The sequence below is a fragment of the Saccoglossus kowalevskii genome, chromosome 21 (assembly GCF_978046115.1).
Source record: "Saccoglossus kowalevskii chromosome 21, keSacKowa6.1, whole genome shotgun sequence".
Lineage (NCBI taxonomy): Eukaryota > Metazoa > Hemichordata > Enteropneusta > Harrimaniidae > Saccoglossus > Saccoglossus kowalevskii.
The window spans coordinates 10,373,941-10,446,029 of NC_140661.1; the positions used below are offsets into that span (position 1 = coordinate 10,373,941).

Here is a 72,089-nt window from a genome sequence, read left to right on the forward strand (position 1 = left end):
TACATTCTAATTGACGAACAAATATACAGTTGTGGTTGATCCAGTTACGTCATTTGCACGTCACAAGTATGCTTCGCCGCTAGCGATTGAGGCAGAAAATACATTCTGATTTGATGACCTTCTATTTGTTAATACACATATATGCATAATTGTACGTTGAAACTAAAGTGGTATGTAGAGCAATATGTTATTACATACTTCATGTGTTTCAACTGGAATTATATTATATCGAAAAATAAACAACAACTGGAACTACCATATTTTAATAAAATGACTATATTTACATGATAAATGTACAGAATAATGTGATATAATTGTACAAATTAATTAGTTTCCATAAACAAGATTATGTATACTGCTCAAACAAATAAAGCTCTAGTATGCTCGCCCAAATTAAAAAATAAATTCTATGTCACCAACCATATAGCTGCATCTTGGCCGTCAAAGAAGATACATTTCCTGGCTTATTATTATTATACTGTTTATAAAACATTCATATATTAGAATATTCACTGGTATGGGAAATGTAACTCGACTCAAAACAGCAAATGTTCAAACACACTCTTAAATTTTGATTATAGAAGAAATAAAAACCTTAATTAACAAACATGATAAGTTGGATTGTTGAATTGAATAAACTGTTTGTGAGAGTAAGATAGTTTATTTTACTAGTGTTAAAATTGTATGATTATTCGCGGATTCTGACTTTCAAAGAAAGTGTACTTCATTTCAAGAGCGCATCGAATATCTATATAATATATTATATTATAATGTAGTCAAGTTCGCGTTATTGATAATGATTCTAACCTATTTTCCCTTCTATGTTGACGTAATGTTATCAATGAAAGTGTATAGATGTGTCAATTATATTAGTGATTGACACTATATGAGCTCATAATATCAGGTGTTTGTTATCTTGAATTATTTGTGTTTCCAGCTCAGTTCTCTTTACATACCAGGGTACATACGTCATCATTCTCAACTTCAATGTGGATTGTTTTTCTGATAAGAACATACTTTATGTTCCACTCGTCTTTGTACACCACGCCAAATTCCACTCCACGTCAATTGATTAAATATTACTGACACCGTAACTTCCTCTAGTATCATCTCGGATAATGATTTGTTTGTAGATTTCTTATTGTTTGTTTCGTTACCATGTATGCGGGGTGTAAAAATGAGTACATTGCATAACATGGCGTTCCCGGAAAAAAAGTGGCTTGACCCTGAGTTCGATAATCACGTTCCAACGCATCAAACATTCACAAAGTTCGATCCACCGTTAAGACGTTCATTTGGCACACGTCCGTTTGATTTGTTCACCCCTATACCGATCTGATGAGGCGGGTCTTCTCCCACTAACCAATAAGTCAGCTGTTTTCCCTTACCCTAGTAGATAAAAGCAAATACATTACAAAATCTTTGAAATTATTTGTTAAAATATACGACAAATTGAAAAAATATAAAGTGTGTTTTAACAAAATGATATTGTGGTAATTGCGCTTACCAATTTAATTAGTTTTTTTGACAGATCTCGTATCCTAAGTGGAGAAGTCAACGTACCTTCATTTCGACTTCGCCTCTGCATTCAAGTTGAAACGTCCCAAATGTCTTGAGGATTTCTTCAGTTTGTTTGCTGAGATGGATTTTCTTTGCTACAAATGGTACAAAGCAAATTAAATTCGCCTGAATTCAGCTGTCGGCGTGGCGTAGTAAATGGTTTTACATATCTAGATGTGTTTATGCAATTCTACATAACATATTTTGTTAATACAGAATGGAGTTGCCATTTAGAGACAGACACTTACGTAATCCGTTAGACTCCATTCTAGACGCTGTGTTCACCGTGTCTCCAAACAGACAGTAGCGAGGCATCTTAAGACCAACAACCCCAGCACATACCATACCTGTAAGATCGCCGAGTAACAAACTGATTTAACAAAACAGAGTAGCGAATAACCGTATTTCCCAAAAAATGGGCATGGTAATTTTGTCTGATGAATACATATGTTTTCTATCCTCCAAACCATGTATTTTTTGCAATACGTGACATTGCACAAAAAAAGTTCTCATTAGTGGCCTACCTGAGTGTATTCCGATACGTAGTTTTAACTTCTCGTCAGGTTTGTGTCTTATTTTGAATGTGTCAACAGCCTTCAGCAACGCAAGCGCCATTCTACTGATCTCTCTGGCGTGGAAGTCACCATTTCGTATGGGCAGACCCGATACTACCATGTAAGCGTCTCCAATGGTTTCCACCTACATCGTAGTATTGATTATACATTAAAACGTGCAATAGACGAGTAGTCACCGTAAATGCGATATCGTATTGTATGACGTTTAACGTAGGAGTGTAAACAAATGTGTGCATATAGACCTTTGACGCAAATGACGATGGAATCTCGCACGAAAGCAGCAGCGTATTTGTTTCAACTTTTCAAAACTTTTTAAAAAGGTAATACTTAAAAGAACTAAAAATCAAGCGTCCAATCAGAGTTTTTATATAATTCACATATTATGATATACGAAAACTAGCTTATTCGCACAACGGTGGAATGTTGAAACTACAAAATTGTTTTTTGTTCATTGTGACTATGTTTTTTTTTATTAAGGGAAACTGTTAAACAAAATTTAGGCGCCGGTTTCCATCGATACTATAACAAACATTTCGTCAAATAAACAAGCCTCAATCTAGCAAAAAGACGGTCTCTTAGGCGTCTTCTGTAATTGGTGGCGGCAACATTCTTTTTTGATCCAGTGCTCACTGGTGGTGGCGCAACTGGAAATCGCAAATATACGTTAATACATTTTAACAGAAATATTGTACACTTACATAAATGCAAGTGATTTTTAAACAGGAAGCGGGTGACGCCAAAATCGCGCCCGAATACGGATGGAATCCTCATAATGAGGGGTTGCTTGGCAGCTATACGCAACGTGACTAGATTTTACTGGTTGAAAAGGGACGCTATATGAGTGGGAAAATCGAGTCTCGTGGCCTTCTCGCTCACGACGAGATCTCGGAGGCCATTTTGCGTCTAAGGACCACTAAATGCAGTTACTTACGGATTGCGATAAAACACACCCAAACGTACCTTGTAGACGTGGAAGTTATCGATAATTGCATCGAAACAAGTGTAAAGATCATTAAGTAAAGCGATGACCTGAAATAAATGCATTGCAATGTTAAAAATGAAGCTACAAACAAAGAAAACAGTGTCGAGGCGCCGCTTCTAAAATGTGGGGTTGCAACGCCCGTGAGCAGCAATCACAGTGTAGCTGAGGTGCTTACGTTACGTGCAAAGTAGAAAATATAACCTACCTCCATGGGAGTACTGGACGCGGAAAGGGCTGTAAATCCAACGATATCACTGAAAAATATAGTGACACTATCGAAGGCCTCAGCTTGTACGGCTTCGCCTCGCTTTAGTTTCTCAGCTACGGGTCTAGAATATAATTAGATATTTTGGTAAAATGCATTGTTTATCGAGCGCCACGCGGTGGGTGTTACTTTAAATTAAACAATGAATGTTGTGAATAACTTGAAACCTACTTTGGCAAGACTTGATACAATAACTCTTCCGCTCTTCTTTTCTCTTCGTAGAAGGCTTCGGTTCTCTCCTCCACTAAGCTTTCCAGATTATTTGCATATTGTTCCATACGTTGTAGTAAATTGTCCAGAATATTACCAGTGGCACTTCGACTGTAAAACAACAACACGAATCACATTTCATTCGTAACGCCCTGGGCAATGTATTCCCCATGGCTTCTTTGCTTTATTGATCAGCGTAAATGGCTGGCTATTTCAGTCTCGCCATGTGAACAAAACACTGCATACACTAAATACAAAGTGTATAGTAGGAAAATAGAGCTCGATACATCAACTAAAATATAAATCGAGACATAATTTGACATACTTGTTTAGTTTTCTCATCGTTGTTCTAAGTGAGCTAAAGTCTGGTCTCTCAGCCGGGTCCTGTGCCCAGCATTTCTCCATTACTGGATATAGTTCCTCGGGACAGGTAGATTTATCTACACTTGGTCTGAAATACGGTTTGTTGCCGGCTCGGACCTTCTGTACAATTTCTGAAAGACGAAAAATGTAACAGCTTACATAAGGAAGTCGTTTGTATAGGGTACATTATGTGTTGCGGTATGAACCTTAAAGGGCAGTGGTCTTCACGCTGCGTTCTGTTTGATATGGGACTCACAGCGACGTATACAACGCGTGTAAAATACATTGTTTGTTCACACGAAATTTGAGCACGCTCTGCGTTACGACCCTAGCCCTTTAACTTGACTCGAAAGTGGCGACATTTTAACAACTCTCTTCTGGAGATCAAGTATGGAAGCCAATAAACAAGTTGTTATTCCCTGTAACGAGTACCCTGACCATTCGTCATCGCAACAAATCGATTGTACTAAATGAGACGACCGCAATTTCGGAAGTTTCTAGTTTCAAGTGATCGATGATTCCAAAATAAAACCTGCCCTAATTAACACAGATGTCGACGGCATGGCACTATAGGATTCGGGTAGCAAGAGTACGATAATGACCATAATTATCGTGTTAATGTTGGCTTAGGTAGAATTCCCAATACATCTTTGTTGAACAGACACTGTAATCAGATACTACTTCCAATCACCCCTACAGTACCGGGAGGATTCGTTCCCTCGGGGTGGAAATCGCATCATTTGTTAACCAATTGGCATCAATATATTTGTGAGTGTGTTTCATCTTAAAAATGCGCGGTGTAACTGATGTTTTATTCTGTTGTGAATCATAGACAGGTGCAACAAATTACATGTATGTTTATACCGTTGTTATTTTTTCCCACCCGTGTTAGGCGTCGTGGTATTCATGCCGATATTGCGTAAACGTACGCGTGTACTTTGTATTCTTTGTTAACAAACGGATATCAATGTATTTCAGAGTGTTGGTTTCTAAAATGCCCAGCGCTAATGATTGTGTAAAAAAAATGCTTGTTGCAATTCGAACATCCCAATGAATGCTGATATTTCAACTAGAACGATCCGATTCCCAGATCTCTACATCATTCTGTAGACTTAAGATTACACGGCGTGGTAGAAATTGCGGAAAACCCCCAACTCTGAGTTCACAATAACACATAGTCATACTATATGATACACGAATACAGAGAGATACTGTGAAAATCTTACAAGAATACCGCACTACGACCCAGTACTGCCTGAGTGCATACTTTGCAGTTTTCTTGTGTTAACCTAATTATAACGCAACATTTTTTCCTGCTCTAAATTTAATAAGTGATTTCAGCCCGACATAGCAACGAAACACGTTTTGCGCTAAGCGAATGCTTCCGTTCAGTGACGGGCACTTATACCATATATGGGAATATTCGATAGTTCCAATGAGTTTTGGAACGGGTGCAGATACGGTCTTCTACAGAACGGCAAATGTTATTGTTTTCGGTGCTAGACGTGAGGTCATTACGAGAAGAACATACCGTGCACGATTGCAGTACGATGATCATATCGACCCATGCATACTTTTCGGTATTCTCGTCATGACCTCATTATAATACATCTTTTTTTTTGCTTGTAGGAATTTGATGAGAGACAAAAGCCCGGAGTCGTAACGAAAAACGTTTCGCGTTGTGTGAACGTTTGCGTTCAGCGACGAGATTATATTTCCACCACGCGCCGATAGCGCCGCTGCGTCTGAAGTAAATAAACGAAAGTGTTCGAGTGTGACGTAAAAGTGACGCACAATTACCGAATGAAAAAGAAATTTCGAACGCGCCAGTAACACTTTCTGTACAGCGTTTTACAGACGGGTAAATTATTTCGTTTTCGGTGCCAGATGTATAATAATATATATTACAATAATAACGATTTATGCCGCAACCGTCACGTGGTTATGATATATGACCTATGAAGATGTACGTCGCAATCATGTGTGTGAAAATAAACATGCGCGCGCAATACATTTATATCGGATTTAGAAAATTCAGTAAACGAACCTTTAGGCGATAGATCCATTTGTGACACATAGAACGGACCGCATCGATGAACAACTTCTTGTAAGATTATTCCGAAACTGTACACATCGCCTCTTTGAGTGCCGCCGGACGGTGCTTCGGTCAAGCGAAGAAGTTCGGGACTCGTCCACAATTTCCCTGCAAAACATGGACCAGATACAAACTACGTAATGCGTCCACAGGCCACTGTTCTGGATGGGTAAATTGTGCAATATGGACGAGAAGATTGCTGTATTTTGGTACTGCATGTTGATGAACACATGTTGTACGTTGCGTTTGCAGTTCATAGTAGTCATTTAACAAAACAATAGCAATTTTTTTCAGTTAGTACATTAAGTCATGCTATTATACAATAAAATTAATTATTGATTCATCAAACGACTACAAATTTATGTTCATCGCAAACAATGTTTCTAGTTTAATTGTAAATTATAATTCGATGTTTTCATCAGTTTGTTTTTGTCAAATGACAAATTTAAAAAAATATTTTTTTTCATCCATATTGCAAAACGCTTATTTATTTCCGTACTATGGGAAAACAATATGAACTTTTGACATTTAATATTACAAAGTTATTTCTAATCCATTCGGCTTCAACATATACATGTTATATAACACCCATAAATACATCAACATCTCACATTATTCCTAACATACTGCTTTTTCAAAGGGAAGGAAAGTCGAGGTTCGTTGTGGGATTTGTCCATCACATATTGAATATTAAGTACATTGGTTATAAAGCGCACTCCCGTGTACGAACAAACACAAAATAATACTTCATTCGCGTAAAGCATCGCTCTGTTCACGGTTCTTGGCGATGAGCATGGAAATCGACGATGGATGTGTTAGTTACACACGTTATTACGTTGTTAGTTCAAGTTTTGTCCCTACAATATGTCAACTGAAACGGCGTAGTGTGTTAATAAAACCGGTTGTTATATCGTTCTCGCTTTAAACGGCATGCACAAATAAATTGTCAGCGTACCACCAAGTTGGGGGTCTGTTACGAGTTCTAGATGGTCATTGAGAATTTCCGGAGCTGTCCACAGCATTCCTGCAAATACAAATTATAATAATAAACAGTTCACCATCCATGCAATAAACACAGTGCATTATGGGCGCCGTTTGTACAATAACATGCAAATGATATTCTGTATGATTTACTAACATTATATAAAACAACGTGTACAGATTCGATTATTTACAAACAAAAATCGCTGAAATCATTTACATGTAGGCATCTCCGCTTGCAAATAATGCATGAACAATGCAGAAATAACAAAAAAAGTGATATTATTTATATATCATTATTTTCACGTTATATACTTGTATCTATAAATATTTTTGAAGAATGCATTATATATTTGCGACACTTGAATATCAGCACGGGCAACAATCTTTTCAAATCGTTATGAATATATGTATAAGCCGGTAGACATGATAGAACTTGTGTTATTGGAATATATATTGCTATTTTATTATATTTACAGCAGAACGTGCAATTGACGAACCAATATAATTAATATACAGGGTTATTCATTTTATAATGTTTACAATTATATTACGAAGTGGTTCTTTTATTCGAAAATAGTATATATTTATATTATATATTGTATGCATTATATTATATTACATTATATTGCATGCAATCTTATATTCAAACGGCGCCAATGGATTACATGTGTAGTTGACATGGGCTCGGAATGAATTTGTGGCACAATGACGAAACAGGTACATTACGCGTTAGAAATCTTCTATACCAGCGTTATTTTAATTGTCCGTGAACTCGATGAGTGGTCGGAGCAAGGAGTTTCGATTACGCACCACGCACGGCAAAAATGGGGTCGAGTTTTCTAACCTGTTTCTGAAGCGTTTGTTAGTGTGAGTGATTGAAAGTGCGTCACTAACCACGAAATCATCCGGGGAAATAAAGCGTTTGGGGACGGTCATAAGTTGATGAGCTTCTTTGATGAATTGGATTTTTGAATAAACTTTACCGGCGATAATAAAATGTCATTTAATCAGGAATTAGAATTTAAAATATAATTTTCAGACTAGAATAGTATGTCGTTCAAAATAAAACCGGTTATTCTAGGTATGTGTAGTAGGTAGGTGTTACGTAATTCGCTTTTATTGGATCCATTCATTCATTGAACCTAGTGAGCAACGTAAGATAATTTATGCAACGCGAGACGTCCTCGCCATTTTTGACGTTATTTGGCGAAGCGATGCAAACACAATACGACTGATTGCATAGTCACGTTTATATCACACCCATGGTCAATATCAATTGCAATTAACTTACGCATGTAGTACGAGTGTGATTCAAATTCGATGTCGTTATCTTCATCGTCAGTCTTAAATTGGTTCATGCCAAAGTCGGTTACTTTCAAGACGAACCTGCTGTCAACAACACAATTAGACGATTTCAGGTTGCCATGAGTGTTGATAACACTGTTGTGTATGTAATGCATTCCTTTGACTATGTCGTATACGAGTGAATACCGGAACATCCAGTCCAGTTTGATAGAGTCATTTTCTAAAATATCCTGTAAAAAGAGATGAAAAATAATTTAATTGTGATAAAAGTGTGTGCTCTGTTATACTATGAGGTTATTACGAGGATACATCAAAGTATGCACGAAGACAATACAGCGGAAGTATTGACCGACGCGCAGCGGAGGATGATTCGACAGTGTACTGTCTCAGTGAGAATGCCGAAATTAAATAATACAGAAAACTAGATGAAGAGAGAACTAGATCTGGTATAATCGGGGTAAATGGTCGTGGAAATTCACAATGTATTCGGATGCGCCAACTCACCTGTAGACTGCCTTTAGGGCAATATTCAGTCATGACGCAGATATTCGGAGGATCAGTACAAGCACCGATAAATCGTGTCACGTGATCATGTTGTACGTCTCGCATCTGAAAACAAAACGAATCATGTTATATTTTGCAAGGAATACAATTGCTCTGGCATTTTGAAATATTAGCGCTTGCACTTACGTACGTACGTACAGTACGCGTACTGTCATTACACATTCTGTGTCGGCATTTTATCGCATTAGTGCCCGTGTGTACTCACGTGTTTAAATTCCAGTAATATTTTTCTGTTGAGTTCTACTCTTCTTTTGCTGATTTTCTTTATAGCTACCACATTGTTCTGTAAATATTTAAAAAATGCAACAGATAGTCGCAGTTATTTGAAAAGCATATTAGACTTCAAAGACTCAACTTCGGAACCCGTAAATATTATTTTTTGACTAGATCAGTTCTTATATGTTATGAGGTTATTCAGGTGATATTCTCGTAATAACCTTATTATTATACATCTTTTCCTTCCAAGGATACATCATGGGAATGCCAAAATTCAAAAACGTTTCGAACAGAGTTAGCAAACTTCTTTGTGTGGGGTCCGGTCAAACCCTGGATGGGGCAGCCATGTTTTTTTTTTTTATTATTAGAGGACGCTTACGCGCGTAATCGTTCCATATTTGGAATTCACGTTTCCTAATATGGTAGGATGAAAAACCCAGTGCAAAACCACAAAATTACGGCACGCTGTAACTTACGGTGTTCGGTGACAGATGTATAAGAATACCAGACAATAACCTGGCATTGCACGCCGCACCCAATATACCGCAAAATGTTTCCGATTTGCAAGTTGCTGATCGTAGGTATCTTAAACTGGTGCAGATGGAAAGTAAATATATAACTTTTTTCACAAAGATTAATCACTGAAGATATACTGTATATATACAGAGTGAAGGAAACTTAATAATGTTGTATTTGTATTAAATCACCGTTTGTCGTTGCGACACATCTCCTTATTTGACTAGAACTATCAGTCACTAGCAAAATAAACGACTTCCTAGGAAACTTAATAACTCGTGTAATTTAGCGTGCAATATGAGAACAAGTAATGTTCTACGCTGTTGACATTATACGCTTCGTAAGAGATCTTGCAAAGATATCGTTTTCGTGGATGATACTTTGTAGTGTCGCTAACGTTTTGTTGAATGTTGTTAAAATCCAAAGCGGATCGTAAACCGAATTCCAAAGTTATAGATCAACCGACACCGAATCCGAATTCGTCTAGCCGCTCGGCAACTGTCTAAACAACCTGAACATCCATCATGCATTGCTGTTTCGATTTCAGCTCCAATCCGAATATCTCAAAAAATCAGTAATTTTCAATGGAATATACTGATTATTAACTGCGTGAAAAAGTTCTCTTCGGATTGTCCATCTGGAGCTTTCCGGGCGCGATTGTGCGATTTGATGACGTCGAAAGTATCCTCGGAAATTCTCGGCACTTTGATTTTGAGAATACTGTTATGTTCTTATTTGGGATGTGACAAATACCTTTTTTTAAAGAACAAGGGCGTTCTATTAAGTGAATTAAAAGGTGACAACGCAACTTTTATAATCGGCATAATACCTTGTACATTCCTGTAATAGTGAAAATCTGTTGATTTGCGTCCCAGACGGATTGCTGAGAATGGTTACTAGATTTCTGTAGAAGAAAAATAAAAAAGATATTATTGTCATAATGAATCGTATTATCAACGTGTATTTGATTAAATAAATATCGTAACGTATTTCATATGCAAATGAGGTATATATTTAATGCGCTTGAGTCGCAACGCAGCACGCGCTCGAATCGCGTGTTACAAACTGCGTATTTAGAGTTGCGTGAGACGCATTAGAACACGATGCGGCGTGGCAGTATGATTACCCGAGAATTAAGAGATGTGCGACTTCTTCCATGACCTCTTTTGCGCTCGTGGATGCTAAATGTAATCTCATCCCATCGTATTTTCCATGCCATGTTAGCCAGCTCTTGCTCCAATTTGTACTTTCTGTGTATGGTAAAAACACACATAAATATAATTACACAGATGACACTAAAACAAATTCATCGGTTTACGTTTAAAGGTATAGTGCACATCTTAAAGTTTTAGACGTTGGCAAACTATACCCCCCTCAAAAAAAGTTATGATAGCATCGCGTTATTACGAATTATTCAATTCATTGCAAATGAACCACGTTTATCCTAGGTATTCCCTGTATGTAGTGATCAAACGCAAAGAGTTTGCCAGGGGAATGACCACACACAGCGATATGAAATATAATGTATATTAGGGCGTATTACCTGTACAGCAGAAACGCAGCCACCGCCAATACAGCTATAAGACTACCGAATACAATTGAAATAATTGCTACCACCGATAATTCTACAAAAAAAACACAAACAAACAGAGTAATAAAGGTATAACAACAATTTCTTCATATGTGACGTCACAGGCTTGGATTTAGTTAGGAAGTTGACCTTTAAGTTCATTTAAACCTACTTTCTGTTAATTAGACATTCCATCCCTTAATAAAGATGACAGCCTGAGTCTGACAGAACAAACAGTCGAGATGCTTAATCGACATGAATGCAATTGACTGCAGTCCCAGTGTCTGGCATTGTCACATTCTCTGACTTATTCAAATTCGATGGAAAATATGTCATTCCAAAGAAAGGCAATCTCACACTTATCAACTCCTCCGGGATCAAATCGGCTGTTTCGGTGAGTTGTATGACAATGCAACTGAAAAGGGCGAACATTTAGTATCCACGCATGCCAAGCGTGCTGGATTAGCCGTGGTTAACGCCTGTGTGAAATGAGACATGATGGCGGGGTCAACAATACGCAGAGACACAATGCAGGTACTTGTATGCTACACGTGTTCTTAAACTAGCAGCGCACATGCAACGCACACGCTATCATGTCCTTTGTTGTAGCCTGTAGTGCAACGCGGATATTAACACTAGAACGTGCCTTCCACTTCTAGACAAATATGAGCAACCTAGCGCAATATATTACAACTCTTTATTAGTCCATTTACTGAGCAATTCTCTTGTACCGTCGTACTAATCAAATACGGTTTTTTTGAGATGAAAGTGATCTATGTGAGAGTGTTGTGAAATGTTAAGCTTACTGGATAACAAAATATCCATTCTTCATCGTGACCGTTGTTGCCCAGCAACTGAATTGATGAGCATTCCACTTTTTGTATTAGGAATGATGGTTAATTTCCTTTTTTTGGGAATGTTTAATTAAAGAAAAGAGAAAGCGGTGTGGATCAATTGGTTGCTAGGAAACATTCCGATGAAATATAAGGATGTAATAAAAATATATAGTTAAACAAACACGTAATCGTAATTTTGGACAATTTCTAATCATTTTCTAAATACAATAGATTTTCCGGGTGGAAAGCTCATACAAATATTTTGATCATTTTAAAGTTAGGACCGCACACCCACACACAATCAGTAACCCCCAATATTTCGTTATACTAGCTCTTGATCTGTTACGTGCTATGTTGCTCCCGCGATGCTGCCGTGATTGGTCCGTGACGCGACGCGCACGTGACAGCACCGTGATACCTCCGTGATTTGCTATGATACTCTCGTGATGCTTCCGTGATAAGATGCTCCAGTGATGCTGCCGTGATAGCTTCGTGACGTGACGTGACGCGCACGTGATACCACCGTGATATCTCCGTGATTTGCTATGATACTCTCGTGATGCTTCCGTGATAAGATTCCCCAGTGATGCTGCCGTGCAATATTCTTGCATCAATACCTTTGGAATGTGATATGTTGCTTCTCGTGATGCTTCCACGTCACCTCAATCATGTGGTATGACGCCCTCGTGATGCTTCTAAGGCGCATCCGTGCTATAATGCTTCCGTGGTGCTCGTGTGATACCCCCGTGATGTGTAACGATGGTAACCAGCATGCTGTATTCGCGATTTGATGCTCCCATTCTGCTGCCGCGTGAAATATATGGTGCGACGGGATGCTTCAGAAATGCTTGCGAGGTCTAATCGTGATACCATGACCCTGCGATGCTGTCGAGTTACTATTGAAGCAGTATCAGCAATTATTTTTTTCAAATGGAATACTATTTTTTAACATAATTAAGTTTAGGATCTCGTAGTACTTCCGACGAACTAATAAACCACAGCTATTCACTAACCTGTATCAATGCATAGTTCCCCTTCGAATCCACACTCCGGTACATCGTCAGGTGGTGTTTCCCCGGGCCAGTCGATTTTAACTCCTTCTACCGGCTCAAACACTTTTCGGGTGCCGTAATAGTTTGCAATAACCTGAAATAATAATAGTAATAAGAAATCATCACTTCGTGTAATTCGAACAACGAATGATGCATGCGATATGTACTGTAGAGTATGAGCCCGGGGTTAAAATGAGAAGAAGAACATAATAAGGCGTCAGTGATATAATTGAAAGTGATTTCTGAGCTGTATAGCAACACACTTTATCTGTAAAACGGCCGCCGAAATCTCACTGAGAGCGAGAGGGTCGCGAGACTTAGTTTTGCCCTCTGAATTGTGCTTTTTCAGTTAACGTCGTCGCGTCTACTGTTCTCCTGACCATAGACACAGTGGTATTTGGAGGAACCGAGAACGCAATGGCGGCAAAGACTGGAACACTATTTGAGAGTATGATGTGATAAAAAAGCAAAAAATATTTTATAAAAACTAAATAAGTTGAACCTTTCCCATTCCCTCCAGTAATGTTAAAACTATGGCAACTACCCAATGTTAACAGCAATCAAATAAAAATTACACACTTCCGTATTATACTATTTATACGACTATAAAGTATCCCAAGGACGTACGATCGCAGGAAGTTTAATTTCAAACATCGTCGGGTTCAACGAGAAAATTTTAGTATATGCTCGGCGGCTTGAGTAGCGGCGCCGGTTACACCCTTGGGAAAGAATTCGTCTTTCCCCACGGATCGGCCTCTCTTTGACCGTGTCTGAATGAACGCATTGATGTTATGTGGGTATGCGAAGAACTTCACCGCAACTAACATAATACTGACTGAACATACAACGATATAACTAGGATCGTATTTCACAGCCAAGTTAAATGTGTGTAATGTTATATGTCCATAGCAGTTCAGAGAAAAATCTGCATCTTTCAAAAATGTATATTATAATAATTAGATTTTCTTTTTTTCTACTGTAAACATGCGGGGCCCATTACGAATTGTGGGAGTAACCTATAAACCTGAGGGAATATCAACTAGCTAGGTGTAATGTCCCGTATGTAACTGTTGAAAATAAAGCTCAAGTTAGAATGTACATTCAACATATCATGGTATTTCATCTAATATAACTCCAACGATACCTTCCGTATCGCTGTGTCCAAACAGCCCGAGGATTATCAGAGAGCGGTTTTTGAAAACCAGATAGATAAGGAAACTACAAAGTCAGTATATGATACAATCATATATATGCGTGCCATGGTAGAATTCTTGAATTAATCTAAACAATCTCACCAACCATTTTATGAGATTGAAAAATCTAGGTTTAATCTGATGGATCGAATCATTAAATAAATATTATGAAAAAAATAATAACAGAAAAACATGAATTAGTGTATTAGAATTGCATATTGAGAAATGATGTAATTTATTATGCATAGGCAATTTGTTGAAATGTCAAACCATTGGTGACTTCAGACTAGATTAATTTCAGATATGAAACAATACAATTACGGAAAATGAAATCAATCTCGCCTCGTTTCATTATTTCAAGCTATGCGCCATTAAGGTCCGAGTTCATTTTTTTCTCAATCTTCCCAAAAAATATTTTATGCAGGATATACACGATTTGTATTATTGGAACACGAAATTTACAAAATGCTCTGCGTCATTCTTATGAGCTATAGAATTATAAAGTATAGTACACGTCTGGAATTAAATAAATACCATCAACACGCTTGTTAACCACGCTACTGGAACTGTACACTGAACGGCATTGTTTTCACTCGAAACGTCATCTATTGTTGTGTTAAACGAACAATACACAGAGTGAAGCACGTTACGCGATGATAGCGTTTATTAACAATATTTTTTTATGTGATTGTTAATTGGTATGATGTTATTTCTACTTTCAAAATTATATTAAATGCTGATATTGTAGACCTTTGTCCAGACCCTTTGACTCAAAAACAGAACATATCATATAGAGCTCTGGAATGCACTTCCCTTACTCCGAAGAATAATATGAGGTTATTACGAGGATACCTCAAAGTATGCACGAAGACAGTACAGCGGATGTATCGATCGACACGCAGAGGAGGTCGATGCGACGGCGTACTGTCTGATTGCATACTAGTACTTTGAGGTATCTTCGTAATAACCTTATTATGCATCTTTTCCTTTCAAGGATACATCATGGGAAATCCAAAAAAAATAGAACAGAATATATGATATTGATCTATGTTATTCGAATTACCATTGTGGAAATGAAATTTAAAGTTTAAAAGATTGTGGTATTTTTCTTCGAAAATGAATTATTCAATTGGTAAACTAGTGATTAAATAGATTTATTTGTTTATTAAAACATTATACAGAATAAACATTCGACGAAAAATCACCCACTAGGCTTGATCAAATAAGGTAAATGCATTCGAACTCCGATGTTAAGATAATTTCAAACAATTTTGAGGTTCATCATTTAGTCACGGTCAGTCAGAGTTAAAAAAAATCACTCGCAGCTTACAGACGCAATGATCCATGAGCATAAGCGGATATAGCATTCAACAACGTGATATGCTCTCTGCTAATAGAATTGTTTACATGTAAATACAAAATACAACCGTACTTTGGAAGATAATTTTGAAGATAACTATCCTGGGATTTCAACATGAAATAAATACTAGTATCTGATTGGTCAGGGTCTGCATCGGGCGTAGGTTGGCTGAGCGTTCATACATATTTGCTTGGGCGAAGTAACAACTACCCCTTGAGAAATCAACGTGATGTTCTTGCAGTGACAGTGAGCGTGTATCGTGTTGCTGTAGCAGATGTAGTAAAGGAGATGATTCATCTAAGCTTCATATGTCCACTGTGCAAGTGAGAAAAGTATTGCTGGATTTGCAGAAAGAGCTTCGAGTGCTTGTAGTAACATTTAGTGGGCATGCTCGTGACTACAATATAGGGTGTCAAATATTGCATTTAAAATATATTTTCAATTCAAAAAATGTTTACGTTTGCACAAGGCATCTGAAGCTGAATACAAAAACACTTCAGGTTTGATAATAAGTAAAAATTCAAATTTGACAGTTTTCCTTGTTGCGCACATGTTTATGACAGTGGTGACTAAAAATAGCCCATTACAGAATGGAAAAATAAATATTTACCTATCTACCTAGCACGATTTCTAAGGGCATGTTATCGGAAACACAACATTTATTTTCGTTTGGCGTTAATAGTATAAAGAATAGTCGAAATTGACCCGCAATCTCACGTTCAAGTGGGCGTTCTGCCACTTATTTGGACGGGTGAATAAAGTGCAAACACGTGTTAAAACGATGCGATACACTTCACGAATGTGAGAAGCTTTGCATCAAGTAAACAGATCGTGCGATATGTTTACTATGTACTGTCATGTCAAGAGGACTTCTTAGTCAGTGTAGGGTGGGATTTCACTTCAAATCAGCCATGTGTTTGTTTGTGCATTGGCTCTGAAACAGACATTGAAGAGTTAATGAATTTCCCAGTAGTTTATGATATAAGTGGCCTTGATACCGGAGGTGTTGTGTGAGCGCCAGTTTAAGGATGCTGTACACCTTTTTTTGCTTTGAAACACAAAATTCTACTTTTTTGTATTTTTCAATGCTGGACTACAAGGAGCAAACACTCAGTGGGAAAACAAGTGAATTGGATGTTTTTATAGGGTGTAAAAATCAGTTTTTGTTAATTAAAAACAAAAGCACATGTCATTGTTTTGAAAGCCATGTTTTAATTAATCAGCCAAAGACATAATAGACAGATAATTTGCATAATAGTCACCACCCATAGCAAATATAAACAGTCTCGTGCATTCAGTACAAGCTCAGACTAGTAATACAAGTATTAGTAGTCCGAGGTACAAGTTACACGCATTCCATTTACGATCGTCCACAAATTTAATTTCGTTGAATTTCTCGCTCTTCAAGCAGTCGACTATGAAACCGTCTTGGGGTCGACTATGACAGTGACGAAAGAAAACGAATGCAAGGAAATTTGGAGAAGAACGTCGACAGTATGTAAAGCGATTATTATGAAAATTTAATCATGGAAGGTACCTTCCACGATTTAATTGATCAGACCATGGAGGTATAAACAGAAGGTAGAAAATTTGAGCACATGGCAGACTTAGTTTTCGTGACCAAATTACGTGTCATGGACTCCGACCACAATGAGTCGGAAGTGAAACACTTGGGCCCGGACTTGGCTACACCATGGCTACACGTAAAGCACGAGTCAAGCAGCTGTAAAAGCGTGTGTGTGAGCATCCTTGTTTTACCTGTTTTATTTTTCTTAATCTTCACATTCTCAATAAATAATTTGACGGATTCAATGAAGTTAGATTTGTTATACATGATATAGAAAGTGAACTGAATGTAAGATACCGGCAGTAGTCCCCGCCAGCGGTTGTTCCGGTACTATGTATTACGCATTGAAGATAGAAAAAGAATCATCACACTAATTTTGTCACAACAGTTTTGGGAACTAAAAAACGGAAAACACGATTTATGGCGAACAGGTTTTTTTACAAATCAACAAAATAATAACGGAGCAAACAAACTGAAAATTCACCGCCCGATCGACAGACAACTTTAAATCTAAGCGATCGCATCTCCCGATTCAGTTCAGCGCTCGCTGTGACTTCTCTCCCCCTCATTGCCATTCAAATCAGATAATACAGATCTTCGTCGAGACATCTCGCGCAGTAAAAAAAAATCTTGGAAAGAAAACTACATGTAGTTAACTCTGGTGGTGCGTTCAGCCACTGTTATTGGTTCAGCAGCTGAGCAAGAGAATGACCTTCCATGGAGGGCAATGTATGGTAATGAGTCTCAAACAGTGTTTCCTATTGGATTCGGGAGCATAATTTCGTACTTTATAACCAATTGCGACTACGCATATCCACACATCTATCAGGGGGAAAACTCTCTTCTCTCGGGGTTCCACACGCGTCAGGGGGGAATCTCGTCTCGTCTCTATATCTCGTCCCCTTGAGGTACGGGATCGGGAAAGTCACTTTAACTTTACAGTCAAATAAGACACACACAACGAAATACGTTTCAGCTCTCGTCTTAGTCGGTCAATCGAGCACTCTATCAGACACAGCGCCCTGGGGAAAATCCCCAAGACTCTCTTAGACTGCGTCAAGGCTCGCCCCAAGGCTCTCCAGGACTCTCGACTGCCTCTGTCGTGGAGTATTCGCCAAGACCAACTCAAACTCTCTTTATTCATTTTCAAAACTCTAACTAATTACAAAACAGTAAAAAGACTATAGGGCGTTACCTTCAATCATAAAGCCAATCACACTAAGTACTGAATACGTCATATCTTTTGATTAATCGTTCACTACATTAATAACTATGGATGTAAACTGTCAGAATGAGTAGTCTAAAAAGTGGCGGTTATCTGGTAATTAGTTCCAAATCACTGAGCCAAGTTCCGTCCAAAACTTCAAATAGACCTGAACGATGACAGACATAACACAGCAATTCAGCTAATAATCAACTAATTAAGTCGGTTAACAGATACGCAAAAACAAATTCATGACACATCCCTTCACCCAAACTGAGATATGCCTCTCGGCATTGCACGTTCACAAATCAAAGATACCGTCAGCCACTCATCGTCATACGGGTTAAATACAATACTAATAAACAGGTATAAATCAAAAAGAGTAAAACACACTAATTAAGTACAATGATTATAAAGTCTAAATACAATGGTTATAAAGTCTCAAATATCAACGGTTATAAATCAAAAAACAAGGGAAAGGCTACCAAACGACTCACTTTTCTCAAAACGGTTCGCTGAGGGTAACCCTTCACTGCACTGTCTCCGTTACTAAGGTTACAAACTCTACATCAAAAGGTCAAAAAACTAAAGCGTGGCGGTGTAACCAAGCGATCAGCCAATCGCTGCAGTCGACAGCATGATCACGTGATTACCAGGGATGCGTCTCTCGGTTAAAGCATTGCAAAGCGGTAACTAATAAACAATGAATAAAAAGCTATTAATCAAACTCCTTTCATATACGCTTATAAACTTCAACTGAACTCAAAAGTCGTTAATCAAAACAAAAGTCATACAGCGTGGAAACAGAATGCAAAGACAAAGCTATCATAATACATTACTCCTCTGGCAAAAAGACGGAAAAGGCAAAACGATAGAAACTACTAAGTTACATATAAACCTGTCAATCATGAAAAAAACTTGCGATATCAAACAATACGTATATAAGCGCACCAAACTCTCATCTCAAAAAGACATTAAAAAACGTTACAAAGGTGCTATCAACTCAAAAAGCGTCAGAAGTATTCCGGAACAACACATAAACAAAAACAACTCTTAAAACGTCGATATCTCTGTACATCGACAAATCTCAAAACTCTGAAAAAACTCATTGGGGCATCACTTTCCCCATCATAATCCGTACTCATAAACTCATTAAAACTCCATGAAACTTCACAAAACTCAAAACACTGTGTTGCAAATACTTGTCCACTGAAACGCGCTTAAATCGTTATAAAGGACCTCGAACGTCACTAAATATCATTTCAAAACAAAGATCTGGGCGCTTACATACATACAATTCGACATCACTAAAAGAAACGGTAAAAACGATAGGAAAAGCAAGCAATACATTACATTACTGAGCAATAGGGTTAGGGTTGTGGAAAAGAGTTCAACGTCCTGAGTTACACAGTGTCAGTTACAGTGTCCAGCGAGCGGTTCTCTAAGCAAATAGCTAAAGTCAAAGTCTATAAGCGTCTCTTCTCTTGTCGCGTTATTCTGGGTCGTTCTTTCATCTTCTTCTTGTCTTTAATGTCGCTCAATTCCTAATTATTCAGTCCTATACGATACTTGTCCTTCGTAAGGGGTTCAGAAGTCTTCATCTCTTCAGCGTTGTACATCGGTGCCATACTGTTAACGGTGTTAGTCGTCAAGCGCGGTTTCTGAGTTGTCTCTGCCATCGAGCCAGTTAGTTCGGTTCACAAGAAAGACACACCTTCGCCATTTCACTTCTCTTCACAGGATGTCAATGTGTGTAAAACACCTGCCCGGGTTCATCCAAAACGTATCCGGGGTAAAACTCTCTTCTCTCGGGGTTCCACACGCGTCAGGGGGGAATCTCGTCTCGTATCTATATCTCGTCCCCTTGAGGTATGGGATCGGGAAAGTCACTTTAACTTTACAGTCAAATAAGACACACACAACGAAATACGTTTCAGCTCTCGTCTTAGTCGGTCAATCGAGCACTCTATCAGACACAGCGCCCTGGGGAAAATCCCGAAGACTCTCTTAGACTGCGTCAAGGCTCGCCCCAAGGCTCTCCAGGACTCTCGACTGCCTCTGTCGTGGAGTATTCGCCAAGACCAACTCAAACTCTCTTTATTCATTTTCAAAACTCTAACCAATTACAAAACAGTAAAAAGACTATAGGGCGTTACCTTCAATCAGAAAGCCAATCACACTAAGTACTGAATACGTCATATCTTTTGATTAATCGTTCACTACATTAATAACTATGGATGTAAACTGTCAGAATGAGTAGTCTAAAAAGTGGCGGTTATCTGGTAATTAGTTCCAAATCACTGAGCCAAGTTCCGTCCAAAACTTCAAATAGACCTGAACGATGACAGACATAACACAGCAATTCAGCTAATAATCAACTAATTAAGTCGGTTAACAGATACGCAAAAACAAATTCATGACACATCTGTGCGATTATGACAGACAGATACCATGACTATTCATTATGTGTTTGTTTTGATCCATGGGACAAACGGATTTTGAGTTAGCCGACGATACGTTGCTGCTAAGTTGTTTTTGCCATTTTCTCGGTTAAACAAAACAGCGATTCACGGAAACTGCAGGCCTTTGATCTCGAGTTTTAGTGGACGCATTATACTCATTTTTCGCACAGACTATCAGGGGGAAATTCTCTCTCTCGGGGTCTCCACACTTGTCAGGGGGAAACTCGTCTCGTCTCTCTATCTCGTCCCCCTTGAGGTACGGGATCGGGAAAGTCACTTTAACTTTACAGTCAAATAAGACACACACAACGAAATACGTTTCAGCTCTCGTCTTAGTCGATCTTTTGGAGCACTCTATAAGACACAGCGCCCTGGGGAAAAGTCCCCAAGACTCTCACAAGGCTGAACCAAGACTCGCCCAAGACTGGACTGCCTCAAGGCTCGCCCCTGGACTGGACTCTCGACTGCGTCTGTTCGGGAGTATTCGCCAAGACCAACTCAAACTCTCTTTATTCATTTTCAAAACTCTAACCAATTACAAAACAGTAAAAGACTCTAGGGCGTAACCTTCAATCATAAAGCCAATCACACTAAGTACTGAATACGTCATATCTTTTGATTAATCGTTCACTACATTAATAACTATGGATATAAACTGTCAGAATCTCGACGGTTATCTGGTAATTAGTTCCAAATCACTGAGCCAAGTTCCGTCCAAAACTTCAAATAGACCTAAACGATGACGGACATAACACAGCAATTCGCTCGTAATCAACTAATTAAGTCAGTTAACAGATAGGCAAAAACAAATTCATGACACATCCCTTCACCCAAACTGAGATTGTGCCTCCGGGCATAACACGTTCATAAATCAAAGATACCGTCAGCCACTCATCGTCATAGGGTTAAATACAATACTAAGAAAAATGTATAAATCAAAAAAGAGTAAAACACACTAATTAAGTACAATGATTATAAAGTCTAAATACAATGGTTATAAAGTTACAAATATCAACGGTTATAAATCAAAAAACAAGGGAAAGGCTACCAATCGACTCACTTTTCTCAAACAGTTCACTGAGGTAACCCGTCGCTTCACTTTCTCCGTTACTAAGGTTACAAATTCTATATCAAAAGGTCAAAAAAAACTAAGGCGTGGCGGTGTAACCATGCGATCAGCCAATCGCTGCAGTCGACAGCGTGATCACGTGATTACCAGGGATGCGTCTCTCGGTTAAAGCATTGCAAAGCGGTAACTAATAAACAATGAATAAAAAGCTATTAATCAAACTCCTGTCATATACGCTTATAAACTTCAACTGAACTCACAAGTCTTTAATCTAAACACAAGTCATACGGCGTGGAAACAGAATGCAAAGACAAATTCGCTTTCATAACACATTACTCCTCTGGCAATAAGACAGAAAAAGGCTAAAACGATAGAAACTACTGAATTACATATAAGCTTGTCAATCATGAACAAAAGCTTACGATATCAAACAATACGTATATAAGCGCACCACCTCTCATTCCAAAAAGACATTAAAAAACGTTACATAGGTGCTCTAAACTCAAAAAGCGTCAGAAGTATTCCGGAAACAACACATAAACAGCAACAACTCTTAAAACGTCGATATCTCTGTACATCGACAAATCTCAAAACTCTGAAAAACACGTGGGGGCATCATTCCTCCCAGCATAGTCCGTACTCATAAACTCATTAAAACTCCATGAAACTTCACAAAACTCAAAACACTGTGTTGCAAATACTTGTCCACTGAAACGCGCTTAAATCGTTATAAAGGACCTCGCACGTCACTAAATATCAGTTCAAAACAAAGATCTGGGCGCTTACACACATACAATTCAACATCACAAAAAAACAAGGTAAAAACAATAGAAAAAACCAGCAATACATTACATTACTAAGCAATAGGGTTAGGGTTCTGGAAAAGAGTTCAACGTCTTAAGTTACACAGTGTCAGTTACAGTGTCCAGCGAGCAGTTCTCTAAGCAATACACAGATAGCTAAAGTTCGAATCAAAGTCTATAAGCGTCTCTTCTCTTGTCGCGTTAGTCCGGGTCGTTCTTTATCATCATCTTCTTGTCTTTAATGTCGCTCAATTCTTAATTATACAGTCCTATCCGGTACTCATCCTTCGTAAGGGGTTCAGAAGTCTTCATCTCTTCAGCGTTGTACATCGATGTCATACTGGTAAAGTCGTGAGTCGTCAAGCGCGGTTTCTGAGTCGTCTCTGCCATCGAGCTGTTAGTTCGGTTCACAAGAAAGACACACCTTCGCCATTTCACTTCTCTTCACAGGATGTCAATGTGTGTTAAACACCTGCCCGGGTTCATCCAAAACGTATCAGGGGGAAATCTCCTCCGGGGGTTCTCCACACTGTCAGGGGGGGAACTCGTCTCGTCTCTCTATCTCGTCCCCTTGAGGTACGGGATCGGGAAAGTCACTTTAACTTTACAGTCAAATAAGACACACACAACGAAATACGTTTCAGCTCTCGTCTTAGTCGATCTTTTGGAGCACTCTATAAGACACAGCGCCCTGGGGAAAAGTCCCCAAGACTCTCACAAGGCTGAACCAAGACTCGCCCAAGACTGGACTGCCTCAAGGCTCGCCCCTGGACTGGACTCTCGACTGCGTCTGTTCTGGAGTATTCGCCAAGACCATCTCAAACTCTCTTTATTCATTTTCAAAGCTCTAACCAATTACAAAACAGTAAAAGACTCTAGGGCGTAACCTTCAATCATAAAGCCAATCACACTAAGTACTGAATACGTCATATCTTTTGATTAATCGTTCACTACATTAATAACTATGGATATAAACTGTCAGAATCTCGACGGTTATCTGGTAATTAGTTCCAAATCACTGAGCCAAGTTCCGTCCAAAACTTCAAATAGACCTAAACGATGACGGACATAACACAGCAATTCGCTTGTAATCAACTAATTAAGTCGGTTAACAGATACGCAAAAACAAATTCATGACAAGACACTCTTCGATATGTTCCCTCTCAAGCCGCGCTGGGATTTTTCTATTTTCCTATTTGTATCGAAATTACATTCTAATTTCTTAATACCGGAAAGAACCAGATCGCATTGTTTTTTCAAGATAGCTAAATTATTATTTATTCTCCAACTATCATGTAGATATATATCTCAATTAGCACAAAATGGTGGTGAGCGTCGTCTGAAAAACTGTTTTGTTGCCAATGTTCCACTAAATTTGTTTATTTATTGGTTCAATTATTTTTTACCGAAAATGGCTTTCTGTGTTTACACAGAGATCACGTGACTATACACGTCCATACACACACTATCTTGTCGATTTCATATCCAGTGTGAAATAAGCTTTCCATCAATATATAGCTTTGTTCAGTAAATATTTTATATGAAAATATCAGTTTAGAAAATCAATACCAAAAACGTGTACAGCATCGAATAGCGAAGTATTTATATATCTCGACTATTTGAATGTGTGTGACCGTTGCTGCAATTTAGGCAAATATAAAAGGCTCATTATATAATGAATTAGAAGCGCCCTTTCGCATATTGTCACTCCAATGTTTTCGATTTCAGTGGCAATTACTCCAAGAGCTGCAATTACTGTGTAGAATTGATCGATCGTCAATCTAGACACCGGTCACTTCGACCTAGAACGCGAGTTCATTTCCAGTACGAAAAATAAACAATTTCGTTATTGGAGGCAATGAAATGAAATAGGGACACCACACTGCACTGCCCATAATTAATCGGATGGGCATGTAATATTGCGCACGACACCGTCCTACCGTCCTTGCCCCGTTGTAACACAATAATTAAGCGGCAGTGCGTCGACCTTTGTTTCATAAATAACGTTAAGTGCTGGTTAACCCTCGACGCCGTGGGTACCGCCCATCGCATTAAAGGCTGCCAATTTGACGATATTTGTCGGGTCTGTTTGTTTAATCACTGGCGCGTATCATTTGAGAAAAACCTACACGTAAATTGTATTACCAGTTAATAACCTCCTTACTTAGATTTGCCTACATAGTTGGACTATCAGCTATTGGTAAAGGAATCATAGACCTTCGTCTTAATCTAAATATGATTAAATGATTCGATGCTAGACATTAGCGCAAAAGAAAAAAAGGACGTCGCTTCATTAGTTTTCAATTTGATTGAATAATGCTGTTTCCATAGAACCCGGCAGTTTTCTTTCAACACTATGAAATATGTATGATGAATATAATCCTGGAATAATGTATGTTATTGATGATATGCTAGGTCTATGCTTGGTTCTCGAGAAAGATACAAATAAACTATTATTATTACCAAGGCTGTTAGTTATAAGTCTTTTCATCTTAGCTTAAACTCGTAACGTGTTTTAGGCGCGTTGCGCGGCATTTGAGAGTAGTTGCGTAATATCGCGGTTAATTAAAGCCCTAGTGCATTTCATTATGCAGAGTTATATTGGGTAATAGTATGAACAATAGGAGCATGCTGCCATCAAGTGTTTATATAATTAAAAGCCGACTTCAACAACGTGTCGATGCCCCGGAGCACTACCAGCGACATCAATTCAAAGTTTACGGAGGTGTCACCGATGCCAATAATTAAATTTGCGGGTTTTAGCAATGACAGCTATTAGGTCATATACTGACAGGCCCGATTATTGTACACAGACACATATGACTGTTACTTACTGAGAATGTTCCATTTTCTATGTCCGTCATCTCCAAAAGGGAATAATCCGCGTCTCTGTCTCCGTTGTCATCTATTCTCACATCGCCACTGATGCCTGTGTTGTAAAAACAGAAACTGACGGTCACACTCTACCCAGGGCAATCCATGGGCATGAATAAAAGCATGGATACAATCCACCGTGTTGTGGCAGCAATGGTAAATGTTTGAATAATTTAGAAAAGTATATGTCGATATGTGGTTGATTGAATCGGTGATTTGCTACATCGATTGGGATTCTTCTCGTGAATGGTAATATTTGGGAAAACGTTGAGAAAGTATGTGGGCATTTTCGTGAGCTATAAACAAGTGCCCCGGAGAATCAAGCCATTTTGTAATACGTACTTGACATACAACACACATTTTCGAATAAGCAGTTCTAAAAAAATATAAGATGACTCATTTTAAAACGTCTGCCTAAAAAATTGGACGAATCTTCCTGGATGAAATAAACAAATATTGTGTTTCTGTTTGAAGGTATTTATTTATCGAACCTTGTCTGGCATACATGACAAATGACTATCGTAGAGGGCGATTAACAATTAATGCTAATGAAGTATTCACTCGTTCAATAGAAGATATGTGTCATTTTATATTAACATGCGAGTCACGGTATGATATCATTCATTCAACCGTAACTGTCGGAACGGCTGGAATAAAGTTCGGTATTCGAACTATGACAGGTAAACAGGTGCTCGTAAATAAGTTCATAAGAATCATACAAGAGTCAGATCTGTACGTGTTTCCTGCTGACTGTGTCCAAGACTTGAATATAAATGCAAGTTTAATATGCAACAGAGAATTTTAGCGGTATGTTTATAACTGTCAAATTACCACGAGGTACATTCGCGGGGAATTAATAGAGAGATATATTATTAAAGCCATGTGACTCACCTTCAAATGTTCTGTTCCACATCTTGTGCGTGATTGTGTGACCGTCGCGCGGCGTGCCGCCTTCCTCCAAAGTCTCGTTGAGCGCTAATGCGTATAAAATAACGGCGTCGTGAAAAGCACCTACAAAGCTATTCACCTACAAATCCAAGACACGTTATGAGAACGAAGTGTTCTGTGTTCACAGTGAAATCATCGTTTGTAATGTCTAGACAATCTCGAAATACACGTGATGAACCGATAGTTGCTATTGTTCAATAGTGTTTAAAAGACATTTATTTTAAATGAGATATATGTTTTTCAAACTAACTTAATAACAGAAATAAAAAGAATGGACTCACATCTTCCCCCTCCTTGTCATAGTCAAATCCGTAATCCTCCAGTGCTCGCTGTTTCACTTCTCTAGCGAAATCTTGGTATTCTTTCGTATCGGGCTTTCTCAAAGTCAAAGTCATCAGCGAACGATAAGCTTCCTTCGCGTCCTCGTCTCTTGCGTCACCTTCTGTTCCATTTTTCCAACCAATATCTCCGAAGTAGGCACTGTCGAATAGTTGTATGTTAAAAAAGGCATATTCAGCACGACCAGTTTTCTTATTTATCTTCGTCATCCCCAGGTCGTGGGCGGCTAACATGATTTTTCTGACGGCTGCTCCGGATGCGCACATTACCACAACTAGCGTAAATGAGAAAACGTAGTTTACATGAAACAATTTCAATTAAAACTTTGACAAAATCTGATTCATATAAGTTAACAGGAGTTTATAGATCAAGGTCGTGCAATAACTGACACTGGAAATGTCATTATTCATTTTTCCTCAAGAAGTATTAATCTGTTCCTTGAAATGACACAAACACTGATTCCATGGAATAGAACAAAAAAAATGTACCAAATTTGTCACTCTGGGTGAGTGCAAATCAAGTTTGCTGGCTTTAATATTCTGCTTTATTTTGATTGATTTTGTCGATTTCAACAAAAATAAAAAAACGTTCCGGTTGGGTGGAAAACTCTCCTAATTTTTATAGGATTGAGTATATCCAGGCAGATTATTTCAATTTTTTGAAATGCGTGTAGACTAATAAAAAGACTGGTTTTAAGCTGATAAGATTTCTGATATGTTTAATCCCCCCCTCCAAAAAAATATCGTAGTTCGTTCATTGTGCTGCGACTCGGACCGTTCACTGTAGCAATGACTGCGCGAAAATATGATTGACTGTTGGTAGGTAACTCGACTGAAAGCAATTTCACTCAGCGGTTAATCACTTTGTTTAATAACTGAATAAGTTCGACTCCAATGAATGTTACCGGTAAATCGATGCGTCGGAAAATCGCTACAGTGTGTGCACTCAGACGTTGGATTAGCGATAAATTCCCTTAATACATTAAACGAACGTCTTTTAATAATGGCTAATTGTGCGTAATACACCAACTAATAGGTAATGTTCTGTAACAGAAGAGGCTAAGGTCAAATAGAGGGCAAATTACTAAAGGGATTATCATAAAGTATACAAAAGTACAATAATAGTATAACATATGATCCGTTGTGTTCAGAATACACCGATACGCGATTTGCTCTGCTTGTCCAAATAGTTTTTAAAATTGATTAACGTTGTTAGTTGAGATAATTGGATAACCATGGTAACAAATGTCTAGCGCTAATATTCTTAACCAATACTTGAATAACAGACAATATACCATTGTCGTAACGTGGAGGCGGCAATAAATATAGACTGGCCATTATTGTGTGCGACGGTAGATTTGATTACAAAGCGCAAAGCAACAACTTCGCCGGCTGTGAGTATAAGCGCCGGTCTTCTTAATTAGCGCTCTTTTGGTTGTAATTGAACAGTGTGGCAGGAGACGTTACTAGAAAAATTAGATACACATTGTAAAACAACAACGAAACGCCTACTGTGAAGCACTAAATCCGTCGCGCAGAGCATGTTCGCAGAAATTGTTGCGTAAGTAAGAAGCTCAATTTGGATATAATTAAACTACGTTGTGGTTTGAGTAGGAGGCAATGCGACTAAAACAGTAATTGAAATTCAGCACACTATTTTTTTTTAAAACACGTTGCTTGCATAAAACTGACCAGACACATTCAATTTACCAGACTATTGAACAACTAGGAAAAGTGAAAAAAAAAAATACTTCTTATCGCCAGCATAAATGCGTAATTATTTTGTTTTACAGAAAAAGTAATTTTTCACCTTTGATTAAGTAACGGGTCATAGAATGCAGATAGGGGCATGACAAACACACCTTTGCAAAGCGTGAAGTCTGGCGATTCTAAAAATATATACTAGTACTTTCCTGGGTCTATTTGTAGTCATTTGGTGACAATTAGAAGATGAAAACAAGTAAGCAAATAACAGTCTCGCTACCTTAACACAGTGTTTTATTTATTTATTTGTTGTCATTCAGTATCATGTGAGACAATCGGGGCATTTTGTAAGCGTAACCCCAACGAATACGACGCGTTTTAACGCTAGTTTGAATATCACTATACGGCAATCGTTTGACAAATATTTTATGAGTCGGAAACAAGACATCTGTATTTAACGATGACGTAAACTGTCAGTGATGTTATTGAGTTCAGTGTATAGACTTCCGGTTAAAAGAAATAAAAAAAAATATTTGCTGAATTTTATATTGGTGATTCATCCCTCAAGTTGAATATGTAAAACATCTCATACTGTTAGATAATTTCAGGTTCCGACACTTTTGATGAGGAAAGGATAGATATTCCGCCCTCAAGTTGAATGTGTATGATTTCACCCTTCAATTTGAATATGTATGAAGTCTTACACTGTTTTATAGTTTCACTGGAACATGTGTCGACACGTCTAATTAGGGAAGAATATATATTCAAATCATGATTACGAGAGAGACCAGACAGCCGACCATAAATACCAGCCATATTCCAGACGATATTCTGTATTATATATTAAATTATGAATTTACCCATTTTACCTGCGATCGCCGTTATAATGTAACGAGATATTCGATATATAAAATGACGTACTCACATGACCTCGCCAAATCCCGGTTATATAAAAGTAACTAAATGAGCGAACTGAATGATCGTACTGGCCTTCAGATGTAAATCCACCGTAATGTGTTCTTTTTTTTTCTATTTCGTTAAATATAAAAGTGTTCTTTTAAAAAAAACAGATGTCGGGAGCTTGGAACACATTGAATACTTCTCTAATCTTACGAAACAATCGTCGATAATCGTCGACGGTTGCCATTTGTGGCAAGCGGCGATAGATGCAATTCAAATGTTATTAACACTCTAATCGTCAGTCGTACATGTGTGTAGGCTTGCTGGCGTCATATCATGACTCACGTACTATTGACGTTTGCCACATGTTCGTACCCAAGACTCCCAACTAAATCATGTCATTAAAAATCCCACTTACCAGAAATCAATAGCGAATCCCCAATTAACAGAGTGAAACCTGATTTAGCCTTCTCGTATTATTAAGAATAGGAGACCTATTCCATGTATACGATTACAATTGTGTGTTTGTTTTTTTATCTAACTTATAATACATTAAAACGCCACCGCCGTCACGCAGCACGGCACAGTCGTCACGCAGCACGCCACCGTCCAAGTAGCGCCATAGGCGTCAATCAGCGCAGCACCCTCGTTGCGCAGCGCGCTGCCGCTGTCGGGTAGCGCGCTGCGGTTCTCACGCAGCGCGCGTTAGAATTGTAAACGAGTATTTTCACACACTTTTCATGTGTCTCATGTCAAACACAGCGCGGCACTTTAATGCCTCGAAAGACTAAGGTTTATCTTTCGTTTATCTAGCTGAAATAGCATTACAGATTATCGGTAAATTAAATTAGACTAATTTAATGTCAAGTCAGTACATTAACTAAATTAAAGGCTTTACATAGATTTCTTTCTCTCAAAATGTTGATAGCAAATCAGGAGAGTAATTTAATTTTTCCAGTTTAGTCCGTCTCGAAATAAGGATGAACGGATAGCGAATGTTTCATTGTCAACCTGAGAGTACTATATTGGCGATTACGTCATATTAATAATTTGACAACCACCATATTTGTTGGACAGTACAATTTTATTAGCATGCACATTTTGATACGATAGGAATGTAACCCGGATGAGAACTATCACGTGACAATCAAGGTAATATACACAACAATGTAAAGATATTTCAATAAATTGATACTTGGTGCCACTTTATGTTCTTACACCTTTCTCCAAAAACGTAGCTCAGAGCAAGCATTATTATTTTTCGAAACTTGGTTTTTCAGCACTCGCCTCTTTGTCCTTACAAAATAGCAAAACACATTGTGACCTTTAGCCAGACAGCATGCGAAACTACATTAGACAGGCGACATACTGTGCGCAGCTGAAGACTACACTGGTAATAGGTTCTTTAGAATTTGATAAAAAATAACACAAATTGACCGTGAAATAAATACGAACATTCTGTTGAGTGTTATGATCACCATCTTTTTAAGACATCGCCGTTGCTACGGCGATTTGATGGCTTTGCATGTGCCGAATACTATATGAAAAATACTGATTTCAAAAGCCCAATGCGCGTTTTCCCGAATGTAATGAAAACAAACTTCCCGACGTCGACATATTCATATTTACCTCAAAGTGAAAATAGAAGGGATTAGGTAAAATATAATCAACAATGAAAACCAACGAGACGTTGTAGACGGGGAATTTCAGATGACTGCACATCGGAGATACTTTTTATCGCGACTCGTCAACTGGGTAAAACCGTTATGTGCTGGTGCAGTTCTCTTCCAGAACTACCAAACTACCGTGTGTATTTCGATGCATAATGTGGTTGTCATTTTATTCTGGTCACGTACGTAGATATTCTAACTATATACCGAGCAACATACTGGACACCTTGAAGTATCTAATATGGCCATGATATCATGTTATTCGACCGTGACTAGAAATTAAATCTGTATTAATTTATTATCCTTCTTAATCAATCAATCAATCAATCAATAATGTAATAAACGCGTTGCGAGCAATAATTGTCACTTTGCAATGTAATCATGTAAATTGGCAGTAATTAAGAACGATTTCTCACTGGCATATCTAACTGTTACATAATACCTAAATTGCACAATTGAATCGCGAATTAAAAATTCGAAAATTGTGACACAGTATTAAACAAATTTAAAATAGTTTATGTCATCGTGGATTGAATATTAAAATATACAAAGAATCAATACATATATATATATATATATATATATATATATATGTGTGTGTGTGCTTAGGTCACTCACAAGCAGCTTCACTTGTAAAGAACAAATAATACGACGAAATAATTGCACTAGTAGGTTGGAGTGGGCTCCACACACACTACGCGATACTTAAAAGTAACACACCGACGCGGATAGATCAAAGCAATTGAAGGTGTGAATGGTCCAAATAATTATTTCAAGGGTTTAGTATCTGGAGGTATGTATAACGAACTCCATCGATAAAATTACTGCGCACGAAAATATCACATGATTGATTCCAATCACTTAATGATTAGTCATCGCATTGTGATAAATTCTTTAAATCCAACTTCAGAGAGCACAGATGCTCCTTCAGCGAATTTGCGATGGGTGATATTTCGCACCACCTCGTTAAAGTGGCGATCAAAGCTGGTACATGTGTGAATTTATGTATTTTTTTAATGACATAAATACCCGCATCGCTAGGTGCAACCTCGCATACTAGTACGACGCGTACATTCCAATACATAATAGCTACGCCATGTACCCTTGAGTGCATGAAAATCTTATAATCAGTAATATTGAATGGATGGGATAAAAACGAGAAGTATATATATAATTATAGTCGATTCGAGCTCGATTCAAGCCTTATATCGCATCGCATTAAGTGGAAATGCTTACTGATACCACGGGTATCCAACGAACGTACAAGTAAGCAAATAAATACAATTCAATTATCGTAATGATAAATAAATAAAGTAGAAACCGTGCTTTGTAAAAAAACAGGTTTATCTGTGTTTTCACATCGTCAATGAGGTGGTCGTTACATTTTAACGAGCTCGCTGATCAGTTTGCCATTACCTCCTTAGGAGGTAGTATTTACGACACTGTCCCGACCATAAACTGGCGATAAATCTCAATTAATCTGGCAATGAAGCGGTTAATTGGCGGTATCAACGAAATTACTGAACTGCATCGTCAACAATCGATATCTCCCCAACACACTCCTGTTGTGTGTTGATTACACAAGCAATGTTTACCATTTATTCATATACGAATATTTTATTGAGATATAGTTGCTAAGCGTCACTTAAGTTGTATCGATTTCCCGCCAGAATAAAGTGTATGTTACAGCCGACTTCGCCCCTCTATTCAGTCCAACCACCATTTATTTCATTCGTAACTCCATCTTGTCGGCCATTTTCAAACAAATTTTAAGAATGAAATTTGGGTAGCTTTTTTCTCAATAAGTGTACGCCAGGGGGATTTCCAAGACATTATAGTAACCCCTGTATCTCATGACCTTTGTTGTTTTGGTTGTTAATTGCATGTTTACGTGCAAAGCAGTTCCCCTAAATCTAATACTGAGTGTTAGAAAGTCAGGGCCGACTGCTGAGTAAACAGACGGCTACGCGAACCGTCTCATTGATAGAGCCGAACACTCTAACCACCGTATCATCGCTCAGATCAGTAGCTCATATATATAACATGCTAGCGAAATAGCAGTTATATCTAGTTTATAATGTGAAATTATTTTCTCCAATACAACGTAACTGAATAAAACATTATATATGCGTTATATGCGTATTTGATTTCAATATATTACCCTGCGTATCGCTGATAAGGTTAAAGCCGGGAAGTCGTCACCTGCGCATGCGGCAAACGACCTTAGCATGGCGTTGTTTACATAAAGCGTCTACCCATGCGCTCTTGCGTTTTAGCGTGCGCTGTTGAGTACTAGTAGTCGATTGGGACTCAATTCACGCGCATGCGCAGGTGACGACCAATCCGCTTCATTCCAACGCTGCGTAAGTAAACAATGAGTACAACTCACTAAACGTATTATCAGTAAAACCTAGAGTGATTCCAACATACATGACGTCCATTCTACACACGTACTATTCTTTATTTAATTAAGCAGGACTGCGTACAAGTTTTGAGTTACTTTAACAACCAGCGCACAATTCCACTGCAATTATCGAAAGTAGTTCGAAACCTCGTTCAACTGAAGGATGTTCATCCGGGCAAACTGTAATCTTTTCAATTTGTGTATTTACCGAGGAAAAAAAAAACATTCGCAAAGTCCGTAGTTACGAGTGCCGCTACGTATTTTTCCTAATGTGTTTGTTCTTTTCAGTAAGACTAAATGGCGACTTTGTATCTGGTTGTCACGTGATCCAGCATTTACGATTGGTCTAATTAGTCTCTCTTTGCAACAATAGAGAAAACATGCGTCATTACACTACAGGTAATGCAATTATAACTATGTGTCCGTCATGTCCCTGTCTGACCGTCTACATGCATGTATGTCTCTGTGTGTGTGTGTGTGTGTGTGTGTGTGTGTGTGTGTGTGTGTGTGTGTGTGTGTCTGTCTGTCTGTCTGTCTGTCTGTCTGTCTGTCTGTCTGTCTGTCTGTCTGTCTGTCTGTCTGTCTGTCTGTGTGTCCGTGTGTGTGTCAGTCTGCTTGCACCCGAGGTATGTTATTCATTTTCCGATGTCCTCCGAGCTTGCCCCAAAGACAATGCCTAATTTCTCACAAATTTCTTTTAAGGTACGGTCGAATATTGTCGGAAATTCTATCATATACCTCCTTAAAGTAGTAGATTTGAACTTGGCTGACGATTTGAATCCAAATAATATAAGATTATTTCACGGTCAAGTACCCAACGGTTGAGTTGCGCGCAAGGGATTGTGGTAGAAATTGGATGGAACGCAGATATACTAGTAGTTCACAGCACAGTCCCTCAAGGGACTGTGTTCACAGCATGTTTATAACGTTCTAAAAACATTCCTGGTTAAACTAAATTCAAACCAGGCTGTGTTACAATGTTAGGCAGATTTAAAAATATATACATGTATATAAATAAAACAACATGTTTAGGCAGATAAGTTTTTGTTTCATCATTCTTTTATCAGACATGATGGTACGTGTGCGCAGATCACGTGTTTCCTTTAATGTAAATTATTTTTCTAACTAGAAGTATGAACAGCCGGTCATTGCACCTGTTTGGTAACTAATGTACGCAGTGCAAACAGTAAGACGGATAAGTGGATCGGCGTTTTTCCACTACGTATTGACACTTCACACCCGATGGCCATTTTGCGTAATGAAAGAGCACCATTGTCGAAGTCTCAATCGCGTTGTATGAGATTCAACGTAGTGATTATATCCAACCTCGTGAGATGCATTTTAAAGCGAAGCAGAAGAGGCATGGACGATTGATTTAGTCCGATTAAAACTACAATCGCATATATCATCGTGGTAAATTCAACATATGGTGGGTCAGACATGGGTACAAAATCGCTGGTTTCAATTACAAAACAAACAAAGCTTGGAAGAAGGGTTTAAGTGTAAAGTTTATGCGTTATTCGAAGTACTTCGCTGCACAGAAGTGTAAATACCGCAGTGTTTACACTGAAATGTTGTACTATATGAGCGATACAATCACACTTCAGATGCTCATCCGATCTCGAAACAATAGCGAAGAACTCAATGCTGAAGGTCAAGAAGTTTAGAATCACCCGAAGATTGGTCCTTTAATGTCATATCTTTATTTATTCGACGTCAATGATACAACGAATCTCAGTGAACAGAAACCGCGAATTCTCTCGGGACGATGAGCCCATTCCACTACTGCCAGTGGAACATTCTTTTTATTGAATGTAAAACACGAGTACACTGCGGCGATTATAGGAATTCACCAAGCGTCGCAACAATTTACACCACACATTCTCGACACTGGGGCTAATTATTTGAAAACCTTTATGTTTAACATAATCTGGTCAAGTTCATTGGCTCAGTGAAATTCGCTGCCGTACAACTACCTGTATTTTATTACAGGAACATCTGTTGGGTATCTCTAACCTCTGTAGGCAATACTGAGTTTGTACTTCAGCGTTAACGATGCCGTTTCAATTTGCATAACCATAGCTGTTTGCCAGCCGCCCATTGTTTGCTTCTTTAAATGTGCGTATATTTTGTTTTATCTCGATCGCTTGTTACGAATCCGACAAAGTCGTAGGTGAAGGTTTATACTGTTTATAGCATGACTTATATCATTAGTTTTATTTACCCGTGACGTTTTTGGCCCATTTAGGATAATTACTATAATTACTATTTATCAACTGTCCAGACCAGCTAAACCCCCAAACCCGTACTGACGCATTACTGGTGGGAACACTTGAGACACTTGCCTGAGCTTGCTATCCATGCAAATATTTGATATCGCTCATTTCCAATGCCTTGGGATCAATTGTTCAGAACAACAGCTACCCTGTGCACATGACAATTGCACCAACTACGGGCGGGTATGTTTAGCTTAGTTCGCCGATCAGGCGTGACCCGCGACCCACCCCCACCCCCCAGCGTTCGTAAACCTGTTCGTTCGTAAGTAAACCTGTTTTTTAAGGTTGCTGCCGAATTAATTCGTTATTTATCGCCTAGTCATTTATAAAAGACGCTTATTATACTTAAGTTAAACTTCGTTTGTGGGGGAAACGGCTTTGTGAGTCTGCGACGTCGCATAAATAACGTCGAGAACATTGCCACCAGTGCGAGCACCGCCTATAAGGTGATTTATTTCGAACAATTAAATGTGCAGTCGAACCATTATTATTTTCACTGGGGAAGATTCTAATTAAAATTTACACTACAACTCACTATAGTGAAAATAGTGCTCAATGAGACTTACCACAGTCGACAAATAATCGTCCCTGCACCAATCTAAAAGCAATGTGTTGTATTAGTTAACATGGAATTGATGTCTAATTGTACATAATTAACTTGAAACCACGTTGTCCCGAACGATCGTATTGGAAAACGTTGAGTATATGTAACAATTTCTACAGTAGACTGTATTGAAAAACTACAATGTAACTGAGGTACTAAGTATTTGATTTGACCGTAACGAGCACTGTATTCCCTTATTCAAACACCGGCGTTGATTGGAATCAATGAGACTGAACAAAGCTAACTGACTCCCTGTTTCGAACAAAATCCTCTTGCATGACAGTGGCTATTTGAAATAGAAGTTCCCTCTATTTTATCAGTATGTATATTTCATTATGCAATAAAATCGGTTTAATGAATATAGAAGACAAACGTTTATTAGACGGGCTTGCATGTCCTATTTCATCAACGTATTTGATGAAATTTACAGAGATGAATAATAGTTTAGATTTGCGCTTCGCCTCGAAGTGACCATATAAAGGCAGACTGTTTTAGTTTATAATCACGTAACCTGACGACTTGTTCTGACAGTTGACTGTGATTATTCACCCACCAACGATGATAAATTACAACATTTTGATTGAATAGAAAAGGAATGTCTCCATGTTTGCTACCTAACAAAAGCATTGTGTATATTAAAAGTCATGCTATCCGATAGTAAAATTACTCGGAAAACAATATGTAATCGAAATTTCTCCCGTTGTGAAAGAAGCGGTATACGCCCTGCGGCAACACACCAAGCTGGCTCCCATGGAAGATCCATCGATGTTGTGTGTGTGTGTGTATGTTCTAAAATACGCCTTCCCTCGTCTAGTGCGTGAATGCGTGCTTAATATTAGTACGGAGGAAGTTAATGAATCCTATTTTGCGTGTAGTTTAAAATACAAAAGAACATTTTATGCGTGAATCAGAACATATTTACGTTCTGTTCAGTGCGTTAATACGACCTCGGTGCGGTAATACGCAAAACTTCATTATAGGTTTCAATCCACCATTGGAAGCTGTATCAAAACAAGCGGTCACTTAGGTAATGTAATCCACTTTATTTTGAAATTAAACAACATTTAGCAAGGAACGGTGGGTTCGTGTTTCAAACTATTTGATTTAATAGGCAAGCATTAGGCTTGTTAGTAAAATGTCAGCGAAAACCAGCTGGTATTGAAATGCTGGAACAATTCATTTAGGAGTATTCAGCCGGCTCAGCTTGATTCCCAATGCCAGTGTAGTTAAACTATATACATGTATTCTTGAGGTCCATTTTTAAATCAGCTCAAATGACGTTTTTTACTGTTTGATTTTAAAAAGTAGACAAATAACTCTTTCAATTTTGTAAAATTGTGGGTGCTTAACTCTCCGATTAATTGATTGATACGTATGAAATAGCCCTTACAATTTTATCTTCAATAATTAATTTCCAGTCGATGAGTAAATGTTCACACCTTTTTAAACTTTTTCCGGTTACATAAAGATGCCTGTGTGAAATATAGGGTAAATATGAGATGCCCGTGTTAATTGGACTCCACGATGTTATACAAGAACTGGGAAAAAACATGGCACGTTTCGGAGAACGTACACTATGGCGTAAAATTCTATAGCATTAGTGTACACAGTGAAAGCACTTAGTAAAGTCTGCGTGTCTCAGTGCGTTTCTTTGTGCAGCGTGAATGTATTGTTACGTTTCGATCAAGCCACACGGAGAGAATCTTACAATGTCTTAGTAATTGAAGGCAATACACAGCATACCCTCGCTATGTACATGTAATTATACTATTGCTATGGCAGTGTAATAATCTTGTAAAATGTCCACACGTTGTAGGGGTGCAGATACGATTGTATCAAATAGCGTGTCCCGTGGAATTCCAGTCCGATTTGGGTGAATGGCTGGGTTGCGTCCGTGTACTTACATTGTGCTTGTGTTGTTGTTGTTGTTGTTGTTTTGTTTTGGCTTTTTTGTTCGTTCCATCGTACATATCACGTGTTGCAAAGAATGACATTAATTGGTCAAACTTGAATTATGTCGTAAACCCTAGGATATATGATCGTATTTATGTTGACACATATTTAATATATTATTTTAAAAAGTCAAACTCTGTTCCGCACGCTGGGCATGACATGAACATGAGCTATGCTAGCTGAAGGTGCCAATAACCGTCGTACTTTTATAAACATCGCGCCCACTGCTTGTAGAGGTGAACAGTACTAATATTATTACTTCACATTCACTGTAACCACCAATTGTAAATACGCCAAATGGTCATTCCGTCCCGTTCAGGTGTTAGCGGTAGTAATAATATTAGTTTTTCGGAGAGTACGAGTAATTATATGCATGAGTGCATAACAAATTGTATGTGTACCCGGTAAAATTATCGCGCTGTAGATATACTCAACAGTATGATTATTCAGAACGTGTCACGAAAACTTTGTTTCCATCTACACGGGTGAATTGAACCTACTTCGCAACAACAGCGTCACAAATTACGATGGAGCAAACTCCGACTAATTTACAGTAAAATTTTGTTGGCAATCTGAATGTTTCTATTAACGAATATTAAATACGCAAATATACATTCTTGAATATTTTTTTTTTCATTCGTGTTTTTTTTCTAATTATTGTGTTAGACGTAACCAATCAGGACGAAGTATTATTTAATAGTGTCTAAATGGTGGATGCCACTAGATACCCGTACCGTGCGTTTGTCTTCATTTAGCACCCATAGGCAGTTTGTATGTAAACACTTTTCTGTTAGCACTTTAAAAAATCGACGTATTGACCCCCTTTTCAAAAGATGTTTTAAAAATCGGATTTCTTAGAGTACACTCAATTCATGACACAAGCCGGTGTTGCCATGGTATTCATGACACCTATATGAATCGCGAATAATGGGTCGCATACACTGCAATTAAGTGTATGTACGAAATGAACTCGTCCAATAAGACCACGTTTGACAGTACGCACGCTGATAACACGCACTGTATCGTGTTAAACCTTTTAAAATCGTATGCATCTTGATTTGTGTAGTGCATTTATTCAACAATGTTTGAATAAATCAACATTTGTTCTATCCTATCACTCTCATCTCCACACCGTTGTACTACCTTGTCAACTAAAATATGTTTCCTTGCATGCTTCTCGTAGCTTAAAGGGTAAAAGTAATCTTATGTTTAAAAGATAGTAGTATCGCATTTGACAGTATGTAATACTATAACTATCACGGCTTAATGGAACACATTGATCATATAGTAGGTTAGTAATGTCATATTTCTCCGGGAATTACTTGATAACAGTTAAAAGGCGTTGATCGTCGATCCGCGTCGTGTTCTACGTGGATTCCGTGCAAGATACACAACGCGATACACGAAACTCGGGCGCGCGCTCAGCAGCTACGATCACTGCTCGTTAATAATCTCATCACCACTGCCCAGAAAACCAATTCATCATAATTACGGTTTTTTTAATGATAATATCAATAACCATATTTGACAATAGTTAATTAATGTTGTCACTAATTAGATACTACACATGATCATGTTTAGTGTTTAATGATATTCATTAATTACTTCCTTATCTCGGCTAATGTCGATTTCCCAAAACATGCATAAATAATAATTAGACGATTATAAAAACCATTCGTGTGTTTATGATAACGAGGACTCATTAAAAATGTCATCGGTACTTTTTGTGATAGGTAATTATTAACTACAACATTCAGAAAATATATGGGGGTCGTATATATAGGTCTTACGTTTACTACTAGAGTGACGCGATTGTCTGCTAATAAATATAACCACTTTTTCTTCTGTTGACAGATCAGAAGCCACTCGTATACCCAATACGCTCGTTACATTGTAAAATCGTGTCTTTGAGAGTGGTAGATACGTGCGTGCTTCTCCCCTGGGTACAATTGTTGAACCACATACGTCGACGGTACTTAGTGCTTGGTCGCATTTCTCACTGTTAGCCAACGTTTTAAATGCCACCTCGTTGAGAAAATAACCGATCCACGTAATTTTGAAATATTGTTTAACAGCACGCGTCGGCACTTTCAGACGTATGCGCCGTCATTCATGTTGTGCCAAGTAAGAAAAATGTGGCTCTAGGTGGGGACGGCAGTATCACGAACAGATAAACGCCCGTGCTCAATCATAACAATGCGAGACCAGAGTCAACATTTACGTTTCGTTTTGAAGACAATACGTTTTTTGTCGGGTCAGAAAATAACACGAATATGTTTGTACTCTTTAAAAATAGCCCTTCATTTCGTTTCACGCGTAGACATGATGAGTATTTAAATGCTTCATTTTGGGAAATGCTTAGCGATATATATATAATTTAATTCACTTACTTCTACCATGTGGCATAACGATTTCTTGTAGGATTTCGCGATAGTTGGGATTAAGGTCCTCCTCAAATTTTTGGTACCCAGGGTAGCCCTTGCCAGGATCGTGCCAACCAGCTCCCTGAAACAAATGAAACAGGGCACCACCGAACAGCCAGCAGTCTCTGTACAGGGAAGCGTCTTTATCACTGTGAATAATTGCGGTTCTACTCCACTCGAACGTACGCAATATTTCCATCATAAACTCGGCCATTTTTAAAAAGGGACCGTGAGCTCGTGTCAGTGTGCGGAAATCAGCTATGTCTTTCATCGCAAATTCCTTTGCTTTAGCACCAGTCGTCAAAAAAGGTATGGCCCAGTGCGCAGCGAATCTGGCGACGGCTGCGGCGGCATAGTCACACGCTGGTCCGAGAAATACGTCCACCTGTTTTTCCGTGATGAACTCTACGGCACGAATCGGAGCAACGGCGTTAGAACATCCAGAGTCCACTTTCCTAATTGTCATGGTCACATTCCGTCCACCGAAAAAATGTTCCGCCATCATCAACTTTTCAACAGCGATGTCGATCGCGGGACATGCCATTTCGAACCTGTACGGATAGTGTCGTATTTCCGGCGGTGTGTCAGTGTCCTTAGGAAGAATGACGGCGATTTGTATTTCGATTACATCTTCGCCCCAAACGTTGCTCTCCAGCGATACGTCGTTTGATTTCGCGGTTAGGGACAAGACAAAAATGAAAAGACAAACACAAAAAAGTGCGTGTGTACGCATCGTGTTTTTCAGCGTGTACGACAAACAGAAAACAACTCAATAGCCTTAGTATTTTAAATAAGAACACCGATTGAATTAGCGAGGCAATCGTACGTGACTTAACGTTATGTATAAACAGCCCAAGTTAGCTTTTCTTCGCAGAACGTACAGTGTCGTGGCATCTCCCTGCCTGGGCACACCTTGATTCCTTCACCCGCAATGGTCAACGCAGAGTTGAGTATCCGTCACGGTGAAAATCTGCGAGTATGTAATCCCAAGTAGCAAACGACTTCGAAACGAGTTCACGTTCTCACGCAGTGCACTGTAGAGTTTCCGACTCACCTTGTGATCTGTGCCCACACACTTTGTACTCCGCTGCTTTGGTGTTTAACCCATGAAGATTAAATCGATGAATCACTCAAGAATTGCAGTTCGAGCATGCGCACTACGATTAACAACCAAAGACTAAAAGAATGTGCTACTACGTTTGCTACTCGAGTCTGGCATAAACTCGTATAGTCGGGATTTGATTTGAACTGTCATTCCAGCATACCACAGGTCCAAACAAAAAAGGTCCAATCGAATTCCACCAATTCGAGGATCAATATTGAATGAACAATATACATGTATATCACCTCGATTTGCCGTTTTTGAACCGCACATAAGCTAAATACCGCCCACAGGCGAGGATTACGAAATGCATACGTAAAATAAGATGGGTACATTATTTCTGCATCGTTCTCTCCATTCTCCCATCAGCGGTGGTTTAAAAAACACAACACGTTACAATGCCTTTTTGCATTACCGATAGTCAGCATTGTGACCTGGCGCTGAAGGAGCTCGTTGATTGGGCGGGGGGTAACAACTCGTGTTTTGTGTTGTCAATATCACACAATATATATTCCGTAAGACTCTCATAGAAAAGTTGTGGGTACGTGCATCTACAGAGTAGGTCAATGTGTGAGGTCGTAGACAACTGGAATCATATACCTTGCTTGCGTTCACCTCAATACATCTAACAATAACATAGTATACGATATCCATATTTCGTGTTCGTTTATGCGTATACCGTTTTAAAATAGACTGGATATAATGATTGTAAAACATCCCAAGACCTGGAAGTATGTCCATGCTATTGTTCCACCTCGAGTCGAAAATTTATTAGATTGGAATAAATCCTCAAAAAATTCTCGATATCCCGTATATTTATTATATATTATTGCCTGCTATCATCAAGCATATACTTGACTATCAAGGATGGTAAAACTGTGCATATTTCAGAAAAGACTAACTTCCCCGCTCGTTCAACTTTACGAAAATACAGGAATTATGTTGAACGCTCGTATCATTGCAATACATGTGTGTTTGTCCTATAATACATTACCTGTTGACACGTTATATTAAGTTATCGGAGAAATCTAACATGTTATTTATAGTCACTTAACGCTCGAGAGTGCGTATAAATGACCCACATACATATATATATATAATTGGTTAAAGCAGAAGTGAAATTCTGAAGAGCGCCATCATCAACTTCAAGAAGTTAAACTTTTGTTTTTTTAAAACATGTAGAAAATTGTTAAAACATTATGTATTCTACTACCTGACGTGCGTGTAAAGTGTGAACCCATGACCACAGTGTATTTAATGTACCAAAAGAACGCCGAGCGTCCTTTATTTGAGGCCAGCGTACTCACAATGTCACACTCTTTTGAGATATTACATAACATGAGACGCGAAAATATGTGTGATTTTGCCGATGAGTAAACCACGGTTACTAGAACTAGTAACTGTGAGTTAACGCAAGAACCCGTGCACATTTCTAAACATATAAAAAGTCAGTTTATGCAATGAAAACTGAATGTCGGTCATTTGACCACGGGTGGTATAAGGTGACTGTAACGTCAGCGGAAATATTCGCACCAATTTTACACCGCGTTGTATACAGTACATTGACACTGCTGCATACCAAGAATTCTTGTACCTTGTCTAAGATTCCTTACAGCTTCCGTGGTTGTCAGGTTATTGTCATGATGAAAAAACAAACCTTGGAACAAAACCTGTCAATACCGTTTTATTTCCAACGCCGGTCACATGAAATTCAGACCTATCTGACAATTAGGTATACCGTATACAGTCAGCGAGTCAAATAATATTAAATAAAACAAATAACATATTAGTTAAACAAGGCCATGACGGATCACGTGTTGATTTTATGATTGGTTATCCAATGAGAGGTCGGGGGACAATAACACTCCCTCGAAGTCGTAACATTTAAGCATTAGATTGGAGTGGCAGTGACGTCATAACTGCATATGAGTGTGTATTTAATACCGCCCTGTATAGATATTACCATAGCAACATATATATGCAAGCTAAATAACAACATTGAACAGCGTCAACAAATATATTGGCTTCAATCATTGTCAAAGACCTCTTGTTTTTGTCATAGTTGGTACAGACTGCGTTATTAATATTTTACATGTCCATGTTAGCGGGTCGCGTGTGTAGACTTACGTCTTTTTACGAAAGGTTTTTGTTTTCAGTGTTATGTTGTATATGTAAACTTTACTTGAAAAGCTGAGTTTAGTCAACTATTAAATACCGTGCGCGTGTCGATTATCCATAAAACTCTGTATTCCTATTGGTCGATTAACACCACGTGGAACCCGATTGACCTGACGATTACTGCACAGTTGCACAGTGATTGGCGTAAACACACGAACCAAGGAAAACAGTATGAATCAACAATATTCAATATTTCGCCTCATTTAGACGGACCGTATAAAACAGATTTTAATCAAAACAATGGATGCATATGTCGTTTTTCGATGTTCTACTACGTGACGTGATTTCATTATCTTACAATATACTCCTTTTCTCATCTAATATAGCCTGTGTAATATTCATTATTGTTTGAATAACAGAGCTCGAGTTAGGAAAAGGGCATCAGAAAAATTGCTGTTACAGTGTCACGTCGATGCTTGATTAATGTCGATGCCGAGTTTTAGCCGGCGCGAGGTGGGTCAATTAACGAGCTACTGACAGAGTCGAGTACTTCGCAAAAACGCATTAAACATATAACATGTGGCTTCAACAAAGGCGGCAATGTTTCAATTAAACGATACGAGGTTTAATGTGTGTTTACAGAATGACGTTGTCAGATCAACACTAGTTAACAAACACAATAAACGGATTATAATAAAACTGTCCAAAGACCAGGAAGGTCGTCTTTTATCCCGGCGACGAATATACATACACTGCGTCACGTCAATCGTGAAAGTTACGGTAGATTGTTTAGTTTTACTCAGTTTCAGAACTACGTCGGAATAATGAGGTGTATCGCGCGTGAATTGAGAATACACTGGCAATTAATGTTAGTGTAAATTTCATAAAATTACGGGTGGCGCCGATATACAACGAACATTAGAATTGCGTTCAGTGGAAGCCGAATGCTGGCGATGTCATCATTTGCGATGCATCGCACAGTAGGTACACTTTTAACAACTAGTAACGAAGAAATGTCAGCAAGCTCAAGTAGGCGTGGCGCTACGTGACAACTCATATGTGTTCGTCTCTGCGAGCATTTCAAAACCGCTTGGTCGTTAGGTTGCCTTGTATACTCATTGAGTAAATCACTTTCTAACAAGTTGAAACTGTGTATGTCGGCGAATTTTCTTTGATACGACCTGTAAATATAATATATCTTTCATAGAAACACACGTTGCTTATTCCGCAACATACGCACACACTGTATCGTTCGTTTTTTCTGAGTGCGAATCAAATTCAGGGTAAAACGTAAAATATAACACTACCCACTTGTGTAGTAATTTCACGATTGCAAATTAGGTAATTCGTACACAATAATACACAAAGTGCGGGTTCACTATGTACCATCTGCAAAACAATTTGGCAAAAGATTATTGCAACAACCCACCGAAATATATTTTATTATTATGTGTAATTATTTTTTACACACAACTATATTGTTGTATCTGATAAACCAATCTCTGTTAATCTCTCTTCTATACAACGACAAAGCGCTGAAATTATATGCTCCGTCACTAACGGATTTAATGCCGCATAAAAATAAAACTCCCGTAACAACGCGTGGGTATGTCGTGAATCAGTAAAATAATACATTAGTTAAAAAAAAGAGGGAAGTTGAGGAGTTAGCTATTTAATGTAGCCCATTAAGTGTTGTTAACAAAAGCGGGAAAATGTTACCTACATGTACATCTCGTCAAGAATCTGTGACGTCACACGTCCCAGAAAATTCGAGTTCATCGCTAAATATATAAACAAATAAAGATGTAAGTTTGTCTTAAATTACTAAAATTATCAACTTATGTTTGTTTATGTCAGAAGATCGTCATTTGAAATAGAAAACAGAACGTAAAAGATAGAGATTACGTACGGTGAATCAGAAGAATATAAATAACGCCCTCAAGTGGCTACCCATAACATTGCGGTCCCTCTCTTCCGAGCAGGAACATCGAAACACGCCATCAACGTACGCCACCAACTAAACCACTCGATGAATGAGTTGATTCATAACGCATAGTGGACCTTAGTCGAAAGTGGCCGCTGAGACACCATTGATTACGAGTAAGTCATAATACTTGTTTCTATCCTTCGAATAGTGTTATATTCGCTCATGTCACCACGTTTACTGTTCCATATACCGTGGTTATTTAGCTCAAGGGAACAGTGGACGGGTAACGGAAACAAATGCAACAGTATTAGAGAGAAAAAAACAAGTCTCGTGGTTTTTACAATGACAAACCTTGGTAATAAGCTAGTACTAGTACACCCTGACCATTTACGTCTTTAAATTATGTTCTATGTGTGGCCTTAATCATTCCCATATATTCTTGAAGCACTATACACTACAGAAATATACTTTAGACAATATAATTTAGACATATTGTATTCAGAACGAAATATCCAAGCACTCAGTCTAGTCATTTATAAGATAACAAGAATATTCATATATTCAAGTAATCGACAATGAATCAATTAAATCAGACAGTCATTGGTCCGTCCAAAGTACATAAATATCGCCACGGTCATGAAATTAACAGTCGTCCATCTATATACTAGTAAAACAGTGACACAATTAAATATTCACTGAATTAAAGAAATGGAGATACTTTTAAAAATGAATCAAATCTGATATACCTAAATCTACAAACAATATATTAGAGAAATTTGGCAAGATAAACAAATCTGACTAAGGCCAGCTAACGGATACTTCACCCAAACATAGTATGGTGGTACAAATCATAGTGATATCCCAGGTTGTTTTGTATCGCGAGGATAATAAAAAAGCTATATTTTATCACTGTTATAAGAAGACGAATGATTTGAGTATTTTACCAATTTATTTAGCCTAAATATTTCTAACATTGATAGGCGATTTTAATAAAGTTTTACACAATATAAATATCAAGACAGGTTACCTAAACGCAAAGATGTCATACCATAAATTGATTAAAAGCATTGATAATCTCAAAACCGGTAAAGCATCTGGTTTTGACAGTGTTTGTCCTAATATTCCTAGTTACCTCCCAGTAGAATTTAAAAAATTGTTATTCGTTCACTAAAATACTAAACGATGGTTATTTTCTTCATGAAGGGACTACATTTGCAATTGTGAGTTGTCCGTTACATAAAACAAGGTAGTAAAGATGGAGCTAAAATTATCGTGGCATATCTTCATTGTCAACTATTACAGAAATATTCATTTCTATTTGATATAATAGAATCAATAAGTTAATTTATTGAAAATCTATTGTAATAAGTTAGCCAAAATTAATATCAGGCGCAAAGCTTTTAGTATTATTTAAATATTGCACTAGAATGCAAAGGCAAATCTTCGTACACCTAATGATTTGATGCGTTACTTTCTAAATATGGATATCTTTCTAAAAAATTTGGGTAAAAGCTTCACAGGCAAATGTTTACTTGTTCATATCGGCGTTTCCACCTATTTGTTCCCGATGACCTGGCAGATTATTAGTTATAGGTTTACAGCGCCTTTTAAACTAAAAAAATAAATATTGCAACAAGTGGATATTGTCAGTCAACAAATAACATTGAGGCCATCGGAGATCATCTTTATAACACGCCCATTGTGTCTGGCCCCAAAAAGTCGTTCTGTACAAAACCCTTGATTTAATAGTTTAGTCGAATGAGTTGGGAAATACAGGGGTGAATATCGATCATAGTAAAATTACAATCGTCTCTCCTGCTATATAGTCTAGTTGAAACATTAATTAAACGCACAGATCGAAGTATGAAGTAGAAAAGCAGATTCTGTAGTCACTCTTAATCTCAAGTTCAACTGGACATATTGTCATGAATTTGTTTTTGCGTATCTGTTGACCGACTTAATTAACTGATTATTAGCGAATTGCTGTGTTATGTCTGTCATCGTTTAGGCCTATTTGAAGTTTTGGACGGAACTTGGCTCAGTGATTTGGAACTAATTACGAGATATCTGTCGCTATTCTGACAGTTGGTATTCTAGTTATTAATGTAGTGAACGATTAATGAAAAGATATGTCGTATTCAGTACTTAGTGTGATTGGCTTTATGATTGAAGGTTACGCCCTAGAGTCTTTTTACTGTTTTGTAATTGGTTAGAGTTTTGAAAATGAATAAAGAGAGTTTGAGTTGGTCTTGGGGAGCACAGCACGATAGACGCAGTCTGAGAGAGAGTGCAGTCCTGGGCAGTCGAGAGTCGAGTCCAGGAGCGAGCCTTGAGGCAGTCCAGTCTTGGGAGAGTCTTGGTTCAGCCTTGTGAGAGTCTTGGGGACTTTTCCCCAGGGCGCTGTGTCAGATAGAGTGCTCGATTGACCGACTAAGAGGAGAGCTGAAACGTATTTCGTTGTGTGTGTCTTATTTGACTGTAAAGTATAAGTGACTTTCCCGATCCCACACCTCAAGGGGACGAGATATAGAGACGAGACGAGTTTCCCCCCTGACAAGTGTGGAGACCCCGAGAGGAGAAGAGATTTTACCCCTGATACGTGGTGTGAGAACCCTGGGCAGGTGTTTTACACACATTGACATCCTGTGAAGAAAAGTGAAATGGCGAAGGTGTGTCTTTCTTGTGAACCGAACTAACAGCTCCATGGCAGAGACGACTCAGAAACCGCGCTTGACGACTAACGACTTTACCCGAACGACACCGATGTACAACGCTGAAGAGATGAAGACTTCGAAGCCCCTTCGGAAGGACCAGTATCGTATAGGACTGAATATTTAAGAATTGAGCGACATTAAGGACAAGATGAAGATAAAGAACGACCCGGACTAACGCGACCAAAGAAGAGACGCTTATAGACTTTGACTTTAGCTATCTGTGTATTGCTTAGAGAACTGCTCGCTAGACACTGTAACGGACACTGTAACTCAAGACGTTGAACTCTTTTCCACAATCACAACACCATTGCTCAGTAATGTAATGTATTGCTTGCTTTTCCTATCGTTTTTACCTTTTCTTTTAGTGATGTTGAATTGTATGTATGTAAGCGCCCAGATTTTTGTTTTGAAATGATATTTAGTGACGTGCGAGGTTCTTTATAACGATTTAAGCGCGCCTCAGTGGACAAGTATTTGCAACACAGTGTTTTGGGTTTTTGTGAAGATTTATGGAGTTTTAATGAGTTTATGAGTACGTATTATGATGGGGAAAGTAATGCCCTAATGAGTTTTTCAGAGTTTTGAGATTTGTCGAGTACAGAGATACCGAGATTTGTTTTTGTTTATGTGTTGTTTCCGGAATACTTCTGACGCTTTTTGAGTTGATAGCACCTTTGTAACGTTTTTTAATGTCTTTTTGAGGTGAGTGTTTGGTGCGCTTATATATGTATTGTTTGATATCGCAAGCTTTTGTTCATGATTGACAGGATTATATGTAACTTAGTAGTTTCTATCGTTTTAGCATTTCTCGTCTTTTTGCCAGAGGAGTAATATGTGTTATGAAAGCGAATTTGTCTTTGCATTCTGTTTCCACGCCGTATGACTTTTGTTTAGATTAACGACTTGTGAGTTCAGTTGAAGTTTATAAGCGTATATGACAGGAGTTTGATTAATAGCTTTTTATTCATTGTTTATTAGTTACCGCTTTGCAATGCTTTAACCGAGAGACGCATCCCTGGTAATCACGTGATCATGCTGTCGACTGCAGCGATTGGCTGATCGCTTGGATACACCGCCACGCCTTAGTTTTTTTTGACCTTTTGATATAGAGTTTGTAACCTTAGTAACGGTGACAGTGCAGCGAAGGGTTACCCTCGGCGGACCGTGTGAGAAAAGTGAGTCGATTGGTAGCCTTTCCCTTGTTTTTGATTTATAACCGTTGATATTTGAGACTTTATAACCATTGTATTAGACTTTATAATCATTGTACTTAATTAGTGTTTTACTCTTTTGATTTATCATTTTTCTTAGTATTGTATTTAACCTGTATGACGATGAGTGGCTGACGGTATCTTTGATTTATGAACGTGTTATGCCAAGAGGCACAATCTCAGTTTGGGTGAAGGGATGTGTCATGAATTTGTTTTTGCGTATCTGTTAACCGACTTAATTAACTGATTATTAGCGAATTGCTGTGTTATGTCTGTCATCGTTTAGGCCTATTTGAAGTTTTGGACGGAACTTGGCTCAGTGATTTGGAACTAATTACGAGATATCCGTCGCTATTCTGACAGTTGGTATTCTAGTTATTACTGTAGTGAACGATTAATCAAAAGATATGACGTATTCAGTACTTAGTGTGATTGGCTTTATGATTGAAGGTTACGCCCTAGAGTCTTTTTACTGTTTTGTAATTGGTTAGAGTTTTGAAAATGAATAAAGAGAGTTTGAGTTGGTCTTGGGGAGCACAGCACGATAGACGCAGTCTGAGAGAGAGTGCAGTCCTGGGCAGTCGAGAGTCGAGTCCAGGGGCGAGCCTTGAGGCAGTCCAGTCTTGGGCGAGTCTTGGTTCAGCCTTGTGAGAGTCTTGGAGACTTTTCCCCAGGGCGCTGTGTCAGATAGAGTGCTCGATTGACCGACTAAGAGGAGAGCTGAAACGTATTTCGTTGTGTGTGTCTTATTTGACTGTAAAGTTTAACTGACTTCCCCGATCCCGTACCTCAAGGGGACGTGACATAGAGACGAGACGAGATTCCCCCCTGACACGTGTGGAGAACCCCGAGGAAAAGAGATTTACCCCCGTGATAATATCATTGGAATATAATCACTAAATTTAGGATTGTTAATGGAAAGTACATCATTAATATCTCAGAATGATAAACTAAATAGTTTGGCTTATGTGTACTGTTGGTTTTTAACTAATTCCTGTAAAAAATCAGCTTCATCCAAAAAAAATCTGACAGCAAGGGAGCACACTTTGTTTTCATTGGAATGCCAATACAATGTTGAAAAATATATCTTCCAAACTCGAAAATTTTGTTCAAGTTGAATATGTCAATTGTAACTAACCACTATGTATTGTTGTTAGATTAAATATACAGTAAGAGTACAGTAAGGTAGAACAATACAATTTTTTATTGAAACTCACACTTTTGTTTCGCCTTTCATGAACTAGGTGTGCAGTAAATCTCGGTATAATATGGAACCGATAGTTATGCAAGAAAATGTGTCAAGCGCATGGGTTGTATAGACGTTAATATATAGGTAATCACGTGATCACTGGGATATTTAAATTTATTTTATTTTGCAAATTCACAGTTCCCTTTTAAGGAGGAGCATTCACTACTAACATTCATTTTACAAATGTTATTGGACTACTGGTCTAGTAAAAATGCAGTACCGCTCCTTTTAAAACATGATTTAGCGCCTGGTTGTCGTCGCTGTTCTGTCATCTTATTGTATAGTAGATTATACTCCTTTCTTTCTGTTGACGCGAGGATATCACCCGGAAATCAACTGATGTCAACATATTGTAATATAATATCTAACAATTGAGATATCTCCAAAATAAATGTATACTGAAACTATGCGATAAAAACTATCTTGCTACCTAAAATTACGTAACCCTTCGGACTTCTCCTATTATACCACACTGCATCACCCAACGCTGCTCCGTTTATGACCTAATTTAACTACCACGTGTGAAAAATAATCACACGCGTTGATAAATGATTCTATCCATTACATTTCGGTAACATCTGCATCTCGTTATGTACATGACTCCATTTGGGAATGTTGTGGTGTTCGTGTTATCGATCTCGACATACGTATACGGCTCACATATTGCCCACCAGCCACTCTTTTCGGGTGTAGCATAGTAATGACCTTTAAATTGATATACTCTGAAAAGTTTAGAAAATGCATATCATCTTTAACCAGATTTATTGTTTGTATGCATTGAAACTGACGTACACAAAGGCATCATTGATGAATAATAATGCAAATGCAATGAATTAGTAGTCATGAGACAGATTCCAAATTTACCGTTTGTCAGCGTTGAAAGCATTACTACTTATGATATGTGATGTATGGAATGCAAATTTCCATCCCGGGTAAGTTTGTAATGAAGTAAAATCACTTCATATCTGGAGAATTAGTATGATCTAAACCTAAACGACACTTACATTATACGAAATCAAATAGTTGGATATCAAACAATCAACGATTATTTATATTTCACCGGATGATGACGAACGCCTTGGGGGCGATACAACTCAGGGATATTACACGCAAGACAAACGAGTACTAGTCTAATACACAGCATGGTTTACGACTTCTACTACTTCTAATTCATTCGTAAGTTCAGTGATTTTATTAATCTATTTGTCGTGAAAACAGATTATTTTTCACAGTTTATAGTCAGTAGACAGATTATCACAGTCCGACATCATGGTTCTCATAATTATTGTTCTCGTATCTCCACATAAATAGCCAGTATTGTCAGTTACCCCATGATGCTGCTGTTTTGCGTTGCCTATACAGATTTATTTATACACTGACTACATGATCATTTATATGCCATGTCACATGTACTCAGAGAACATTCAAATACAAGTAAAATAAATAAGTTTGATTTTTACTACAATGATTTCTAAACTGTACATTTCGATGAATTGTAAGGTTAAAAAAAAACAGCACCGACATCGAAATAATAACAGAAAATATCGAGAAAAACATTCTGTATTTGTTTAAATTTACTGGAAAGCGTTCTTTTACCGCATACATGTAATGTAAAAAATCCAAGCGATGAATTCACGATTCAAAAGATCCATGCAGCAATATGTGGCCGCCATATTTCTTTTTGAGTATGACGTACGCGAACTTCGAACAGATAGATGGATAGATGCGCACGCCGAGTGACTGTGAGAAAGAGAGCGCATCTCGGCTAGAAGGAATTCAATCTGTTTCAACACTGTCGTTGTGTATTTTGGAACGCATGGCGGCGCTATGAACTTGGGTTTCTGACGTTTATCCTCTAAAATCGAAGCTATTGGTTTCATATTTTTTTTGTTTACAAAATGTTATTCAAAATTGTGTTTTAATATCCCGTGACAATTGTGTTATGATAGCGACTTCGCGTTCGCACTTTCGGTAAACACGCCGTTGCACTATTGTTTACAATCAGCAACTTGCATATTTAGGGCGGAAATTATAAACATTTATTTCAGGAATTAGACAACGACTGCAGCGATTGGCTGATTGCATGTTTACTCTGCCATGCCTTAAAGAATTGGTATTTAAGCTAGAAAGTTTGTAACCTTTTGTAAGAGAGAAGGAGAAGAGGAAAGAAATGGGTGAATAAAGTTGGACTAACTGTAACGAACTGATGTTTATTTCTTTGGGTCGAGTCTGGTATCTCTACGTCAAGTCAAGTAAGACCAAGTTCCTTGAACAAGAAGCTCCTGTTCGTAACAATAGATTAAGAATTGGTCTTCAGTTTTTTGTGATGGTATTTTAGTCATTTCTGATATAGTTTGTGTCATTAACATTTGTTATTTTCAGATATTAGGATTTCTATCGACACAGAAGAACTATGGTTCCTCCCATAAACTTGCGTAACACGTCCGACGCCACATAGCATGATCGCAAATAAACAGTCGATAAAACTACACCATTTATCACACAACCGTAACTATCACCAATCGGTTTTCGCGCTGATGAGTTTTTAATAAACATTAATATTATTAGACAACCGTGACAATAATGATCTGTTTTTCCAGTGATTTAGCTCGCTAAACCGTACGTAACTCCGGTGACAGTCATTTAATTGAGGTCGAACGAGGACACAATTACTTTGCTAAATGACGTCACTGTATTAGAACTTCCCTCAGAAAGTGGAACAGATAGAAAGCCACGAAATGGTCGTTTGCTTCTATTAGTATTTTGCTATGGACTTCTCGGTATGTACTGTTGCTATTTTCCCTGCATCCTACATTGCCTAGAACGCTATTTTGTGCAATTCTCTCATAAATCTGTGAGCAGTATACGCAAGCATCTGAAGTAGACGACATTTTCGCTTTACAGAGTATACAGCAAGTTATCGGGAATATCTTTTCCAGTGACGTCATATTGTTCTCGTTCGGCCTGAAGAAAATGGCTGCCACCAGAGTTACGTGGCCCGAAGCATTAAATCATGGGAGAAAGAACATCAAACTAATGTTTTTTTGTCACGGTTTTGGTTTTGGTGAGAGTTTAATATCATATTATGGATTGGCGTCAGCTTGATGGTGTGATACGAGAAAATAATCCCCTTTTTATTTGTGGTGTCATTTGACGTCGCCCGTGTGTGTTACGCAAGTCTATCGGGGGAAACCTAGCTCTTTTGTAGCGATAAAAATCATAATGTCCTAAAATAACAAATTTAATGACACAGAATATAACAGAAAATTACTAAAATACTATGACAAAGACTGGAGACTGACACAAAAAGAGCTATGAGCCCATAGCTACATTATCAGTGGAGTCGACTGACTAGTGCAGTTGTTAGCATAATCAATTCCATATAATAAAATTGTCATATACATAACGTCAAAATATATAGTTAGCGTCACTTAAGTATATTATATGTTGCGACCCTATGGCCCCAATCTGTTAAGCACAGAATGGCATTTTATTTGACCGATTGGTTCTATGTAGCTCCTATGAAGCATAACGTGTCTTTACCTTACCTTCAGCGGCGTTGAAATATGTGTATAGCACGAGTGAGTTTGAGTAGGGTTTGTATTGTGGACAGACATTATTTTGTAAATTGTATTGTGGTGAGCCGACTTGACGCTTCGAGTAGTTGCTGTCTATGTGAATTAGATACCTGTGTTATACGTCGAACGAGTAATAAGGTATACAAAGGCCACTTGACGAGGTTCATCTGATCTAATCAAACATGTAGTTCATGAAGTTCTTAGGTCAATTATCGCTAACGGCGCATTTCTCGACATAGAACACTTCCATTCACCAAAGGCTATAGCGTAATCGTTTGGGTAAGTGCTTACGGTAACATAGTGACAACATTAATGCAACTAAAACACGACACAACTGTCATGACAACCATAACATGCCATAAAAAGCTTCACATTGTTGATTCACCGTATCTAGTTATCAACAAAACACCCATTCTTAATCAATTACCGTCACCTGTCGCGTGACCTTTTCCCCCCAATGACTATTTGTCAATTCCCACTTTAGTTGACGATGAAGCGTGTATATTTCGGAAAGCCATTGATGTACGTTTCATAGAGGAACGACTCTTCACCCGTTACGAGTTATTATTAAATTATTTTCTGGCATATTATTGATAGTATTATTCGCCTTATTTTTTCACAGTTAGTTAAATAATTTGGTGCATCTAGGCGATTGCTTTAATGTGGCAACATAAAAAAAACTGTCATAATGGTGGATCGCGTATTTGAAATGTGTGGATATATGTCTGCACTATAACTGTCGTGACTTTGATTTCAACCTTGCGCTAATTGCATAGTTCACTTTTTGTAGTGCTAATGGAACTCAATTAGAAGCAGTTGTTGTGTAGGTTCCGGTATCACACTATTCAACTTTGCTCATTACTTCGGAGACGGTAAACACAATTACACGTGTTAAATAATTAGCATTTAATTAGCATATCTATGTACGGTCACTGGGTTCATAATGCGAAGAAGATGTCGTTTTTAATTTCAATTTAAGAAATATATATTTGCGAATGCACTTTATAGACAATATTTGCTTAAAATATTGAAAGTGTAAAACAATGCACGCTTCGCCCCGGCTGCACGTATTCTGTAATATAATATGTGAAATTAGTTCTGCGCAAAATGCGTAGTCACAAAGTACCCGCTAGCTTGTTGTTGTTAAACGCGAAGTCAATAAAAGAAACATGTAATGAGTCCATAACTGAATAGACGTGTGTTTTGTGGAAACGTTCCGGAGATTAGGCATTTTAAGCGAGGATCCAATCAAGGCGACGACGTGAAGAAATATAAATAATTGTGTTTTTGGTCAATCATTATCGTATTTTCGCTAAAGTTGGGATAGAGTCTGCAGGCATTGGTTCAGTGAAACCATGGAAGGTGAAACCGTACAAACATCGCGGTGTTATACAATACGCATACGTTCTTTGGAATAGAAGAGTTTTTATATTTTACATGTAAATCAGTCATAATGACGAAAAACTGACGTAGCAACGTTGATTCGTAGACACTTTTCAAAGACAAAAAAGGCGCACCATTCATTCAATTCATTCATAAACATCTCCTGCATTAGATTGGCATAAATAGTTGCGTCATCACATCACAAAATTTGCCTGTCTCATCGGTCTTTAAACGCCGCATATTCTTTACAATTTACCTTGCATTTCACAGACAGTTTTAAAAGTCATCAAATAATGTGTATATGCCCAGAATACGTGGCGATACAACTCGTCTAAATAGTAATTGAATGCCCCGTTTTGGTGTTTAGACTTCTGGCAGTCACACCGCGTGTCGCATCGATAGCGAACGATGTGATAACAGAGAAATCAATTATATCTCGTAAATCAACAATGAAATACCGTACTCGACCGCGTTAGCGCCCAGGGGCCTCAACTCAGAAAATCACGATTTTTTAGGGGTGGGCGCTTACCCGAGCACCCCCCTCGAAAAAGAGTGCAAATGAAAAATTTTATTCATCAAGTGACAGATTACGTCTTTGAGGGAAATCAAATTACGAAATTAGATGAGTCGTCATTGATCACAAAAAATATGCACATTTTATTACAATATTAATTACGTACCACCAGAATTTACGAAATTAAAAACATTTGAGTCTGTTGGAACACAGTCGAAGTCAAAATTGTCATATTATCTCCACTGACGAAGGTGTTGGATCGTACGCAAACTCTCGATGAAAATCACTTTCCGCCATGATGCATTTGCAGATTTCACCTGCAGCGGCGTCCTTTGACCTAATGGGTCAAGTTGGTTATTAACCAATCACAATGCTGTGTTGTACTGACGCAATTCTTCGGAAATTCCCGAAGACTTTCCGGTAACGCAATGCGGAAGTGAATTATCGATGTCGAAGTACGATCTGTTGGAATTGATTTCAGCGAATAAACGACATAGTTTTTCAAAAAAACTAGTAACTAGCCATTTTTGAGAGGTAAACTGAATATGGCATGACATATTTACCGCATTTTACTTGTATTAACAGGTCATTGTCGAAGCGTACGCACGGTTACCGTGTTCTACGCATTCACAACATGTTCACAGCGATCGATATCCACGCTGTATCATATAAAAACGATTACCAAGATTCGTTACGCAAGACCAAGTTTTAAATTAGTTGCATTTTGAAGGGGTGGGCGCTTTGCCGAATGTGACCCCCAATATAAAAAATGCGCAAAAGTGGGGGGTGGGCGCTTGCCCGGGCATGGGCGCTAACGCGGTCGAGTACGGTACTACTATACAGTAATATTGTTTCACGTTGAACGTGACTAAGATTATCGTGACCAAATCTGGATTAGCTTCCTGGCAGTCTGTTCAAATATTGTTCGATTTATTCATTTTTGTCGCCAACATAAATATGTTATCGATGTGTCTATGATTGTCGTTGGAATATGGATTTTTCTCCGTCAAAGTCATCAATTGCTACGAAGACATCTAAGTCGACAAAATCGGCCAGAACACGGACAATGTGAAATATGAATCAGTTTAATAACTGCCGCCAGACGAGTATGAAATTTCTTTTCACGTGCATTTTGGGCTATATATAGAATTTGATTCAAACTCTGAAACTCGCAGACATTTTTGTTCACATGGATACGTTACGATTGTAACACTATTAATAATTCGTATAGACCCCGCCACAGAAATTCTACGATGACAATAACGATAACCGGGAGGCGTGTTATAGTGACACGTCGAAACGCAGCAACGGTTTGAGCAAATGACATCAGCTGCAAATATGTCAAATATATATTAAATATGGCTTTTCAGTGGACTGAATTTGAAAATAAAGATTGTAAGACCCGAGGTTTAACAGAATTAACAATACATGGTTCATTTAATTTGCAACGCACCAACTTACTTCTAGCCTGGGGTAAAACCATCGTTTTCAGCAGCTCGGAGTAATCGTGGTCCGCTTCTGTCGGGGAATATTCACTGAACGTCTCGTAACGATTTTCGTCTGGGTACTCGATTCCAGCAGCTGTCATGGCTGCAAGGAGCGCAGCGTTGAAAAACCAACAATCCCGGAAAGGACAGGTACCGTCGTCTTGGTGGACTACTGCTGCACCTCCACAAACGCCTCCGCCATTTTGATGTGAGGAGGGTGAGCCCTCGTGATCATTTCATATTCCTTTTGTGTCTTGTGTCCGAAGGTTTGGGCTTTCGCCCCCGTTGTTAATATCGGGATTTGCCAATGTGAGGCGAATCTTGCAACGGGCGCAGTGGCGTATTCACAAGCGGGTCCAAAGAATGCCTCCACACCGAGTCCCTTAATATTTCCCATGAGTTCCACAGCTCGTATCATCGAGGCATGGTTTGAACACTCAGAATCGGAATAATAGCAAAAGGTTTTCAGAATATTGGGAACAAGGGTTGTATAATTCCTCATAGAAAATAATACACTGACCCGAAATATCATGACCCCCCCCCAAAAAAAAACAATTGAATGTTAAAGCTAGTCGTTTTCTTCAAAACTCTTGGTTATTAGTTTGACGGAAAAATACCATTTTACATAAAAACGTCTAGACATGTCCTGCAGGTTGGTCCGCCGGTCGGTCTTGTCGAGCAACTAAATTATCCATCAATTACCGACAAAATACAAAAGTATATCCATGTTTGTTATTTGTTGAAAAACAGGAATGAAAGAATCTCGCTTGAAACTTGAGAGTAACACAATTTTCATTACTGACGTGGATATTTTCCAAATAACCGATGTTACATTTAAATGAGATGGTATTATTATATTGCCGTATGCAAATAAGCTGCTTACACATAGTAGGGTGAGATAGTAACCGTTGAAATAAATGCAGCATGTACACACATGTAAATGTCGAAAAAAAGAGACGGCTTAAATCGGTCACTTTTTGAAATTCATAAGTACGCACTAAATTATGTTTACACTTGTCACTAAACCGTGAAAATTCCTACATAAATAAAACATTGACATTGAAAATAAATGCCATCACATTGATTGTGCAAAATGAGTGCAGTCATCGTTAAATGCTAACCTACCCGTTTTATACTAGTGATCAATTTGGGCAATTTATTTCAACTGTTTCCAAGTTAATTCTGAGCAACGAGTGATATGTATCTTTTCGGGATAGGTATATCATTGATCCATAGGATGCAATGCTGCGCCCTCACAGTCGCCGAATAGCGCGACTTCAAATTTCGTGAAAATGAAGAAAATATACCACACGCGTTGTATATGCCAGGTAGAACCTATTTCACACACGACGTGATGTGTGCGTGCACGTGACAACTGTGACTCTCATTTTTTGGCTACTGAGCCCGCTTCACTGCTTACGTAAACCCATGCGAAATAATGTGAATCTAGCGGTCATGGTGCATTCTGGCCGTCTGCAGTTTTGGTCGAAATGGAATATAGTAAGTGAAAGCAAAAAATACTCACAAAGCAAACATGACTCCATCATTTGGCCCCCATTCATCGCATGCTGTACATCAAGCTTCGAAGGACAAAATATTCCATGTTATTATTTCAAACCGCCGGCGAGTAAAGCTCTGGCAGTGACATGGTAGGATCAACACCAGAATGAGGTTGAACGTTTCTATTTATAGACTGTTTTTTAAGAAATCAACACACGTTTTTGCCAGCAAACAAAATCCGCGATATCTCTCAAAAAAAATCGTCAAGCTCTTGTGCGTATTGCGTCAATCTTTGCCTACGGCTCGGATGATAGAACAGTAATCACTTATGGCTTCTGACGTCAAGCTGAGATAAAGTATCGGAGGATTATATGTAATTATGTTTGACTGGAAACGACTTTTATATTCCAACTCAAATCAGAATAAGCAAATAAAATACAGTATGGTTGATTCTAACTTGGTTTAAATTAAAGCGGGAGGATCGTCACATGCGCACGCGCGGTAATTGAGTGTCAAGCGACGATAACAACACACGCTAAAAACCCAAATGCTCATATAATAGGTCATCTGACGCATGCGCAGGTGACGACTTCCTCGCTTTAATATGGTCGCATACATTTTTAGTCCCTTATTAAAGAAATCATAAATACTGATATAAATAAAAAAATATATAATTGATATTTGACAATTGATGTTGAGGTCCTTACAAAAATTCAATTTCAGTATTTAATTGCATATTATTGATTGGCATAATATCGGAAAATTATGTTATTTCTACGATATGATCAGTTTGGGGGATTCAATGCATTATATTGTATACTGTTTCTGGAATGATCTGACTATTTAATTTCAGAATGTCTACACTGTATATATTTATTTTTATAGCGTAATGAGTCGGTGATCCTATGTTGTACAATAACTTCTTGTATCAGATAGACTCAGTTTTACATTTTACACTTTTCCATGCGCAGGGAGAGTCGACTTTTGGCAATTCCACGCTCACCGCGCGTCACTCTTTGAGAATACATGTACTTCACACTGTTTTGAAATGACAACGTATCTAACTCATTGTACTGTCAGCGATTTATTTTTTAGTTTAAGTGTACTGCATATCAAATAAGCTATAATCTCAAAAAAGTGCTAGACTATTACAAGTTAAAGCAATTTTGACCGTTTAATGCTGGCAACTAAGATTATTTTTATTACTGCTTCTATTTGTTTTTAATTTTCACAATGTACCTGATTGAATGCTTCGATTTATTGATATTGTGATTTTGTCAGCTGCAATATTCATTTTTACAGGTACAATTTAATAAAAGTAAAATTAAAGATTTATATTCAACAGCCATAAACATTGTCGAAGCTGATGTCGAATTATATTTGGGCATTTTTTTTCTGCACTCGGATAGTATTAGGGTTGAAAGTCGAGTTAATTGTAGTACTATGCGGAAAACTTGTAATGGCGCCCCTTATCAGAAAATTCGCGTAATATTCGTGCCAGATATATGTAATGTATTGCAACAAACATCTTTTCATACTATTCTCTGTATTAGAACTAATTTTGCGGGAATGCTTATAGGAATGTATGTTTCATAACCGAAAAACAATTTGAATTATTCTAAACCCCACTGTATATTACAGATTACTAGTTTAAAAATAAAACGGATAGCGGGAATATTAAAAATGATGCGTGCGCACGGACACGTCGATTAATGATTGGTAGTTTCCAACTGAAATATTCATGCTAATAGACTCGTGTAACTGTGCGTTTGGTATTCAAAGTGGTGCTTATCGACAAAAGAGACGTACCGAGAAAGTTATAGCTGATACTGAATCATTTGAGCGTAAATGATGGAGTTAACAAAGACCACTCAATTACTACTTTCAGTGCTTCTCTGCTGCACGTTTAGTGAAGGCAATTCAACCGTAGCTAACGTCGTTGTAATGGTCGAAAGCCTCAATGAGCTTGATGATGACGTAATTTCGTCGCTGACCCCGGAGCGCATTGCTGCAAGCAGAGAACGCATGATACCGGCTGTTAAAATTGCACTAGAGACGGTGAACGCCGTCCATAACAACGACACGTTAATCCTTCTTCGAGTCATGGATGCCTGGCCGTGCACTAATAAAGAAGGTGGGGGAATTGCGGCTGGAGCAATGGCAACATATCGAGTCGATGCGTTCTTGGGCCCGGCATGTGTCGATGCGTTCAGCGGGGTGTCGTCTCTAGCGTCGTACTGGAACATCCCCGTGCTGACAGGCAGTAGCACTCTCCCCGCTATCTCAGACAAATCGTACTACACTACCGCAACTAGACTTTTTGCGCCTTACAACAAACTGGCGTACGCCTTTATAACTATATTTCGACGTTTCGCTGGATGGAACCGATTTGGCGTGTTTGCCTCGTGGGACCCGTTTTGGGAGTACATAGGCTTCGACATCGACGACTTTTCGAAAGCAGAAGGGCTCAACGTAAAACTTAAGCATATTTACGACGAAGCTGGTTACCCGCCAACTCTCCCGGGCTCGCTAATCAAATTTGTCGAAGATGACAGAAGTGAGTATTGTATCTTATTTGTATTTGTATTCATGGATGTTTCGAGGGAAGGTTACAGTTGACTCAATTGATGTTTCAATTGCTTTGCCAATTGCCGTCGATTTATATGAGGTTTAGCCACGAAAATAATATTTTTACTTTGGGACTACGTAACTTATATGTATTTGATTGTCCCCCTGTCATACAGAAGATTATAGAATTTAATGTACTATCCTGACAACATTCAGGCCTAGGTTGGAAACAACTGTTGATCTTGCAACTGTATCTCGGTCAGTGAACTCCACACATTAAGTTTGTCACAGTGGTATACTTATCGAAAGTACGGCCAAAACATTTTTGTTTTCTGCAACCACGGAATGCTAGCGTCTGACGAATCGTGTGTCTGATCCAACAATGATCAGTGCGATCAGTGTCAATCAAATGTCATCGTATATTTTTTTATCACATGTGGCATTATCGGAAGTTTGATGCGAATTTGTTTCTAATAACCTCTCCTCCAGTCAACTTGGGCTGTATACTCGTATTCATCGATCGACCGATCACAAAAATAAAATTAAAATAAAACCAACTAATCTGGTAGATTACATTATAAGGCTATTCTACTTAATGTGATTGAAATTAACACATTCCTTCCACAGCTACGGAATGTTAAACGATGCATACACGTATAATTTACAGTCGACAGAAATAAACATTTTATTATTTCATAATTCAACAAGACGCATATGTCGTGTTGATATTTCAAGTGATGCAAAATATATTAATAACTCATTTCGCGGCACCCGTATTGTGTGTGTGTGTGTGTGTGTGTGTGTGTGTGTGTTATTTATAAGGTTGCGACATTATCGTTTGTCATCGATCGAGCGCAATATAGATTGATCGATGCACGCTGACATAGAACACCTTTCTATTTAATGAGAATCGAGAAAGGTTTCTATGAGCGCAATTATTTTTTGCAAACTGAGTGTAATATACCACATACGTACATTTAAGTGAATACAAATGATTTTGACGTTATCAATTAATTACCTCAAGTGGGATACAATATCAGTTGAATATAACTGTGCTCATATAATTTAAAACGCAGTATGGCTACACATAATTTATTGCACTTAGGTAAATTTCGCCGTGGGAATTTGTATCGATTTGAAAAAAAATGAAGATGGTGGAAACATTGTGATTCTCGAATGGAAATGGAGTAACAAGTGGCACAGTGTCATTTTAGTTAATTCAATATTTTAAACTGATTTTATAAACCATTATATTGATTCCCCAAAATAAACACAATTATCTGTAATAGGATTTATTTATCATAGTGCATAGATTTATTTTATAATCTAGTAATCCGTGCTTTACTCGTACTGATTTAAGAACTATGGTCTAAACGTACCAGGACGTTTTAGGAACTCACCATTTTTGATAATTACATCATGATGAATAAAAAAAAAAACTTACTATAATATAACAAACCCATTTTCTTTATCTTAATAAATATTTATAATTTTCTATGGCAATTTAATCCGGTCAGCCAATCAACGAACATAGTGCCATACATTGAGATTGTTTGTAAATGTTCCTATGTGATTTCATTGACCAATAGAAACATGCTGTTTCGGAACTGTGAAATTATAAATACTAGTATACTAGATGAAGGAATGTTTTTTTTTTGCCGAGAGTGCACGAACGAAGAAGCAAACGTTTAAATGTCATCGCGAATAATCTTTTCGTTGGCATTTTGTCTGTTATTATTTTATCGTATTAATGTACTACTACAAACGAATAAAATAAAATATGTATAATAATAATAATAAGGTTATTACGAGATTACAGTGACGTATATACCCAGGCAGTACGACGATCGTATCGACCGATGCATATTTTAGTGATCACCTCGTATTATCGATACTCACTGATTCAGTTTGTAATAACTGAATTCAATTTCGCTATTCGATACCGACACAGGATGCGCCGCGCAGGCACGACTTAAAGCGGAAATTATGAGAGAACATTGCATTTAACGATTGACTGCGTTACGCCTCGTTTAAAACGATATATTTCATTCAGAAAAATTAGAACATGTACTTAAGTAAAACTATTCACAATAAGTAATCGGAAAAAAAAAGCTTCAGCGAAACAATACATGTATACGATATAGAATTTAATGATATTTAGAGTTTAATGACCCGGCGATAGATATGAACCTATCCAAATTTCATTGCCGATATCAAACACCCGGGGCGAGCGTACGTGATTATAATTTTAACATGCTATGCACACTGAATCTACCTCTGTAACGAAATGACAATTTGCAAGCGAACTTCTAATTGCCAGGAAGAGAGCTCAGATTTGTCATACGATAACTATGTCACGCGGACACGTTCGACGTCCTTGCAAGTTTAGTTGTCACATAAGACGGGTGATTATAGTTTTTTGCAGAAATATGAGCCTATTACCTGATTTACGTTGCATGTTTATACAGCTGGTTGCTGCGCGTGACGTCATGGGCTGGTATTATCCACGAACTGAACAACAACTGACGTCGCTAATATCAACCAGCTCCATGAATATGAATTAGGAGTATTAGTTGATATCGTTTTTATCACATGACCAAGTCCAAGCGACAAAACGTGGAAAAATTGTCACCTTGCGGAACTACGCTTATACATCATGTGCATAGTTATGCTGATTAGCCACGACGTCTAAGCGTTTCGCTGAACGCGCATATTTGTAGTTACGCTCAACGACTGTTATCAATAATCGGCGGGCATATTACCATTTTATCGATACTTTTTACTGTCAGTCGATATTTTTACAATTTAGTGTCATTGCACCTTTCGGGTAGTTGATGTTATCCAGTCTGAAATTCTCGCAGTATTGCAATAAAAGTCCTAACGCGAAACGATTTGTTTTTCTTATATCCGAGCGCTGTTTGCGTATCATAAACGAATAGAATACTAACGTCCAATGCTGTGCAATACGAACGTGATGGTTTCAAAGTGGACACGCAGGAGTGTTCACGCAGGAACACGTTGTATAACTTATGTATTAGCGTAAGGCAAATTACTGAAACTACCTTATTTAAAAAAAAAAATAGATTTGTATTCCCCACTGTTTATTTTTCTTAAATGTAGTTCAAGACACATTGCTTCATTATATAGCAATGAGTAATTCGCAAGTAATGTCAAAGACTTTCGTAACACTGAATTGAGCAACCTTAGCGTGAATATCGTGACGTTTGCCGTCGCAACTGTGAATGTACTATGGCCATGTCGTAAAATGTGTTATTGCTTGTGCTTGCAAAGAATCACACACAACATTACCGTACGATTTCATAAAAAAAGTAATACAATATTGTATACTCTAACTACATTGTCTGATAAACAACAACAATAACAACAACGGCAACGAAATATTAAAAAAAGCAATTGTGAGTACAACGGAAATCGATTCAGCCCGACAGTGGACATCGCGAAACAGTTTGTTTTGTTTGGCTACTTACTGAAAAAAATAAATAATTGGAAGCCCGTACAATTATAGTACTTCACCATATATCTGACATCAAACGGGTGAAGTCTAGTGCGACTACTTTGAGTCAGTGTTTGTTGTCTGGACCTTTATTTCTAATTTAATTATACTATTGTCTAACTGTCCAGATTTGTTCTGTAAATTCCAAGCCGATAAGCCGGCAAGTAAGCTTCTCTAATTCACTGTTAAATAATTCATATTTCCGAAAACCCGGACGAACCAATACCTATTTCGTAAATCATTCATTTCAATTCAGATGACCCTGATAACGTTGCCAACTCGGAACACGATTTATTGATAGTATGTATAATTGAACAACCTACGTGGCGGCATCATTATATACACGCCAGCCTAGGTTTTAGAACAATAACTGCATTAATTAATTCATATTATTAATGACCAATAAGTTAGGAAACCCGGTCATGCTGGTATAACTAAATTCTCAAGGGGTAATGTGTTGGTGTTATAGTCACTTGGTAGTTAGTGCTTATTCCTCTACTCACTACCGTAAAAAATGTACCCATGGCACGTATAATACAAAATAGTCTGATTCATTGAACATTCAATCATTACCTATATATTAAGAATCAGACATGAGTCGACATGTTTAGGAATATATTGACTATACCACATTCTTTTTTTTAAAATAGAAATATATTCATGTTATCTGTATTTAGAATATATTTTAGATGACACATTTTAAGCAAGAGGCAAACATATTTCAAATCCCCGTGCTCGTGTCAAATGTGTTCAAACAAAGGTGTTCCAGTTATAAATGTGAAGATCACAAACATTGAAGATTTCCGCGCAACGCGTTCACAGCATATTAATACTGATTTTAATTTATACAACGTAGAAATGTACGCAGAAGCTTGTATTTTAAAACCTTCACATAAATGTAACTTTATTTAATTGACAATATGATTCTACTTCTACTTCTACAATCATGGATTCCGCGGCTATATTACTGTGATCATTCCCTTGCACTGCATGATCGCAAAGTGAGGTATTACGTAACTATCTTGTGCAGGTTACACAAAACAGACCAATTAATAAAACAAATATTTCCTGAAAGTCTATTCTCATATCACAGTCATTTAGGAAGATACAAACACTGCATCCAGCCTTCCCTGGCAGAATTAAAAACAGCAGCCATCTTTCCACTGGGTATTGCTGTAATTACTAGTTTACTACTCTGAATATGTGGCAAACTCAAACTTGCAATGCGCATGCGTACACTGCTGCGAATCCAGCTTGCATATCCAACACGGTGGGGCACATAGAACGTCATGCAGCTTCACGAAATACGATAATTTAGGAATCCGATAAATGCACTGGATACCACTTCCATTTCGCTGTACACACGTCGCTACACACACTGGGTGACACGTAGAATAATTACACGGCGCAAAATGATAATCATGGCATAACGCGACAAATTTCCTAGATATAAAATCAAAGATCATTATTGCACAACATAATGAAAAAAAAAAGAAAAAAAAAAGAATATAACACTGTATAACATGAAAAATACTTTTTTTCCAACACAACAACGTGATTCCGTATTATAGAATACCAATGTGTCACGTGATTACTACTTAGAATTGTGGAAAAACTCGGCAATGCTAATAACAGGACGTTCATGTTTAAGCTACGAATAAAGTGATAGCCGCGGGAAGGGATAATTGCTAGTTTAAATATTTAGATGACTGTCGGCAAACCACAGGAAGTTGATAACATTCAATATTTATTGAGATCAATGCACGACTTAAGATAGTTCATTGTTTTAAATGTCGACTTCCTGACCGTGCCAGGACGATAGTTCAACGTCACATCCGGTTTCCTTTATTAGTATGTATATTCTACGCTGACAATATAAACTGATATGTTCATCTCGTAAAAAAATGGCGATTTGGTATTATTACTGAGCACAGCCCAGTAGACACAAAACCACACTCACCATCAAACCGATTCTCGGATAAAATGTTCAACAGATGACGTTTAACTAACAATACAATAGCACCAACTTCGGGGAGATAATTATTGAAGCGCGGTGGTCGTCGCGCAGCGCGTGTTCGAATTTCATGTAAATAAACAATGTATTTTACACGCGTTGTATACGTCGCTATGAGTCCCATATAGAACAGGACGCGGCACGACGACTGTCGCCCTTTGATATTCTCCGAAGACAACGCCAAACAAGTGTTTTATCATCTAACGCCAATGAGATAGCCAGACGTGAGATTTTTAATCTAATCGGGACATAACAGTATAACAGCATAACAAATGCACATAGCTCAGGATACGTCTATTGTAATCATTCTGGCTGAAGGATAAAATGCAGATTTCATGAAAATAGTCGTATAGCGGAAGTGACGTGATGTTCATAGCAACATCATTGGTTGCACAGTTGTGTTCCGATTCCCCGTAGTTTATAATAATGAAATCCTCACGGTGTTCTACTTTACTGGTCACCATAGAAACCTTTCCATCCATCACTCGCTCTAATTCCCTTTAAACAAACTTTTTCAGGGATATAATAATAATAAATGAGATTGAAATTAGGCACATGGGGCGTCGAGTAGTCTGCTGTGACAGACAATGTGGCGTTGTCGTCTGCTGTCGTATTTGTGCCCGGTTGTTATGACGTTCGTAGGTAATTTAAATATAATTAGTAATATGCCAATACCGAATTTACCGGCCAAAGATTACTACTTATTGACGTGCGAATTCAAAACTTTTTAGCATTTATATTAAAAGGTAATTTACACGTCGCTTAATATACGAATTCAATACGTTTCATCACATCTCTGCCTTCATGGCGTTGACGTTTTTAGGCCGCCACTTGACAAATTATAACCCCCGGCGACTAAGCGGCGCGGTACTCTGGGACCGGGGATTCGACCGGTGAAGGAATACATATAGGACATCGAATTTCGCTGAGATTTGTTCAATTTTACCAAAGTTTGTATTGTTTAAAGCAATCACATCGCAAAAAAGCACTGTTTGCTTTTTAACCTTATATGCGGAGCGTTCCTTCCGTCGGCAGATTTACCCAAATTCCCACCGATCTGATATATGCGCCAATGTATGCAATGTGACCCAGTACTCATTCGACAAAGGTTTCAAGCGCCAATCAGTTGATCGGCGGATATTGCACAGATTCGGGTGAAAGGCAATTTTCAAGTTAAAATTCAATTCATGTTTTGATTTCGCAGAACACTCATATGTCATACCTATACATTACAGGTGGGACCGTTTGCCTTTAGGGATTCGGTGAGATTCGTGATTCATGCGATGATTATATAACGCTTTGGATATCACAAGGTGTGTTTGTTGATAGGTTTGCTGATGAACCCGTCACGGTAAGCATTGGAGTAGTTAGCAAAAGATGATTGGAAACCAGTCTTGCATCGACTATTAGTTCGTGTAGGTCATGTTTAAATGCAGCAGAACAATACGTGTTTGACTCTTCTACTAGCCTGCTTACTGCCAATGTCCTTCGATATTCCGACGTTATTTACTGCCATTGTGACGGAAAGTAGCATAGATAAACTTACTATGGGCAATATTAATGCAGTAAAATAAGTCACATAACTAATCCTATCACTGATATAACTAAATTTAATTCAATAAAATTGACATGATAACGTACCTACTATGGTTCATCGTCTATGGTTCGGCATTCCCATGAGGTATCCTAGGAAGGAAAAGATGCATAATAATAAGGTTATTACGAGAATACCTCAAAATGTGCACTCAGACAGCACGCCGCGCATCGACCTCATACTCTAGCTGTATTGTCTTAGTGCATAATTCGAGGGATTCTCGTAATAATGTCATGAATTTGTTTTTGCGTAACTGTTGGTCGACTTAATTAGCTGATTATTAGTGAATTGCTGTGTTATGTCTGTCATCGATTAGGTCTATTTGAAGTTTTGGACGGAACTTGGCTCAGTGATTTGGAACTAATTACGAGATAACCGTCGCTATTCTATCGATTCTGCCAGTTGGTATTCATAGTTATTAATGTAGTGAACGATTAATCAAAATATATGACGTATTCAGTACTTAGTGTGATTGGCTTTATGATTGAAGGTTACGCCCTAGAGTCTTTTTACTGCATTGTAATTGGTTAGAGTTTTGAAAATGAATAAAGAGAGTTTGAGTTGGTCTTGGGGAGTACAGCACGACAGACGCAGTCGAGAGAGTGCAGTCCTGGAGAGCCTTGGGGCGAGCCTTGACGCAGTCTAAGAGAGTCTTGGGTCAGCCTTGCGATAGTCTTGGGGATTTTTCCCCAGGGCGCCGTGTCTTATAGAGTGCTCGAATGACCGACTAAGACGAGAGTTGAAACGTATTTCGCTGTGTGTGTCTTATTTGACTGTAAAGTATAAGTGACTTTCCCGATCCCGCACCTCAAGGGGACGAGATATAGAGACGAGACGAGATTCCCCCCTAGCAAGTGTGGAGAACCCAGAGAGAAAGAATTTTCCCCCGTGATAATAAACTCATAGTATTTACACTGTCATTTCGGCGCCTAGATGATTCATAATACTATTACGTGAACAATATATATATATATAGAGACAAGCGCCACACAATCTAGTATTATAGATAGCAAAGTGGTAGTCTTTTCAAAAAATGTTTTAGTTGTGTCGGCAGTGAATTACAATTTAGTGTTGGTAGACCAAGTTTGCTAAGTTTCTTTACTAATGGTTTTTATTTTGCATTTGGCTCACTGTTGCAACTAATGTGGTCCATGTTACATGTTCAGAAAACATCAGTAAAATATGCACGTTACTCCTGTACAAAATAAGCAAAACGCTGAGAAAATTGACTGAACATCTGGGAAACAGTTACTACTAATATTACTACTAATAATAACTACATTTATCATGTTCATTAGCATTTTCTCTTCGCTATTTCGTAATAAAAATGTTAATACATAGGATATAATTATCGTGGCACCGAAAAGTTTGTGCCGTTATGCGAACTCGATTTTAAATGTGAATGAATATATTAATGTCATTCAGAAATTCAATGCCTTCTTAATATGTTTTATATGTAACTGAATATATACGTACATTACAAAAATATAATTAATGTAATGATTTGATTTTTTGTTATTTTTGTCTCAATTTAAACCAAAATACCGCTCATCATACTGTTTGAAAGTTTGAAATATATTTCACCAGTAACATAAGGAAATTAAATAAATATTAATGTACAGAAATGGATATATAAATAAAATATTGCTTTGTAGGAATGCAACTGGTGAGGGACACGGAAATAGACATGTCCCCGCCGAGCGTTATACACAGAAAGTGTCTGCATGACTGAGAAATATAATGAAATATAATTAAATAAGTGAAATAATGTAAAGTAAAATAACAAACTGTTGATGAAATATTTTATCAATTATTTGATCAATTAGTAAATAACTGAATGAATAGATAAATAAATAACTGGATAACTGAACAAATAAATAAATAAATAAATAAATAAATAAATAAATAAATAAATAAATAAATAAATAAATAAATAAATAATTGGATAACTGAATAAATAAATAAATAAATAAATAAATAAATAAATAAATAAATAAATAAATAAATAAATAAATAAATAAATAATTGGATAACTGAATAAATAAATAAATAAATAAATAAATAAATAAATAAATAAATAAATAAATAAATAAGTTGATGAATGAATGAATGAATGAATGAATGAATGAATGAATGAATGAATGTTACTCATTTAGTAGGAGGGATTTTAATGTAATTTTAAACATGTGTCTATGTGTAATATTTTTAATGTGATTGGGAAGTGCATTCAAGTGCTTTGTAACTGGGTATTTGATATTATGTTTACTTTGAGTTAAATGCACTTGTGGAATGTAAAAATTGTTTTCAATGGCGAGTCGGGTTGGGTAATTGTGTGGAAGGGGATCTAAGTAGTGATTCATATCATGTGCGAAGCGATTTTTAAGAAGGTCAAAGGTGAACAGGCAAGTATTGAATTTAGAGAGTTTGTGAATGTCAATAATACCAAAGGGCAGTATGGGCGCGGTAGTTTGAAAAAGTTATTAGGCGGACAATTTTCTTTTGAAGCAAAAGTAATAGCTGCAGGAAGGTAGTATAAGTGTTTCCCCAAATGTCAATACAATATGAATTTTTAGCCACACACATTCCGTCCAATAAGGTGTGTGTCGATAATATTCATTTACATATTTGTGCCTGATCTCTCCCATTTATAAACCTGAATGTATGCGGTACGCATTTGCTATTTGTAAACATCGTATTTGTGTGGGTAATGTTCATTTCGCCTCAAAAAATACAGATTTTCTAACACGCATTTATTATTAGTATACAATGTT

The 72,089-nt window shown here is 37.9% G+C and overlaps 1 protein-coding gene across 2 annotated transcripts; it reads right to left on the reverse strand.

Annotated features, from left to right (window-relative positions):
- Positions 1 to 260: 260 nt before the first annotated feature.
- Positions 261 to 41,982, reverse strand: LOC144358012 (atrial natriuretic peptide receptor 1-like). 2 transcript variants are annotated; one of them, XM_085495216.1, is made up of 21 exons: positions 40,813 to 41,982; positions 26,855 to 27,186; positions 26,517 to 26,652; positions 25,586 to 25,680; positions 13,055 to 13,187; positions 11,179 to 11,260; positions 10,762 to 10,885; positions 10,465 to 10,539; positions 9,109 to 9,186; positions 8,844 to 8,948; positions 8,326 to 8,569; positions 7,006 to 7,074; positions 6,003 to 6,158; positions 3,918 to 4,086; positions 3,554 to 3,703; positions 3,323 to 3,446; positions 3,096 to 3,164; positions 2,085 to 2,259; positions 1,809 to 1,907; positions 1,564 to 1,655; positions 261 to 1,389 (listed from the first exon to the last, which is right to left on the reverse strand). In XM_085495216.1, the coding sequence occupies exons 1-21, from the start codon at positions 41,576 to 41,578 to the stop codon at positions 1,255 to 1,257; spliced, it is 3,408 nt and encodes a 1,135-aa protein (XP_085351342.1). In that variant the 5' UTR covers positions 41,579 to 41,982; the 3' UTR covers positions 261 to 1,254. The 2 variants fall into 2 exon arrangements, with proteins under 2 accessions (XP_085351342.1, XP_085351343.1); XM_085495217.1 differs by lacking the exon at positions 7,006 to 7,074.
- Positions 41,983 to 72,089: the final 30,107 nt, after the last annotated feature.

Coding starts and splice junctions, on each gene's coding strand:
- LOC144358012 (XM_085495216.1), bottom strand. CDS start 41,578: ATGCGTACACACGCACTTTTTTGTGTTTGTCTTTTCATTTTTGTCTTG. Junction 11,261..13,054: donor GGAACTATGCATTGATACAG/GTTAGTGAATAG, acceptor TTTTTTTTGTAG/AATTATCGGTGGTAGCAATT. Junction 6,159..7,005: donor AACAGACCCCCAACTTGGTG/GTACGCTGACAA, acceptor CATGTTTTGCAG/GGAAATTGTGGACGAGTCCC.